The sequence below is a fragment of the Solanum lycopersicum genome, chromosome 12 (assembly GCF_036512215.1).
Source record: "Solanum lycopersicum chromosome 12, SLM_r2.1".
NCBI classification, from domain to species: domain Eukaryota; kingdom Viridiplantae; phylum Streptophyta; class Magnoliopsida; order Solanales; family Solanaceae; genus Solanum; species Solanum lycopersicum.
Window position 1 is genome coordinate 2,594,477 of NC_090811.1, and position 71,235 is coordinate 2,665,711.

At 30.0% G+C, this 71,235-nt stretch overlaps 8 protein-coding genes across 16 annotated transcripts; 5 read left to right on the plus strand and 3 right to left on the minus strand.

Annotated features, from left to right (window-relative positions):
- The first annotated feature begins 7,521 nt into the window (after positions 1–7,521).
- TBG4 (beta-galactosidase 4) lies at positions 7,522–14,651 on the plus strand. 3 transcript variants are annotated; one of them, XM_069291839.1, is made up of 19 exons: positions 7,522–7,860; positions 8,794–8,889; positions 9,002–9,114; positions 9,375–9,406; positions 9,945–10,037; positions 10,638–10,781; positions 10,854–10,942; positions 11,067–11,172; positions 11,254–11,341; positions 11,466–11,584; positions 11,775–11,939; positions 12,202–12,377; positions 12,489–12,598; positions 12,899–13,008; positions 13,105–13,215; positions 13,404–13,514; positions 13,628–13,833; positions 14,066–14,187; positions 14,292–14,651. In XM_069291839.1, the coding sequence occupies exons 4-18, from the start codon at positions 9,398–9,400 to the stop codon at positions 14,172–14,174; spliced, it is 1,746 nt and encodes a 581-aa protein (XP_069147940.1). In that variant the 5' UTR covers positions 7,522–7,860; positions 8,794–8,889; positions 9,002–9,114; positions 9,375–9,397; the 3' UTR covers positions 14,175–14,187; positions 14,292–14,651. The 3 variants fall into 3 exon arrangements, with proteins under 3 accessions (XP_069147940.1, XP_019066818.1, NP_001234842.2); NM_001247913.3 differs by having other exon boundaries at positions 7,610–7,860; positions 9,375–9,441; XM_019211273.3 differs by lacking the exon at positions 9,375–9,406 and having other exon boundaries at positions 7,533–7,860.
- A 433-nt stretch (positions 14,652–15,084) lies between these two features.
- Positions 15,085–19,385, plus strand: LOC101266198 (probable polyamine oxidase 5). The gene has a single exon (XM_010315759.4). It carries the CDS (start codon positions 15,970–15,972, stop codon positions 18,109–18,111), a length of 2,142 nt encoding a protein of 713 aa, XP_010314061.2. The 5' UTR covers positions 15,085–15,969; the 3' UTR covers positions 18,112–19,385.
- On the minus strand, positions 19,100–21,998 carry LOC101268649 (uncharacterized). Its single transcript, XM_004251620.5, has 4 exons — positions 21,786–21,998; positions 21,561–21,667; positions 19,462–19,540; positions 19,100–19,384 (listed from the first exon to the last, which is right to left on the minus strand). The coding sequence occupies exons 1-4, from the start codon at positions 21,981–21,983 to the stop codon at positions 19,337–19,339; spliced, it is 432 nt and encodes a 143-aa protein (XP_004251668.2). The 5' UTR covers positions 21,984–21,998; the 3' UTR covers positions 19,100–19,336.
- A 694-nt stretch (positions 21,999–22,692) lies between these two features.
- On the minus strand, positions 22,693–31,040 carry LOC101243673 (zinc finger CCCH domain-containing protein 64). 2 transcript variants are annotated; one of them, XR_738688.4, is made up of 11 exons: positions 30,885–31,040; positions 29,350–29,623; positions 27,678–27,807; positions 27,464–27,580; positions 26,602–26,719; positions 25,596–26,032; positions 25,193–25,472; positions 24,282–24,375; positions 23,447–23,577; positions 23,072–23,283; positions 22,693–22,948 (listed from the first exon to the last, which is right to left on the minus strand). XR_738688.4 is itself a non-coding variant. In XM_010315452.4 (10 exons), exons 1-10 carry the CDS (start codon positions 30,957–30,959, stop codon positions 23,155–23,157), a joined length of 1,785 nt encoding a protein of 594 aa, XP_010313754.1. In that variant the 5' UTR covers positions 30,960–31,040; the 3' UTR covers positions 22,693–23,154. The 2 variants fall into 2 exon arrangements, 1 of the variants encoding a protein (XP_010313754.1); XM_010315452.4 differs by having other exon boundaries at positions 22,693–23,283.
- A 1,838-nt stretch (positions 31,041–32,878) lies between these two features.
- On the minus strand, positions 32,879–37,057 carry LOC101055579 (cytokinin dehydrogenase 3). 6 transcript variants are annotated; one of them, XM_019211281.3, is made up of 5 exons: positions 36,371–37,057; positions 35,452–35,579; positions 34,826–35,089; positions 34,358–34,408; positions 32,879–33,518 (listed from the first exon to the last, which is right to left on the minus strand). In XM_019211281.3, the coding sequence occupies exons 1-4, from the start codon at positions 36,999–37,001 to the stop codon at positions 34,364–34,366; spliced, it is 1,068 nt and encodes a 355-aa protein (XP_019066826.1). In that variant the 5' UTR covers positions 37,002–37,057; the 3' UTR covers positions 32,879–33,518; positions 34,358–34,363. The 6 variants fall into 6 exon arrangements, 5 of the variants coding, with proteins under 5 accessions (XP_019066826.1, XP_004251670.1, XP_069148564.1 ...); XM_004251622.5 differs by having other exon boundaries at positions 34,358–34,626; positions 36,371–37,056; XR_011213249.1 differs by having other exon boundaries at positions 33,381–33,518; positions 34,314–34,408.
- A 14,079-nt stretch (positions 37,058–51,136) lies between these two features.
- On the plus strand, positions 51,137–56,294 carry LOC101244257 (translation initiation factor SUI1 family protein). The gene is made up of 7 exons (NM_001321639.1): positions 51,137–51,404; positions 51,541–51,603; positions 53,778–53,839; positions 55,294–55,375; positions 55,471–55,538; positions 55,616–55,699; positions 55,775–56,294. The coding sequence occupies exons 1-7, from the start codon at positions 51,257–51,259 to the stop codon at positions 55,829–55,831; spliced, it is 564 nt and encodes a 187-aa protein (NP_001308568.1). The 5' UTR covers positions 51,137–51,256; the 3' UTR covers positions 55,832–56,294.
- Positions 56,295–61,054: 4,760 nt separating this feature from the next.
- On the plus strand, positions 61,055–65,215 carry LOC101266491 (cytokinin dehydrogenase 3-like). Its single transcript, XM_019211440.3, has 5 exons — positions 61,055–61,768; positions 62,136–62,263; positions 62,619–62,882; positions 63,220–63,488; positions 64,782–65,215. Exons 1-5 carry the CDS (start codon positions 61,201–61,203, stop codon positions 65,071–65,073), a joined length of 1,521 nt encoding a protein of 506 aa, XP_019066985.3. The 5' UTR covers positions 61,055–61,200; the 3' UTR covers positions 65,074–65,215.
- Positions 65,216–68,284: 3,069 nt separating this feature from the next.
- On the plus strand, positions 68,285–70,427 carry LOC101244746 (putative transcription factor bHLH041). Its single transcript, XM_004251625.5, has 3 exons — positions 68,285–68,842; positions 69,421–69,780; positions 70,123–70,427. The coding sequence occupies exons 1-3, from the start codon at positions 68,342–68,344 to the stop codon at positions 70,186–70,188; spliced, it is 927 nt and encodes a 308-aa protein (XP_004251673.2). The 5' UTR covers positions 68,285–68,341; the 3' UTR covers positions 70,189–70,427.
- The last annotated feature ends 808 nt before the right edge of the window (positions 70,428–71,235 follow it).

The window sequence follows — 71,235 nt, forward strand, 5'->3', positions numbered from 1 at the left end:
GTGATTTATGTGTCTAATAATAACTTAAACATCACAACCAATTCTTGATGCAAATTATATTATCCAACTGCAGCATTATTATCATTTTTTGACTTGATAGGTGACCACTTGATTAACTACTTTGAAAGAGACTAATATAATATTTACTAACTAAATATTAATAATTTATGATGGACAATTTCTATCTTCAAAAAATTAAAATTTATCGCTAATTTTATTTAAATAGTAGAATAGAAGTCAATTGAATTTTTTTAAATGAAATTTGTTGTGTGGCATTTAAGATAAGGATGGCAGGTGTGGAAATTGGAATGGACTGATTGAAAATTAATCCTAACAAATTTAAAACATAAAATAAAATTATTTTTAATTGAAAAAATAATTAAAATTTGCAATGTGACATTTAAGATAAGGGTATGGAATTTTTAATTGAAAAAATAATTAAAACAATAAAAAATTAGTTACGAAATTTATTGATAATTTGTTGTTAGATAGTTTATAGCTAACATAATTTTTTGATTATATATTTCTATAATCCAATATTATTAAATAGAATTATGTGATAAATATTAATTGTTTATTGTTTATCACTAATTTGTCGTTAAATAAAACTAGTGATAAACTTTTGTTCAACTATTATTTGAACAATTATTATCCTTTATTTAATTTGCGATGATAAACATTTACAAAATTTGTTTATATACAAAAAAATAATTAAAAATTAATAGGAATCATACAATTATAATTATGAAAGTGCCATACTCATAATATTTTAAAGCTTACGTGAAGATGGCAATTACGTTCCTTCAATTTTCTATATATCTATATTCAAAAGTCAATTTCCTTGTCATCATAAGGGAGGCTAGTCTAGAATACTTTCATTTTTATCATCGTGATTTTTTTTTTTACGAAAAATTCAAATGTTTATTAATTTTATGATTAATGTCTCGGCTCGATAGTTGAGCTATAGGGCATCACTGGCATGGTCAATATCAATCCGATTTCCCAAAAAGAAGGCCTTCTCGATCACTAGTTTTGAAAAATCTCGTAAACATTAGCACAAGAGTTCAACAAAGCGAGAAATTTACTTCAAACACCTTTGAATTTCAGTGATAGCTGAAACCTTTATCTTGAAGAGTCGTGTTCTCATTTGAACATACCAGGTTGTTTGACAAATCCAAAGGCAAAGCTAAAAAAGGAATGTTCAATCATAAAAAAATAGTTTCGGGATTCTAAAAAGGAATCTTAACTAATTCAAATAAAATAAAATCGAAAAAAAATAAATACTTCGCGAAACGTTTTCTTTTAAAAGAAAAATGGGCCTTTATAATGGGCCCCAACCCAACTAATATGGATAAATTGAAACCAATTGATTGTCCATGTTTACAAATGTGGCATTCTAATCCATTACTTGAAAATTTGGCCATGCAACTTGCCAAACATACCCCACATTGCTTTAATAATGAAAGGATGATAATAATTAAAAATATTTATCATAGGAAAAGAAATATCTTTTTAAGGTTACGTTGCATTAAAGCAAATTATGTGGTATATAATAAATATACCACCAATAAACCTTTTATAACAATAATGTTTGTTATAATTAGACCATAACATCATACACAATGTAACAATATAAACGAGACATGAGAAATTAGTGGTGTCTATAGAGACCTTACTTTTATCGTATGAAAAAAAAAAAATATTTTTAATAAATTTTTGATTCAGTTAAATTTATTATAGAGAATGATTGTCATAGCGAAATCTGACGGTAATAATTTTGATTGTTTGATTTTTCCAATGCAAATTAATCAGCAAGATTTGGTATTATTGGGAGTCACTTTCATATGAAGATTTAATTAATAATAATAATAATAATGTTTTGTATAATGCCACTTTATAAAGTCACACGAATTTGCTTTTAACTTTTGCTTTTTGTAAATGATAAAACCAAAAAAAGATTGCTTATTGAGTTCATCTTTTGAGTTTAGAGAATTTACAATTCTTAATTATTCCCCAAGGGTGGGGTGGGGGGGTGGGTGGGTATTAATTTATTTTTTAAAAATAAATTTAGTTTCTGATGATGGATTTGAGTCCCACCTTATTATATATCAATAATTAAAGGAGAACCATTTATTTCTATTTAAACGAAATTAACGTTTTACATATCGTTATTTTGGTCTTTTTATTAAATTTTTTGACGATGAGTGATATAAATCACTATCAGAAAAGTGTGAATTATATGGGGATTTCCCTGGACTTGAAGCTTTTTATTCGGTGTATATTTAAATTTTATTTTATTTGAATTACCCCCCTGAACTTGTTTATTCATCCAACGCGTGAACCTTTTCTGTCCACCTGACGTAGAAATTGAAATCACACTCTACTAGACGCGTGAGAGAGTGATTTTTTGCCACGTCATAATGCTACAACAATAAAAAAAATGTGAAGCTCTATTTTTTCTAATATTAACCGGCTGCAGACGACATCACCGTCGTCGTCGTCATCATTATCGAAGCTCAAGGGCCAATTCTTTGTGTAGCAGAGTTGTTTCTCATCGTTGAAAATGGATAGGATTTCAATTCAGTTGATTGAGCAAAGTGAGAGGAGAAGGAGTGTTATGTGAGCTGGAAGAAACCGTGTTGGTTTGCAGCGGAAAGGAGGTTAGAGTGAAGAATTGATTTTGCATTGGAAAGAGAGATGAGAAGAGGAGATACGGTGGTTGGTGGTGGAGATTGACGGCGACCAGGAAAGGAGTTGAAATATGATATTTATTTTTTGCCATTTTAATTTATCTAGGTGACTATTATTTATCCAGGTGGAAATCCACATCATCACTATTTTTGCCAGCTGACGCGCATGTGTAATCACACTAGGAGCAACAGACAAAAAAATGTACGTGATAGTGGAATAAACAAGTTTGAGGGGTAATTAAAACAGAATATAATTTAAGTGTACATCAAATAAAAAGCTTCAAGTTCAGGGGGGTGATGAATATTTTAACCTATGAAAATCCATATGAAACTTATTTTCCTACAAATTTTCATACTAATTCCCGAAAAAATCGCCATATATAATTCACATTTTGCTCGTAATGAATGTTGTATATAATATCATAACAATTTTCTTCTGCATGCATTTCACATGTATATATATATATATATCACCGTCTTGGTTTTATTATACGAATCTACATGAATGATATATACACTTGTAGTGTCGTAACAAGTTTCTCCGTATATGATTAATTCATTCATACTTTTAAAACGTTATCTGTGATTCAACATAAAAATTCATAATTATATGTTCAGAATATTATTCGAGTGATAAATAAGTATACATAACATATACCAAGCTACAAGAAATCTATATTGACAAAAAAAAACATGTGTAATTATTATATATGTGTTTATTGCTCTAAATTAAATTATATTTTGTGATCCAATTATTATTTCTTGCAGGAGTATAAGAATTTTCTTTCACGTCAAAATTTAATATTTGTCATGTGAAAGCAAGTAGCTAGAGATATTGACACATATATTAATTAAGCATTTCACATTGGCCAATGTGTATTTTTAATATTTTTTGTATAAAAATATAAATTAATTAAAGAATAAATTAATATCTTGTTGAAAATAATGCAAGGAAAGTCCTTGTCTGGGGTTTGAAAATTATGATGTATTCTATGACCCCTACTAAAAATATTATTTTTGTATTCAATTTTTTTTATTGAAAAATATTTTAAAGCTATTTTGATTGAATCATTAAAAAAGAAAACACTATAATTTTTTGACAAACAAAAAAATCAAATAACATTTCAATAATATTTCAAAAGACTTTTTTACAAAGATAAAAGAAATATATAGTTTTCACAACATGTGTTTATGTGTATAAGATTAGTATTTTATTTGGTACGATAGAAAATATTTTTCTCATTTATTTTTTAGTGTTGGTAATATATTTTCTTACTTTCATTAATATCTTTTTTTTTTATTTTAGAAATATTTCTCAGAACAATTGAACCAAATTATATATAAAAAAATTTAAAAAATATTTTCTAAAAAATCTTACGTTTTAAAATGAGATTGTATTTATTCATGTGAAAAACTATTTGTCTATCCTATTCTATTACTCGTCATTATCTTGTCCTATTGTCATCCCTATTACTGATACGTCGTGAAGTTAACTAATTATTTTCAACCAAACCATTAATCGTCTAATTTAGTAAGTTTTTTCTTAGTGTTTGTTGACTTTTTTGACAACTTCAATACTAAGTATTATTATTAGTTAGAAAGTACGTAATGTAGTCCAACTAAAACAAAGAAAAAAAATACATATCTATGCAAGCATGGTGGACTAATTAGAAAATAAAATAAAATAAAAAAAGGTGCATTTTTTGTTCTTTTCTCTTATTCACTACAATAAAAAAATAATAATTAATTGTCACGAATAAAATTTTATAATAATTCATGGTTAAATAAGATCAACGATGAATTTATTGTGTGATTAAAAAAATTTGTCTGTCACTAATTATTTTTTCTCATGGTGTTTTTTTTTTTCTATTTACTTTCGCTTATGATTTTACTCTATTTCTCTTTAAAAAATCAGAAAAAAATAAAATGAATACAGAATTTCTTATTAATTTATTTTTAATCTATTGTTTTATTTTTTTGTTGAAAAATATGGTAGGTATAGTTTCAACCAAAAATTAATAAGCTGGATATTGTTGATGGATTTGTTTTGAATAACAACTCATACTGTTGACAAGAAGACCATTGCTTAATTACTTATTGGAGTTGTCTTCTTCATATATTCTTAATTTTATTTTATTTCCTTTCTAATAGAATATATATATATATATATATATATATATATATATATATATATATATATATATAAATTTCACATATAGCAAATAAAAAATTTATATTTGTATGCTATAACAAAGTTTGCATAATTGCGTTCCATAACAAACATGGAAACTGTATAATTCGCTATACATATACAGTTGAAGCAAATTGTATAAAACGAAGTGTATAAAACGAGAAAGAGAAAGATACTTGGGCAGAGAATTTTATAAAAATCAATTGTAAAAAATGAATTGTATTATTATAAGTGTATAGAACGATTATATACAATTTGAATTTGTATAAGATGAGAAAGAGAGAAAGACAAAAGAGACTTGGTAAGGAATATAAAATAAAATCGAATTGTATAAAATGAGAAAGAGAGAAATTAGGTACAATTTGAAAATTGTATAAAACGAGAAAGAGAGAAAGACAAAAGAAACTGGGCAGGGAGTATTTTTATTGTATAATCATAAGTGTATAGGACGAAAATATATGTACTTGCATGTGTATATACAATTTTCTCACGCCTTATACAAACAGAAACACAATTTATACATTTCACTTCTGTTTGTATAAGTGAGAAAGGAGAGGGTGGTGAGCGAGATCTGGAAGAGGAGAGAGAGGGGAACAAAAATATATGTATTTATACAATTTTCACTGCTTAATACAATTAGAAACAATTTTTATACACTTGTGTTTTTATAAAAAGTGAGGAAGCGAGCGAGAGATTGAAGGAGAGTGGCGAGCGAGATATTTAGGAGAGAGGCTTCTGACAATTTTTTGCAAACGTTTGCTATGGAACACAATTAAATCAGATCCTAGCTACTCCATTTATTTTAGATTATTTGTTTGCTATTATATGATTAAAATTTGAAGATACCACACTCTTACTAGTGTGGTGGCTTTATGTGTAAATTAAAATGATATCTTCCTCCCTTGTAAGTATTACATTCTTAAGGATTCAGAAAAGGGACCATAATGGTTTGTTTCTTCTTTTGCTTTTTGTTTCATGAAGAATGGACCAAAAAAAATAATTTTATTCTCGCTCGATATTTATATTAAATTAATAAATATAAAAGATATATTTTTCACACATTTATTTATCACTTAATCGTTATCGTGCAATATATACTTTAATTTTAATTTTAAACAGTAAAAATTAATTTGTTGAATATATTACAAACGCAAAAATACAAGACTGATTAATCGTGATGGAAGATGTACATATAAAATTCAAATGTTATATTAAATGTGTGATAAAACTAAGCTCCGTAAATATTTATGTTAATCTAGATTCGCTTCAAATTTAAATTTTATCTATTAATCTTCAATAATTAATTAATAATAAGGCTATAATGTTTTTTTTAAAAAAAGAAAAACTAAATGTTTCTCTCTTAATTTGCTTAAATGACTAGTCAAGAAAAAAAATATATTTTTAATGTATAAAATTATAGTAAAAGAGAAAAGAAGGAATATATAAGTTGAACCCTTCAATGTCATTTTCGATAGTTAATTTTTCGTTTTGCGTTCGATTATTATATAATTCAAGCAATTCAAATATCCATATTTTAAAGCATCGAAAATGTGCATTTATCATTTTTGAACCTCATTTATAAAATTAAATTAAATATGTTGTTATTATTGTATTTGGAGTATGTCCAACATCACAACAATTTTGTTTATTTTCTTTAATTAAATAATTACAAAAGAAGAAGAAGAAACAATAATAATTGTTTTTGTCATAGTGACCCTCCATCTAATACTTGTCCTTAATTATAGTAATTATTTTCTTTTTTTTCTTAGAGAAACAACAATTACAATTATATTATTATTTTTTTAAAACTATATATATAACTTTTCCTTTCTTTATTGAGAAAAAGGTATTTTCATTTTTGCTTACAAAGATAACCAAAGTATGTTATTCCCACCCAAAAAAGTGCAATCCCTTATCATAAGTGAAGTATTTTCCTATTCATAGATAAAGTAATTTAAACTTTATTAATTCTAAATATTAAGATATATAATAATATATGTATTGGTAATTCTATTTTGAATTCAATTTAGGAAAGAATGATATATATATCTACTTTTGAGACATTAGTGTCCCTGTCGTCAAAGAATTAAAGCATATATATCCTATATACTAACGGATATACATGTGTCATAATTTTATCTATCTATCCGACATTTATACCATTTATACTAACAAACATACACATGTCATATTCTTATCTACCGATCCGACATTTATCGACGGATAAGATTATGCCACGTGTCCCTATTTAGTACTTCGTTAGAGTGAAGGGAATATATGCTCTATTTTTGGACGGCAGGAGCGTCAGGATCACAAAAGTACGACGAAGGATATCTGCATACCATTTACGATAGTTCGATGTATATTTATCCCTTTTCCTTTTAATTTATATATAGAATTTTAAAATATAATGAATTTATAATTAAAATCAGTCTAAGTATTACTATGTACATATATAACAATCACATTATTTCACTTCCAAAATTAACTCAAACAAGAAATTAAAACATTAAATGCAAATTAATATATAAATTGGATAATCTAAAGTGCTGGGTCAAATTTTGGGCCCCATTTAAGGGATTGGGCAATTTTTTCTCTTACTTTTTTTTTGTTTTTGTTTATATATATAAAATAAAATAAAAATAGCAGTTGCAACCAAAAACACACAAAAAAACACACACAGTGATTTTTTTTTTGTATAAATATGTTTACACATTTCATTTTTCTCAAAAGAATCAATAGAGAAGAGACAAGAAAAAAAGTTTCAATTTTTTTTCTAAAATAAAAAAAAATTCATTTTTTTTGAATGTGGAAAAAATGCTAAGGACTAATGTGTTGTTGTTATTAGTTATTTGTTTATTGGATTTTTTTTCTTCAGTGAAAGCTAGTGTTTCTTATGATGACAGAGCTATAATCATAAATGGGAAAAGAAAAATTCTTATTTCTGGTTCAATTCATTATCCAAGAAGCACTCCACAGGTAAATTATATACAAAAAAAATTGTATTATTTCATTATTTTCTTGTTTTTGGTTGTAAAGATCATTTCTTTACACTTTGTTATGGATTGTGTGAAATGGGTGTGCTTTGTATTTCTGTAATTCTTGTTTTTTTAAGAATTTTGGTTGTAAAAATGTGAACTTTATGCTTTTTTATGGCTTCTGTCAAAAGGGTCTGTTTTGTTTTTCTGTAATTTTTTAAGTTTCTTCTTTATACATTTTAATGGATTCTTAGAAATGGGTGTATCATGTTTTTGTGTAATTCTTGTTTTTTTTTAAAAGCATTTTGGTTCTAAAAATGCAAACTTTATGCTTTTTTTTATAGCTTCTGTAAAAAGGGTGTGTTTTGTTTTTCTGTAATTTTTTAAGTTTCTAAAAATCTTTTCTTTATACATTTTTATGGATTCTGTGAAATGGGTTTATCTTGTTTTTCTGTAATACTTGTTTAGTTATGATTTTTAGTTCTAAAAGTATGAACTTTACACTTGTTTTTCTGTTTATTTAATGTTTTTGGTTCTAAAAATCTTTTCTTTACCCCTTTCTTATAAACCTATGCGATTATGCTGAGTATGTTATTATTGTTGTTTTGCGTTACTTAAGTCAAAGGTATGTAGGAAACAAAAGGTAAAAAGACCCTGCTTATGGAATTGTACTGGATATGTCGTTGTTATTATTATTGTTGTTTGTGTTAGTTGAGTCGAGGGTCTATCGAAGTTATCCTCTCTATCTTCACTTATGTACACGCCACACTTCCTAAACTCCGCTTATGAAATTACACTGTGTATATTTTTGTTGTTATTATTTGTATTGTTATTTAATTTTTGATTGTAAAAATCTCAAACTTTACATTTTTATGCTCTACTTTTTTTGAAACTCTAATATATTGTCATTTTTTTTTTCTATTGGTGATTTTAGATGTGGCCTGATCTTATACAAAAGGCTAAAGATGGAGGCTTAGATGTTATTGAAACTTATGTTTTCTGGAATGGACATGAGCCTTCTCCTGGAAAAGTAATGTCTTTTTTTTCTTAATTTTTTTTCTTGAATTTATATCATGATTCTGCAATTTAATATCCAAAATGAATTAAAAAAAATTTCATATTTTTTTTTTTTGAATTTTCAGTATAATTTTGAAGGAAGATATGATCTTGTTAGATTCATCAAAATGGTACAAAGAGCAGGACTTTATGTCAATTTACGTATTGGCCCTTACGTCTGTGCTGAATGGAACTTTGGGTATGTTTACTAAAGATACACGGAGTTCAAGAAAATGACTTTTTTTTTTTGAATTTTATTATTTTAAACTAAAAATATGCAAAATATATTAAAATGCTGTTTAATCTTGTTATGTCAAACATGAAAAAAGTTGATTCTTTTTTAAACGAAAAGTAAGACGAATAAATTAAAACGAAAGGAGTAAAAGGATTGGCTTTAGTGTCTTTTTTTTTTGTAGCTTCCCCTGTTTTATACTCTGTTTTTATGTTATTTGTATGCAGGGGATTCCCTGTTTGGCTAAAATATGTGCCTGGTATGGAATTTAGAACAAACAATCAGCCTTTTAAGGTTTTTTTTTTTTTCCAACTTTCCATTCGTCTTAAAGTTTGAGTTGTTAGAAAGAGCACAACGTCTCTCTTTGCATGCATGTTAATTCTTTTTTATGAGCTATATCATATTGAAATATGTCAGAAAGTACACTTATTTGTTATAGTATATCATGTAACAACGACTCTTCACGTGTGGGGTTAATTCTTATTTCTGACTACTTGTTTGTTATGATATCATATTCAAATGTACGACAACCTCATCTAAAGTGACTATATGTTTTAAGTTAATGTACTTAATTATATCATGTCACAACGACTCTTCACGTGTGGGGTTAATTCTTTTTATAGCCGAAACATGTGGACATGTTTTATGTATTTTGAGTGGCGGGGTCAGAGTTTTACCTAGTATCTCTGTTGAAATGTGTGACTATCTCGTTTATTGAATTATTAGAGAAAATTACATAATTTTTTTTATTAATATTGAGTCTGAACTGTCATGTTTCTGGTTGACTATAATAAAAGGTGGCTATGCAAGGATTTGTTCAGAAAATAGTCAACATGATGAAGTCAGAAAATTTGTTTGAATCTCAAGGAGGACCAATAATTATGGCCCAGGTTTGCATTATGATCATGCCTTGTCTTTACACTATTTATAGAAATGAATTTGGAATTTTTTGTCTCAGTTTTCCCCCCTAATTCTTGATTAAGGGAGTCGAGCGTTGTTTAGTTTTTTTTGTTTCGTTTATCATACTTATTTGTGGTTGCTACTGTTCTTTTCTCTTCCTTGAAATGTTGTTTAGTTCCCTAATTCGTGATTAAGGTAGTCGGATGTTGTTTAGTTTTCCTGTAGTATTATTAGTAATTCCCCTACTATTTGTGGTTGCTACTGCTCTTTTTTCTCCTCTTAATTAATTGTTGTTTTGTTCACTGATTCTTGATTAAGGTAGTCGAACGTTGTTTAGTTTTTCCCTTAATCCTTATCAGTAGTATTATAAGCCATTCTCCTACTATCGTACTCTTCGTTGTGTCTTTGCTTTGTTTATCAAACTATTTGTGGTTGCTACTGTTTTTTTCTCCATCATTTTCTACAAGTTTCATTTGAGCCAGGGGTCAATCGGAAACAACCTCTCTACCTTCACAAGGTCGGGATACGACTACGTACACCCTACTTGTGGAGTTAAACTGGCTATGATGTTGATGTTGTTGTTGTTGCAGATAGAAAATGAGTATGGACCAGTAGAATGGGAAATTGGTGCTCCTGGTAAAGCTTATACAAAATGGGCAGCTCAAATGGCTGTAGGTTTGAAAACTGGTGTCCCATGGATCATGTGTAAGCAAGAGGATGCTCCTGATCCTGTGGTAAGCAATTTGATATAGGACTTGTTTCAAGGTTCATTTTAGACATCTCATATTGTCTTGATTGTGCTACAGATTGATACTTGTAATGGCTTCTACTGCGAAGGGTTCCGTCCTAATAAGCCTTACAAACCTAAAATGTGGACAGAAGTATGGACTGGCTGGTAAGTATCAAGAACGCGAATTACATGATTCTAATGCAGTTTATGTTCTTCTGAGTTGGTTTCTTCATTCAACTACTCTATTTAGTCGAATGTTCGTTAATGATATACTCTCTACTATGCTCAGGTATACGAAATTCGGTGGTCCAATTCCTCAAAGACCAGCCGAAGACATTGCATTTTCAGTTGCCAGGTTTGTTCAGAACAATGGTTCATTCTTCAATTACTACATGGTAAGTTAGAACATCTGGTTCCGTGTTCAAGTTTTTCTCGTTAAACATGGCTATTGTATTGATGTACTGTGGTTGCTTCAGTATCATGGAGGAACAAATTTTGGCCGGACATCATCAGGGCTTTTCATTGCAACTAGCTACGATTATGATGCTCCTCTCGATGAATATGGTACGAAACAAGAACTAGTATTCTTCTTGTATCTCCACATCTGCATAACACAGAACGGAAATAATGGAAAATTTCCTAAAAATTATTCATGCTTGTCTTGATGATTTGCGTTATGGTGTAAAAGGGTTGCTGAATGAACCAAAGTATGGGCACTTGAGAGACTTACATAAAGCTATCAAGCTATCTGAACCGGCTTTAGTTTCATCATATGCTGCGGTGACTAGTCTTGGAAGTAATCAAGAGGTTAGTCTGTTTTTTTTCCCTTTGAGTCGAGGGTCTATTGGAAGCAGCCTCTCTATCTTTAAGGTAGGGGAAAGGTTTATGTATACTCTATCCTCTCCAGATCCCACTATGTGAGACTACACTCGATATGTTGTTGTAATTGTCGTGATTTTTCTTCTAACGCTGTTTACATTTTTTTTGACCAATATAGGCTCATGTTTATAGATCAAAATCTGGAGCTTGTGCTGCTTTTTTATCCAACTATGACTCTAGATATTCAGTAAAAGTCACCTTTCAGAATAGGCCATACAATCTGCCTCCATGGTCCATCAGCATTCTTCCCGACTGCAAAACTGCCGTTTACAACACTGCACAGGTATAGTTTAAATAAATAAATACCGTCAGTCCTCTCTATAACCGTCATTCTCTATAGCAACATTTCTCTGTCATAGTCTATGTCATTTGTGGAACCGATCTTTCATGTTAATGCTATATTATATGTTTTCTATAACAACACTTTGCTATAGCAGCCCAAAAGTACTGAAACAAATGATGTTGTAATGAGGCAGTTATAGAGAGGTTTGACTGTATAAGCATTTGGGCCAGAAGTTTTAATGTCTGCTTGTGTAATGCTGCAGGTTAACTCTCAAAGCTCGAGCATAAAGATGACGCCTGCAGGTGGTGGATTGTCTTGGCAGTCATACAATGAAGAAACGCCTACTGCTGATGACAGCGATACACTTACAGCTAACGGACTATGGGAACAGAAAAACGTCACAAGAGATTCATCAGACTATCTGTGGTACATGACAAAGTGAGTAACTTACATTTTCCTACTTTTTTCGAATGATTATATTTAGTTCCGTCTTCACTCACACATATCTATATCTAATATCATAATGACTTTTTTTGTTACTTTTTCCAGTGTAAATATAGCATCTAATGAAGGATTTCTAAAGAACGGAAAGGATCCTTATCTCACTGTTATGTCCGCTGGTCATGTCTTGCATGTTTTCGTCAATGGAAAACTATCAGGTAGCGGAAACAACACTATTTTGGGATTATGGCAAATGCTTTTCCCTAACAGACTACTTCTCTCAGTTCCAATTTGTCTGACTTGACACGAAATTTAAGAAAGTAAAGTTTGAATCTTGTGGCCTTAAACATGTCACGTGGAGTAGAGAACAAAGAGTTGCCCTAAAAAAAGAAAAGAGACATTCTTTTTGAAACGGACTAGAAAGGGATAGTAAAACAAACAAATTGAAACGGACAGAGTACATCTTTTGACGTCTATTCCTGTTTTCCTAACATCTCTTTGTCCTTGAATTGTTGTAGGAACTGTTTATGGTACATTGGATAATCCAAAACTTACATACAGTGGCAACGTGAAGTTAAGAGCTGGTATTAACAAGATTTCTCTGCTCAGTGTTTCCGTTGGTCTCCCGGTTAGTTTTCTATTTCCTGTTTCTCCGATCCTTTATTAGCACCGATAACCAAACCTTTAAAAAAAAATATAACCTATGGTTTTAACTACATTTCAGAACGTTGGCGTGCATTATGATACATGGAATGCAGGAGTTCTAGGTCCAGTCACGTTGAGCGGTCTCAATGAAGGGTCAAGAAACTTGGCGAAACAGAAATGGTCTTACAAGGTATGTTAACTAACTAATTGCTTCTCTTCTCCCCCTAAAGCCTGATCTTCGTATAACTTTGATATGCTTTTCCTTGAGCCGAGGGTCTACCGGAAACAACCTCTCTACCTCCCAAGACCTTACCTGTGGGATTACACTGCATATGTTGTTGTTGATACCTGAATAGTCTATACTTTGCTTGTTCATAGGTTGGTCTGAAAGGCGAATCGTTAAGTCTTCACTCCTTAAGTGGGAGTTCTTCTGTTGAATGGGTTCGAGGTTCACTAGTGGCTCAAAAGCAGCCCCTGACTTGGTACAAGGTAAATTCCTACTGGTATAACATCAACAAACTACATATCAACACGTGTTTATCGATTATATGAAGTTGAATAGCGTGTAACACATAGTTAACAGACTAACATACGTTTTCCAGGCTACATTTAACGCGCCTGGAGGAAATGATCCACTAGCTTTAGACATGGCAAGTATGGGAAAAGGTCAGATATGGATAAATGGTGAAGGCGTAGGTCGCCATTGGCCTGGATACATAGCACAAGGCGACTGCAGCAAATGCAGTTATGCTGGAACGTTCAACGAGAAGAAGTGCCAGACTAACTGCGGACAACCTTCTCAGAGATGGTAAGCACATTTCCAACAACCTTTAACGGAGTTATAGGATCACATGAGGTAGAACTACAGTCTGTATGCACTCTACCTTCCCTAGACCTCATTCTGCGGGAATACACTGAGTATGTTGTTGTTGTTCCATAGGATCACACAGACGAACAAAACGCAACATGTTTGAAGAAATGTGATACTTTTTTTTACCTTCAACTTGCATTAAGATACTTCGCGAACTTGTAAATTTCAGGTACCATGTTCCACGATCGTGGCTGAAACCAAGTGGAAACTTGTTAGTAGTATTCGAAGAATGGGGAGGTAATCCAACAGGAATTTCTCTAGTCAGGAGATCAAGATAAAGAACTCGAAAAGGTATGCTTTTCGCCTTTGAGAACACTGATTCTGATTCAAAATTATGTATATCACGTCGCGTCTAAATCATAAATTTCTGTTACCATTGTCTTCTACTGTGACAGTAAAACTTGTTCAGTAACTATGGTGCTTGAATTCGCGCCGAAAAATACATACACGAAGCTAACAATGGAGGCTACAGTTTGCAAATTGCAGCTGAATAAAACATTAGAAGATAAAGAAATATTTGATTAAAAGGAGTATATAAATTTACAGAGAATTTTCTTTATTCTTTGTAAAACTTTGGTTTATAAAGTTTATACAGAATTTTCTGTTATTTGGATTATGAGATTGAAGAAGATTGTACAGCTTCCAAATACTATTAGAATACAAATAAATTTCATGTAACTATATACAATTATTACAATTTGTTTACGTGAAATATTAATACAAGTTATATCAAGAAAGTCAATTTTTTTCATTAACCAGATGTTTCAGGTTCGAGTTTTGAGTTTAGATTCGCTTTTAGTTGAAGTATTTTAACCCTCAAAGTGAGATTTTCCATCGCGAATCCAGTTACACTAGTTAGGGCTCCAAAGCAGGTATCGAAAAGAGGATTGAGAACCAAAAATAAAAAAATATAATCTAAACTATAACATTTTATTTTTTTGTTAGAGCCTTGTATAATTTGGTTTACATTAATGTTTTGAATTCTATTATAGATTTGTTTCATTTGAAGTTGAAAGCTAATATAGCAATTACAACTCCATCAAAATCATTTTATATAACAAATTATTCGTGGAATTAATTGAGGTGTGCATAAATTGATTGACATCATGGTTATAAAAGAAAAATAAAAGTAACGACTAATTAATAATAGCTTTGATCGAAAATACGTAGAATGATAAACGAGATTTAATCACGTTACCCCAAGCCAATAGAAGCATAAAACATATTTGTACATCAACTTTTTAACACTTACCATGATTAATTAGTGTGCATGAATTCTCACCTGATTAAATCATTTAATTTTAGTAAATTTAAATGCTTCAAGTTAAAATAATTGCCAAATGAGGAAAAAATGAAAGAGAGGTGTGTGATTATAATTATTATTATAAATATCAATTATTCTTATTGAAAAAAGTCAATTTATTTTGCAAATTCAAATGTTTTGCTTTTAGGATTTTAAATGCAATTTTGAAATTGAGGTATAATTATTGTTATTATTAATGAATAATGGACCAAAAGTATTATGTATTTGACTTTTGAAAAATACATTCTATCATTAAATTGATACGAAAACAAAAAATAATTACTTAGTAATTAGTTATATTAGTATCTTGACCAAAACAAATAAATAAATGAAATTGTATTACTATGAAGATAAAGAAACTTATCATTTTCTTACCAAAGATGTAAAATAAATTATTACTTAATTATTTAAACAAGATTTTATTTTTACTCTGGAGGTATTTCAATTATTATTTTGCCAAAGATGTTTCTAATTAATATATTATCAAAAAATAAATATTTTAATTAACCTTTGTAGATATTTCAATAATTCTTTTGCCAAATTTGAAAACTAATAATCCAACAACTTAATTACCCCATAATTATGGTTTGCAAATCACATTTATAGATTATTTCAATCTACTCCTTCAATTTTTAATAGTCATTTAATTGAAATATACACTTTTGATACATTTACTCTTGAATATTCAAAAAATTATATCATTTAATTACCATTATAAGAATTTACCAATAACCGAGGGACTAAAAGTAAAAATTATGTAAAAAAATACTATGATTACACTCCTATATATACATTTGCTTGTTGCTCAAGTAGTTAATTACTCACAACGTTTCATTATTTTGCGATCGATTATTCTGAGGTTATCGATAAAAAAGATTTGTCTTGCCTCTAAAATGGTGTCTCAAAAGCCCAAAATTGTTATAATTGGGGCAGGAATAGCTGGTCTAACAGCAGCTAAAAAGCTCTACACAACACAAAACACAAATGAACTATTTGAGGTTTGTGTTGTAGAAGGTGGAAACAGAATTGGTGGAAGAATTTTCACTACTGAATTTTGTGGTGATAGAGTTGAAATGGGTGCAACTTGGATTCATGGGATTGAAGGTAATCCAATATACAAAATTGCTCAAGAAATTAATGGATTTGAAACTGATAAGCCATGGGATAGTATGGGAGGTAAAGTTGATAAAAAATTGACTATAACAGAAGAGGGACATGAGGTACATTCATCCTTTGTTAACTCGATATCGAATTTTTTCAATAATCTGTTGGAGTTTTCGTCTGGTGAAGGAGATTTTGATGGTGGGGTTGGTAGAAAGATTGTTGAAAGCTTGAATCTTGAAGAGAATGGTCGCGTTGATAAGATTAGTATGGGTTCTTATCTTAGAAAAGGGCTAGAGTTTTACTGGGGTTTAAAGAAAGATCAAGGAAATGTTGAAAGTCTCAATCTTGAAAATGATCAAGAAAATGTAGAAAGCTTTAATCTTGAGGATGGTGGCATTGAAAAAGAACAAGAAAATGTTGAAAGCTTCAATCTTGAAAGTGGTGGTGTTGAAAATGATCAAGAAAAAGTTGAAGGCTTCAATCTTGAACATGCTGGTACTGAAAAAGATCAAGAAAATGTAGAAAGCTTCAATCTTGGACATGTTGGTATTGAAAAAGATCAAGAAAATGTAGAAAGCTTCAATCTTGACGATGATGATGTTGAGGAAGATCAAGAAAATGTAGAAAGCTTCAATCTTGACGATGGTGGTGTTGAGAAAGATCAAGAAAATGTAGAAAGCTTCAATCTTGACGATGGTGGTGTTGAGAAAGATCAAGAAAATGTAGAAAGCTTCAATCTTGATAGTGGTAGTACTGAGAAAGATGGAGAAAATGTTGAAGTTTTTGAAAATTGGAGTAGAAAAGCACTTGAAGAAGGTATTTTTGCTATGTTTGAGAATATACATAGGCATTATTCATCAGCTGGTGATTTAGGTACTTTAGATTTCAATGGAGAAAGTGAGTATTGTAATTTTCCTGGAGATGAAATAACTATAGCCAAAGGGTATTCATCTATTGTTGAATCTTTGGCTTCTGTTTTACCACCTGGTTTGATCCAATTAGGTCGAAAAGTCTCGAAAATTGAATGGCAATTGGAAACTAGTGATGGTAATAAGCCAGTGAAGTTGCATTTTAGTGATGGATCAGTTATGTATGCTGATCATGTCATTGTTACAGTCTCATTAGGAGTTCTAAAACAAGGAATTCGCGAGGACTCGAGTCTTTTTAGTCCTCCACTTCCTAAGTTCAAGACTGAAGCCATTTCAAGACTTGGTTTTGGTGTTGTTGATAAGGTGTTCTTGCAACTTACCCCAACTCATCATGATGGGATGAATTTCCCTAACATGATGATGGTTTTTCATCAGTCAAACGCGAAGCTGAAGAATCCGAAAATCCCTTTGTGGATAAGGAGGACTACACTTACACATCCAGTTTATCCAGAGTCAAGAGTTGTGGTATCATGGTTTGCAGGTGAAGAAGCTTTGAAGGTTGAGACTCTTGATGATGATGAGATCATCGAGGGGGTCTCGATAACAATGTCAGAGTTTCTATCAAACACAAAGCATTACAAGAACTCCATCAAGTTCAGTAAAGTTTTGAAGTGCAAATGGGGTACTGATCCATTGTTTTTGGGATCATATACTCATATAGCTGTTGGATCAAGTGGGGATGATTTGGATGCTATGGCTGAACCATTGCCTAAAGAGATCAGTGATGATAAAAATTCGAAGAAAAGTCCTCGACTTCAAGTTTTATTTGCAGGTGAAGCAACAAGTAGAAATTACTATTCAACAACACATGGTGCTTATCTTACTGGTCTTAGAGAAGCTAATAGGCTTCTTGAGTATTTTCAATGTGTTGATGTCTGAAAAAAGTTTCTTATTGTTATTGTTTTTCATATTTTGGAATTGTGTGTTTGTTATACTCCCTCTGTATGATGGGGATTTGAAAGAGTAAAAAGGGAATTAAAGAAGCTTTTCATTTAGTTTTGTTTTCAATTTGTTGATTAGTAGGAGGATTAAAGATTTATCTTTCTTATAATTTGATGGTTCTTGCTTTCTTAACTATTATTGACAAATGAACATGAGAGTGTAATACACATATACAACAATTTATACAATGTAATATTTTTTTCATGACAAGGAAAATCCACCGTCGCTATCTTTAGGTACCTTTGCTGCTAAGTCATATGCAATAGCTCACAAACCACATAATAGAGATAACTGGTACTATGGTCAGCACAAGGGAAAACCTTTGCTCCTATGCAATAGCTCGTAAACTATACAGGAGAGGTAACGTGTACTAGGCAAGTTTGATTTGACGAGCTCAATCTAAAAGACAAACATCCTGCTTTAGTTGACAAAGAGTTTCAAACTTTAGACTTATCTCGTGCAATTCCACAAGTACAATTCAATTTTTGAAAAGAAACAAAACTAATTACTTAATATGTGTACTATTTGCATGATTTGCATCATGCAGTAGAAACGTAGCATCATTTAATTACTATATCTATGGTCAGACATCTCTATAACATCTTATTATAACCGATACGATTTAAATGTATCTTGAAATGAATTTTACATATTATGTTATATTCTATGCTCTCTATGATAACATTTCGCTATAGCAAACCAAAAAAATATACAAACAAACAACGTCATTATAGAGAGACTTCGACTGTATAGTTTTTTTGTTGGTAAACCCAAGCAAAGGGATCCTTACCCCTGCCTCAGGAGGTAAGGAGGTTGTTTCCAATAAACCCAAGCAAAGGGATCCTTACCCCTGCATCAGGAGGTAAAGAGGTTGTTTCCAATAAACCCGTGGCTCAAGAAAAAACATAACAAAGGGATACACTCATTTTTGTTCTATAAAGTAATTGATCATAAGAAGTATTTTCTTGTACCTCAGAAAATTTTCAACTAGTTCTCCAATGCTTGCCATTAAGTAATAAATTCTCAGACTAGACTAGGTGATAATAATCAGTTCTATAGATACGGTCTTCAACGATAAGTCATATAAAATCACAGCAGTACTCAAAACCGTTCATGTAGAAACATTAGTAAAAAACTTCATATCTCTATCCATGTAGATGGATCAAACATATACGCCGGAAGCAAGTAGCAAAAACAAGGATCCAAAACCCTGCATGAGATGCGGGGTGAGGAGTCAGCACAAGGAACTAGCAAAAACGACAGATCAAATCATTTTAGTGTACGTACCAAGAAAACAGACGCTACTGTCCCTGTTACAAGCTCCTTTGCAAGACTACGGTATTTCCTCGGAGCAGTAGCTTCATAGCTGTCACATATTCATAGGTTTTGTTAGAAGAAGAAAAGACAACAGCACTTGTAGAAGTTAGAACCCGCAAAAAAAGAAAAATGCAGCAAACTATTATTCTTTAACATTGTAAAGTTATAGTCTAATGAGTAATCCGAGAATATTTTTTATTCGTTGAAGTATTATAATTTAATAGATTTGGAGAATTGCCATGATTCATGAATTATATCTCAGCAAAGTTGGATATCCATGTTCACTATGTAGACTTTGTACTCTTCAAGAAGTATGTCACAGAACAGATTTTTCTGAAAGTGATGTCTCTCAAATATCTGAAATGCCCCAGGGCAAGCTCTTAACCTTGCTAGTTTGCTCTAGGGTAACAGAAAAAAGATTTCTTTTACCACTTTTTCCTATAGGTCATATCTAAGAGTAGCAACTCTAAAGTCGTATAGACTTCTCGCTGTTTTCTTTTTTGATTGTAAATTTATAGACTTCTGAAGAGTGATTACTTACAGGGTAGGCAGCGTCAAAGCCAAAGAATTTTGAAATCATATGGAGGAAGACAAACAATTAAGACTACGTTAGCTACAGCCTACAAGCCCTTAAGCCGTAATTGTGACTTGAATTTTTCATCTTAAAGCTTCACATTAAATACAAGAGGATAGCTCTAATTGTACCTTGGAATAAGTTCCATGATTCTCTCAAAAAGGAAAAGGGAAGGTCTTAAAGTATTTCAGAGGAAAAGGGAAAATAAATCCATCAGGTTGCTTAATCTATCCATACTTATTCCCTACATCCTTCCGCCTCGAGAAGGAAGGAAAAATATCTCACTCTGCCTGGTTAGACAGTTTATCTAATACAAGCATGTAACATTTTTAAACACGAAATAAAATTGACCAAAAGTTAATGGCCCAAACCTTCAAGTTTAATTCCAACAACCAAAAGATGCTATAAAACATTAGTTGTGATTCACATAAAATGAATAATGTCTTCATGCCAGGGGTATGGAGTAGGAATGATCTAAGTTGCGTGTACTCTCCACTTTCGATACCACATCCGTGTCGGATTCTCCAAAAATACACTACTTTTGGCTAATCCGACATGCACTTATTGACATTTCTGAAGAGCCCAAGCAACATAGAGAATGATAACATCCCCTAAGATTTATTATCCTATTTGATGTAAACTGTTCTCAAACTTTCATCATTAACAAAAACAGCTACAACAGTCAACAAGCACACCTAAAGCCCAAGCTATTCTAACACAACCAGCCACCAAAGAGAGTTCTCTTCAACAAAAGTAACATGTACTTCATATAAGATAACCAAATTAACAATTATATGTTATTTAAATTCCTTACTCACAAAACGCAACTAGATCTTCAACAGTCTATTTCATTAAAAAAAATCAACTGCATTTCAACAAACTGACAAAGCAATCTTTTCGCACAGATGCTGATACCATCAAATATCAATCAACGATAACTCAGATACTCTCCTTCAGTAATAGCGAGGAAAATCTCAGAACTGTATACATGTAGCATAAGCAAATATTTTTATGCAATCTAGCAAAAAGCTATGTCAGTAGGAAGAGGAGGCAATGAACTCGAAACATCACCTAGAAACATCTTTTCCGTACTTCTATTAGGAAAGCAATTTTCCATATTGTTGAACAACTTGTTTTTCTAGAGAAAATATTTCTGATAATACTTTGACCAACCAAACATGAAATACTTGGACATTCATACCAAAAACACCCAATTTTCACTCAACCATACTGTTGCAACCCCTATTCTCTGCCAAACACACCCTTAATCTAATTAGATCCACTGCAAAAAACCCTCAAAATCACTCTAATTCATGTCAATTTCATTCCAATATTGATCAATAAGCATGAAAAAAATTACAAAAATATCAAAATCCACCATTTTATTAGCAACATTAAATAAATAACACATCTTTCTAATGCATGAAAAAATTGCAAAAATATAAATAAAATCCACCATTTTATGAGCTTGAAAAAGATCAGATCGAGGACTTACATGAAAAATGAAGCAGTTACAACAAGACCAATTGCAAGCATGAACACTGCTAGGGTTGGGTACCACGCATCAGGTACTGGACTCGAGATCGGTTTTGCTGATTGAGCCTTTCACAAGAAAAATTCCAAAAAAAAAAAAAAATACAACAAAATCACATCAAAATTTTCAAAAAAAAAATCACCAAAAACTGTAAGATTAACAACAAAAGGAGATGAAATTGAATACCATTTCTTCAATAAATTTGAGAGAATATGAGATGATCTCGCGTAGACTCGAAGTGTTGAAAGCCTCTACTACGGCTGTGAATCTGTTTTTCAAGTAGTTAAGTAAAGGAGGAGTGGTAAATGGTGGGTCGGGTCGGGTCGGGTCAAAAGTGACGGATCGAAAACGAGTTAAACAAAAATAATATATTTGATTACCCATATTTACGACTAAACACAGGCTAAAATTCAAAATAAGTTTAGATTCTTGAAAAAAATATATTAAAAACATATTATTAATATGGATATTCATATTATTTATTTTGATATTATTTTTTAATAGATAATATATTCATTTATAAAATTCGATATTTCTTGAATCAGATTAGATGGTTACTTGTTTTTTAAATATTTTGGTAAGAACCGGCATAATTGTTGTATAATAGCATGTTCCAATTCTATTGTATGTTAATTATAATAGTATGTTTCAATTCTATTGTACGTTAAATGAAGTACAGTCTTGAATTTCGAAAATGAAAAGTAAATTAAGTCAAATAGTTTTTGTAGAAAAAACATGTACACCTAGCAGCTTAAAGAAGTCACTCTTGAATCCGTATCTAAAAAACAAATTTATATCAAGAGAGTTTTATTGTAAATTCTTAATCAAAGATCTCGAATTCAAATTTCGATATGAAAAAATCTCTGGTAAAAAGCTTTTATCCCTGAATGTAGCCTTACACAGTATAAATCTGTAACAGTCAAACTCTAATGTGAGTACCAGACACCAAATGAAAAACGAAAAAAAGTGTTAGAAAAAATTGATAAACCACTATTTTTGTAACCATGAAAAAAAGAGTTTTGAAGACAAACATTGATAATCTTTAGCAAAATAACTCTTTAAAGTTTGGAACATAATATAATAGATCCCACAGTTGTAATTCATAAAGGATCCAAATATTTTTAACAAACAAAAAACAATTCAGTGGACAATAAAGTTACAATTGCTTCAGGAAAAAAAAAAAGAAGAAGCTGTCACTATTGTGTATTACATTATCTCAAATAGTTGAAACAAACTCACAAGCTCATACATGAACAAAACTACCTCAATAGCCTAACTGGACATGGGGTTACATACATGGAAATTGCAGCAATGTTGTTGCTGCCCGGTTAGGCGGTTACAACAGCGTCCTGTTAAACGACAACAATGTTTTCAGAAAATGATATAGTGACTGTTCAAGCATAACAAGAATACGTGCATGTAAAGAATTTGCAGATACTTGCAGTTAGATTGAAGCCAGGAGCAGAGAGAACCTCAAGGAAATGTTGAAGTTGCATATAATGAAGAACACGAGAGAAAGAACTCGATATATAGTGTTGCATATTTCTCGGCTATGCTATTGATTTGGATCATATTCTTGAAATCCGTTCTTGAATCGCTCAGCCATTTTAGTTTCTTCTTCTTTACTAACCTTACAATTTCTCCAATCAGCTCTATCTGCTATATTCAACAAGCCTGCTAAAACCTGTGGGACGTTCATGGAATGTTACGTCTGTTACTTAAGCGGAAGTATAGCTGTTAAGACATATTTTACATTAAAAAAAAAAGGATGCAAACTAAGCGTTTATCACCTGTCGAATTTTTAGCTATAAATGATACATTACTAGATAAAGGTGGACTCATCTTACCTCACGACCAAATTGAGCTGGGAATTTTTCATTCTCCTCAATAACATGTGACAAAATATCACCTCCAGGAACTTCAACATAAAATAAGCTGCAACTTCTGTCGAACTGTGTCCGCAACGCTTGTCTTCCTTCTGCAGTAAAAAGAAAGCACCAACATGTCAGCTCTTAGACTGAATTGCTCTCACGCAAGCCAATCTGTGATAGTTAAAAGACAAAACAATGAAAGCACCAATGGAGTATATTCAAATCCATGACGTTTTCCCCACAACCATGCTTACCCACATTTCCAATTAGCAGAGACTAAACAAGAAAATAATTGAATGAGGAAATCAGAGGTTTATAATTTAGCATCTGTACTGCTACTGTATAACAATGGTTAGAATTATCGGTAGAGTAGAACTTGCTAGATAGGTCTATATAATGTAGGAGTATGTACCCAAATGTGCTGGGCATATATAAATATGGTAACTTATCAAAAGAAATTGTTCACATCCAAAGCTTCTCAAGAAAATGATATTCAGTTTTGTAGTCTCTTTTTCTTCTTTTTCTTGGTTTTGGTATTAAGACAGTGGTGGAAATAAAAACCTTCCTAGGGTACACTTTATGCAGGTGCCATGCTCGTAAGGACATTTGAAGAAACTACTCATCTCAGTCTGTATACATAACCAGGAATCAAAGGATAAGGACAAGTAGCTAAAGCTGAGGCATGAATAACAACTGAGCTGTTTTTTCCACATTATTTTTTCTACCTGTACCATTTTTCTTTCTATTATTTGGTTGGGGCATGTGGCAGGGATTCAGGACCCCACGGCTTCATACAATAAAGTGAACATACCTTTAACCATAGAAAGCTTAAATCCCAATTTGTCAGCAGCCAAGTTAAAAATATCTCGAACCGCAGATGCCCTGGACGAGGGAATAGGAACAACCTACAGTAGACACAAGGAGTGGAGGTTAAGATAATGGTAAATAAGCAATAATAAAGAAGAAAAGTTAATGGAATAAAGAACTGTGACATGAGACAATTACACAATTGCATAATATTATTAATGTTACAAAAGGAGATTGATCTATTAAGGTGAGGCAGCTGCAGTTTGATCCAAGGTGTACAATCAAAATATTAACTTCTAAAAAGTGCAATTAAGGCTCTGCCTTTTGGATGTCTTTATTGTAAGCCCTGCATGACGAGTGCCAATCATGTTTGATCCCTGTTTGAATCTCTCTTCTCAACCACAGTTTAGGTAAACCATACTGAAGTTTAAACAAGTTTCTACAAATTGAACATTTTTTTTCCACAAATATTTTATTCTTACATATTTCTTTGATTTGATCTCACTCGTAATTTCAATATAAATCCTGTTAGCCAAATGTTTGTCCTTCATGGGGTATGCCTCACTGTGAGTGATGAACACAGACAACTCTTTCACGAAGATATGAATACTGAAAAAAAAATCAAATAATGGCTCTCTATGGAAGGTTTTCTAATCATTCCCAGTAGTCAGGATGCTTTGTGCTTATTCAGAGTTTCTAAGGCTAGAGATCACAAATAGAACAATACATGTGGGAGCTGCTACATAAAACCTTTTTCCACAAGTACAAAACATGTAAATTAAGTATGTTTACAAGCCAATTTTTAAGAACAGAATGGTGGTAGAGACATACCCTTTTTTTCTTCCCTTTTTTAAAATAATATGTATAGTATAGGAATACATTCATAGCAATACATGAATGTCAATTTTTCCATACCTGGAGATTGGCATGACTTCCTCGCACGAACTCAAAGAAAACTGCTTCCTTCCCTTGCTTTTTGAAGTAAGCTTTGAGGCTGCTTTGAAGTCGTTCCAGTTCCTTTTCACATTCCAGTGGCAGAGATAACGTATTGGGTGTGTGTTCAATAGGCATAATCAGCACATGATCAGGTGTTAAAGGTCCTTTAGCAAGTGCACAGTAGTAATATTCTCCGACACTAGTGATGAGATGTGACTCAACATTTGGGCTTGACAAACAAAACCAGCATTCTCTTGACCTGAAAAACAGTTAAAGTTACCACAAAACTTACTACAAAAGCAAGGGAGCACTAATGAAGGCCCACAAGCCAGTAAACATTGATACTGCAACGTCATCAAGAAAAATCAAGTAGTTCGATAACCTATTAGAGCTTGCTGTCCCAGATGCTGATCTGTCACCTTCTTCCTGCAAGCTGTGCTTGAAGTTGCAATCAGGACCTTTTTCACATTTCCCCTTGTTGAGAAAGTCAAAACACACACCTCTTGAGTATTGTTCTGAAGCCTCTTCATCATGTCTAAAATGGCACTGGTTTCCTCTTGGACAAGAGCCAGAAGAGGCAAATTTAAAGCAGAGTCTGTCACCACCACCATCTCCATGTTTCTGCTTTTTCTTGGATACATCATACCTCCAATACTGTGACTCAGAAGTACCATCACCGGGCCTCTTTGTGGCTCCATCGGGTTGGGCTGCTTTGTCAACATTTGTATATGGACATGAAGTAGCGTTTGGTGGCTTTGCACTAAGCTCAGTTTTCGACATTGTTGATGCTGGAGTGGGGGATATCGCATGAATGAATTTCTGCAAAGAACTCATGCATAAAATGAGGATTCAAAATGATATAGAGGGCTGAGGTAGACATAAAATCACGTGGAGAGAAGTTGTCATTTAAAGACCGAGAAATAGATGCAGTCTTAGCTAAGAAGATATGTTCTGCATTTTTCAGCAGAAGTCTTTCATTTCAGTTATAAACTTGTATGCCATTTAAAAGAAGTGTGCAGTTCAGGAAATTTCTAGCTTCACTCAAATTCACTTTATATTTTATAATGGTGTTTCAAGAATTGAAAGCTAGATCAGAATTTCATTACAAAAATGAATAGATTTAAGAGTTTCTATGGCATTTTGAGTATATATAATTACTATTAACAAGTTTCATGTTCAACCATAACTATGGGGCATATTTTTTTGGTGGTGGTGGTGTGGGAGGGGAGGGAGGTGAGGAGAAAGTGTGGGTTAAAGTGCGACAGCCACCGAAATTAGAGATAGTGAATAATGTTTGATTAAACATTCTCGATTTGTGATAGAACTGCTTAAGATGCTACTTTTACAAATACTAGCAGGAAATTTAACTCAAATGTCGGCTGTAGTACCTGTTTATCTTTGTTTCCAACAGGAGCTAAGCCCAAAAAGCGAGTTACGTGTAGAGCATCAACGTTAGCATATGGTTCACGATCAAAGTATACACCCACAGTTCCTGCAACATGATACCTACCAGTAAAACAAATTCAGCTAGGGAAAAATTCATATCTGTGGATTTATTGGGCAACAAAGTACAATTTCAGTTCTGGTTCGTTAAAATGAAAAATGAACTAGAAAGCAACAGAAAGTTCCTGATTTCAATAGCATTTCTTTTAAAATAGCAGGATTACAAAATAGCCATTTGAACAGATACTTCCTTCACATGAACAGAACATTGTGGATTCTCTGAAAGCAAGAATATATTTATTGAAATTTTACTTAATTTTTCAGATTGACACCCATTAAGCGGTGCTAAATGCAAATTCCTACTGCTTAATTTTATTTTAGGTGAATCCTAAGTATATCAAAGACAGACATTTCCACTGCGAAATGGAACTCTTGTAAAAGATTACCAGTTCAACCACCAGATAAAGAAGATCAGTGGCACATATCAGCTCAAATTAACTATGAAATGGCAGTCTGCAGTCCAATCGAGGTGTGATGAAGCTTGCACTATTAATAAATAAGAAAAATAAACTGAATATAAAGACGTCGAGTGGAAGCATATAGATGTACAAACATTAATTTTGTAGTACAAAATTAAAATGAAAAATTCCACATAGTTGTTGGCTCCAAATTTTGAGTTCAAATTTTCTTCTCCAAAGGTCGAGAAGGTATGTTCAAATGAAGTTCAAGAGCAAAGGACTTGGTTGCCCATGAGTCATGACACCAACTCAACAAGTGAACTGCATTTTGAAAAATATGATCACTCACCGAGGCTTAATCTCAGTTACCAACTCTGACACTGTGGGATCACTCCCAGATGAATCAGAAATTTCTACAGGAGCTTTTGATGTCGTTCCATTTGTTACTCCACTGGGCCACTCATTAGTGTTTTTTTATTAAGGAAATCAAAGAGATTGTATAGAGTACTTGCAATAGGGGGGGTGAAGAAAATGACGAAGATCAATATAAAATCAAAGGATATGTAAGAAAGATGTCTACTGTTACTGGATCCTCTGCTAAAGCCCTCAAAGCATCAACATCATCTTGACTATATGTTCCGAATTGAGTTCCACTTGGAGTTCGCCTACCAGATAAGTATGCCACAGATAACCCTAAACATGAGTACAGTATATCAGCTATCATATCCAACAAAAAATATAATTGTTGAGTCATGCACCTCCATATAAGAAAACTGTAATTCGATGCGCAGACATAATATGAAATCCAAATCTCTTTCAGTCTCACCATTCCAAAAACATGAGCTTAGACACACCCTGTTTGGTGAGATTCTATTCTCACAAAGCAAACTAACCAATCAATAGGATGAACTTTCCAAAATTAGGGTAAACCCCAGGGTTATCGTGAACTGGGTGCAGTTATTACAATATAACATTGAATACGAAAATAATAACCAATAACATCAATTGGACAACCAACTGCGCCTCAATCCAGAATGAATTGAAACAAACTAGCCAATTAAGCAAAAAAGGTACACAACTCCACGAAATTAAGATACATTGTGTGATGTTTGGATGTGCTCACATTTTATTTTCTGTTGGATATGTAAAATTGCACGGTGCTTAGATACTCTCATGAAAAGTTCCATTTTTCAAATCATAGACATCAGCATCTCACAATGTATAACTTGGAAATGGTGCAACTGCCTACTATCTTTAATTCAATACAACATTGGAATAATAATTTAGCAACATATAGTCCATTTGGCTTCTGTAAGCAATGACATAGGCTTTTGTTCAATACCACAGAGAGGTAGGAGACAATACAACCCTTTTTTTTACCAACTTCTATAGAGAATTTTTAGCTAATAGTTTTAAAGACTTAACAGCTTTCAATATATCTGCGCCAAGATTTCATTCTTGCTACATGTGTGAACTGCTAGACCAAACAGTACAAGTTTGAACAAGGAAATGATAAACTGCATTTAACAAAGTCATTTTGTAAAAGGTGCACCCATCTGCTTTGCCCAACAACTTTAAATATTATCCAAATGCTCCCCTATCTATCCCTATCCACCAAGCCGGATTAAATATTGTGAGTGCGTGTGTGTACAAGCCACCATTCTTTTGTAGCAACAAATACAAACATTCTATAACATACATCTTTTAAGCATGTATAAATGAGGCTTAACTATAATGAAGCCGGAAAAGACCATATGAAGACCAGGGTATATATCCCAGAAGAAACAAGAGCAAGGTCATTTCATTCCACCGGTCTAAGCCTTGGGTAAAGCTATGTGAAATTGCGTTAGTGGCAGGAGCAGGCACCAGGTGAAATAGTAGAGGTGTGCATACTTGTCCAGTCAATAGACATTTCCAACTATACAAAAATATGTAATATACATACACACACCACCCCTAGTAGAGTAGATGCAAAAAACACCACAGGGTGTGGCCTAGTGGTTAACAAAGTAGGCTGAACCATGAGGTCTCGGGTTCAAATTCTAGCCGAGGGAAAAATGGGAGTGTTTTTTCCGCGAAAGAGCTCAAGCTAGCCAGGACACCACAATTATGAAGAAAAAGAAGTGGATGCAGACACAAACTTCTAAGCAGCCTGTTCAGTCCGTACACTAAGTCTTTCACTTTCATTAAGCAAATTGGAATAAAAAGAAAAACGAGGTGCTGGTTAGTGCTTACCATTAAGGCTAAACTTCCCACTTCCTTTCAACCAGTACAAATTGTCACAGACTCTTAAACCCTCCATCTTAAACCCTTTGTTACTCGGGTCCTTTAATGCTTCTGACAATATTTTTGGGGACCCTGCACCATAATCACCAATGAAATAGGTCGGTATCGGAATCTTGGAACGCCCCTCAATGTAGCCATTGAATTCATCAATCCCCTCAACTGAATCAGGAAAAAATTGGCCTACGCAAAGAAGAGCATCAAATGGACCAGCTGCCTTGTTCACCTGAAAGAGTTCAAGTTCAGCTCTAAATTACAACAACAACAACAACATACCCAATGTAGTCCCACAAGGTGGAGTCTGGGGAGGGTAGAATGCATGTAGACCTTACCCCTACCTCAGAAGTAGAGAGGTTGGTTCTGATAGACCCTCGACTCGAGAAATGAACAGTCCCAAGCAATCCAAAGAGAAGTAATGTAAGTGAAAGCATAACAAAGCATACTGAGCAGTTACTACGACAAAATAATATGGTCATCAATATACACAAAAAAAAACAGAAAGCATCAGGAATCGAAGGGCTAGAAACTACGACTACTAGGATGGACAGATAGCGAGACAACACACTTCTATATACTAACCTTCTAGCCTAATTGTTCCTCCATGACCTTCTATCTATCAAAGGGCAAGAAGCTACGACTACTAAAATGGACGGCTAGCTTGACAACACACTACTATATCTCACTTGTGTTCTCCACGACCTCCTATCTATCCAAGGGAAAGAAACTACGACTTCTAAGATGGACAGATAGCTTGACAACACACTACTATCTACTAACCTTCTAGCCTACTTTGTGTCTTCCCCACCTCTTATCCATAGAAGAGCAAGAAACTACAACTAATAGGATGGATGGATGGATGGATTGCGAAATAAGACACTACAATCTGTTACACTTCAGATTCAAATGAGAAATCGAGATATCTTGTCATGGAGTCAGTGGAATGGGGAGAGACAAAGAACCTTTCATTTCATCTGTAAAGACCCATGTGTACTTACTATATGCTAAGTTCCATATATATATACAATGTACAAACTATAATAAACTGAAACTAAGTATACTAGAATTGACATTTTCCAATAGCTTCTAAGTATCAACACTATCTACTAACCTTCTATCTCTAACCTGAAATCACACAACCTCCACAAACTCAGCTCTAAACTAAGTAATCACAACATATCTCGGCTCTAAACTAAGTAATTCATATTTACACTATACCAAATCCAGAACTTAAAGTCAGCAAACTATCTAGAGCACAATTTAAACTTTATGGATACTCTTAAAGGTGCTTAGCATTACTCCCACAGTATTTTCAAAGTTATGTATTCTCTTTGAAGCATTTTTCGTGGATTTTACACATAAATTACTTCTACGTATCAAAAGTATTGGATTCAAATGAACTCGGTACCAATACTGTGCATCCGCCTCTGTAATCTATCTATTATATGAATACAAACATGATATATATGAAATTAAAGAAGAAGACGAACCGAAGAAACGCGTTTGAATAGATGATTGAGACGGCCGAGTACATCACCACAGAGGAGAATTTTGAGAGGAGCCATAGCTGAGAGCTTTGAGTTCAGTGAGAAAGAAGAAGAAGAAAAAAAGTGAATCGGGTATTGGGCTTAAATCCTGCAATGGGTTTTCAGGCCCAATATGTAACAATTTAGTGTTATAACCAATTTTTGTCTTATATCTAAGTTATACTTTTTTGGGATATTTAACAGAAATATACTAGGAAAAATTACGCGGCTAAGCAAATTTATACTATTTAATTATTCATCATAGTTATAATTTGTTATAATTACCACTCGCGACTAACATTATACATTAATTATGTGAGGTGACTTCGAGTTTGTATAATTAGTCACGTTTGTATATGTATAATTCGTCTGGATATACAAATATATATGTATATTATCTAACCTATATATATATACAATTCACCTTTGATACTATTTGCCCTCTCTTCTCCCTCTCTCAATCTTACACGCCTCGCTCCTCCCTCTCTCAACCTCGCTTGCCGTATATACAAATGCATATGTATTGTATACAATTATATAAATATACATCACTTCTCTCCGACTCATTGTTCTCTCTCTCTCTTGACTTTCTCATCCCTCTCTTTCCTCTCTCCTCTCTCCCTGTCTCGCTCGCCTCTCTCCTCCTTCTGTCAATCTATCTTGCAATATATACAAATACACATGTATAATATATAATTACCTAACCGTAATTATCAAACTATAGCTATGGAAAGTAATTAGGCTATTTTTAAGTGGTTATATATTAAAGTTCCCCACAATACTATAAATAAAAAATATTTACCATTTATAGCAATAATATTTTTTTTTTCAATTCATCACTTTTAATACATTTATAATACACTTTCAATTCATACTAAAAATAACAATTTATTACTCACATATAATACAAATTTTATTCATGAATAATAATACATTTATCACGCATTTTAATACACTTATAATATAATGTGTCAACTTCTTACTGAACAAACTTAATATACTTTTAAAAACAATTATAATACATATATATTGCATGCTTAATTACATGTTACAGATTTAACATAATATTATTTTAAAAAATAAAAAAAAATATCATTAAAATTGTAATTATTTATTAAAAACTATTCATCTAAATAATTTTTTTTTTATTGTTTGATAAAATATGTAAGAATATTGTTATATAATGTTTGATAAAGAGAAAAATGAGAATGTAAAAAGTCAAGATAGGACATAGACAAGCAGCCACAAAGGTTAAAAGGGCAAAGATTTGGCTACTTGTTAAACTCTTTATTTAGATTTTAGCAGCCTTTTTGCCTTTCATACATTTCAACTTTTTGCCCTCCATATTCCAGGCATAATCATTAATCTAAACTCATATCTATAATTATCTGATATTTGAAATTTATTCGTATATTTATTGTACTAATAGTAATAATATGAAAAAGAATAGTTTGAACTTTGATGTATTCAACATTTTATATTTACGTAGGATTTAAAAAAGGATCGCATTATTAAAAGTTACGTGATTTGCACACCTTTTACTAAATTTCTGTCTCCGTCTCTAAACTTTGGAGGGACATGTAATTGAGAGAAAATACTCCATTTAAAACGTTTAATTAATGCAACCAAAAGGGTAAGAAAATATAATTATCTTATATCAATCAAAGTCAAAAAAAAAAAAAATGATATGGGAAAGTTAATGCTAATTAAGTCATTGCTTGAACAAGTCAATTATATATAAATAATATTTTCTCCGTTTATTTATACTTGTTTATTATAATAAAAATAAATATTCGATACTTTTACTCATCAAATTTAAAAAGTTAAAAGAAATAATTTATCAATTTATACTTTTTTATTCTTAGTATTAAGTATTGTTTATTTCCTAACACTAGAATAATTTATAAATAATTAGGAGGTAATATATTAATATTGTTATTTTACCTATTACATTAAACTTATAAAAAACAAACTTCACATATTATAATTAAATGGTAGCTAAAAAAGCTTTACATCATCTAATTTATCTTTCTAACACACCAAAATAAAATAAAATAAAAATACATCAACTCCAACAATTAAAAACTTACAACCCTCCCTCCTACCCTTAACGATTCTGATGTTCGAATCAGCTTTTACATAGTTTAACTGATTTCACGAAATATCTGTCACCTTTTACCACCCTATAGCCTTATAGGACGATTCTGATGTTCGAGCCAACTTTTACACATTTCAACTAATTTCACGAAATATTTGTCATCTTTTATCATCCCTATCATTATATCGTACTATTTATTGATGAAAACCTAATTAAAAATTCTTTGTCCTGGTGATAGAATCATCTTTGGATCAAATAGATCTTTTCTTTGTTGAAAAATATTCCATTTTTTACCAAAATGTTTGATCCAATCCTCTTTTGTCTTGTAATGTGGAAGATATTGCTTTATATTGAGGCCAACTTTATCACAATAATTTAATATTTCTTCATTTTGATTATCCAAAATTTTGCATTCATTATATCCACTTGAAGAATGTAAAAGTCCCACACAATAAAATGTTTCTTCTTCTGGTATTATTGCTGACATCCTATCATCCCATCTGCATATTTTCAAAAATAAATAAATAAAAATAATATTTTTTTATAATATTAAATCACTCAATAAGATATCATGTATAATCTTAAAAATATAACAAAGAGAAATATTATATATATATATATATTAGTTGAACTTCTTAGTATAAATATAAAGCTAAAGAATAAAGTTATTGAGTTTTACTGAACTCTCTTAAATTTTATAATAATTCTCCCAATATATATATATATATATATATATATATATATATATTAAACTCGATACTACTCTCTCATATTCAATATAATATATGTAACACACTTTTTTTACATTAAGCAATCTAAAAATAATGATTGATATATCTATATTTAGTAACAAGTTAACTTTAAAACGCTTATTTTTATCTTTAATCAGATAATTTATAACCATACAAACATCTATAATTAAATTCAGATTGAAGTTTCAAAAGTCTTACATTTTTTTTCTCTTAAACTCTGTATCAAAATTCAAATCGAACAAACATCACATAAATTGAGACAAAAGATGTGCTATTCCCTATGTCCATTTTGTCACCTTGCTCTTTTCGAAAGTCAGTTTCACTCTTTTTCTTACATTAACTCGATATTTAAAACAAAAAATATAGATATGCAAAAACTATACGAAAAGTACTATAAAATTCTATCTGCATATCAATATGATGAAAAAAATACACGTCGTGAAATATTAATCAAAATTATTATTACTTAACTCTAAAAAAGGAAAATTATAACAACTAAAAATTGACGGAGATTATAGTATATTATAACTATATATTACTTACCTAAGGGGGTGGGGTGGGGGTGAAATGATAGTTTTTGTGAGTACCTTTTCCTACTTGTTGGGTAGACAAGTATGGGTCCATTTGTCTTGTTTTGTCTGAGGATTATGTCCACAAAAACAGCAGCATTAAAATGCATGATAGAAGACTTTGGTACAAACAAATTGAGCCATGGATGTGGAACATCCCACATTCCTTTTGATTGTAACTCTAATTCCCCACTTCTAACTCTATTCAAAAATTCCACAAAACTCACATCTTTCTTGAACATAAATCCACCTACATACTTCAATCCTTTTACCAACTTCTTCAACTCCTCTACAATCGTTAAAAAATTACAACGTATATATAAAAATCAATCTTATATATATATAAAAGATATTGAACCTCTTTAGTAAAATAACATGTTAAAATACATTGACAATTTCAAAATCAACGCATATAATGCACTTTGACTGAATATATATATATATGAGTATAAAAAAGTGAATCACGTAAATTTGAGAAATACATACCTTATCAATAGTATTAGCATTTTGGTCATCATAGTACTTCACTATTTCCAAGCAATACATGATTTTATTTTTGGATAATAATGAAGCAATTTTGGTTTGATTGGAAGGTGAATAAAATGAAGATCTCCAATTATTTAGAGAGCTTTGCTCCATCATTAGAGAGCCTTCAACATAATCCAATCCATTATTATGAATTGAAATAAGATGTTCTTGATCTTTTGTGAATTTTGAGAAATCATCATATAACATTCTCACCCATTTCACCTACAAGAAAAAAAAATTCATAATTATACATTTGCATAGGTAAGAATTGAAGTTTAAACTAATATTTATTTGTTCTGTTTATATATATAACACTTTTTATTCTTTAATATGTTTCGAGAAAAATAGCATATTAATACTTAGAAACAATTTTTAACTTAGATAAGTGTGTTTATTTAGAGGCTAGGTTCCTCGAATAGATCTCTTAGTTGTTATCCGAAAGCAGTATATATATATATATCAGATGTATCCAGAAAACATACAAGTAAACACCATACATAAAAATGGTGACTAGAATTCACCGATTTTAAAAATCTTTTTTTTCTTCATAAATTTCGTGTTCAGTCAAATATCATCGTACTTACTCTTGTTGGTGCTTTATCCAAGACAATTCTTGCTCTTGTTATTATTCCAAACTGTCCCAAACCTCCTAAAACTCCAAAAAACAATTCTGAATTCATATCTTTGGAGCAAGTCATTAATTCCCCTTTACCTGATGAAACCAAACATGAGTCAACAACAACAAAAACAATAATAATTAAATAAAAAAAATCATAAATTTAATTGTATTATCATATATTCAATAATAATTAAATAAAAAAATCATAAATTTAATTGTATTATCATATATTAGCATGCATCACCAAAAAATATATTATTATTATTATTATTATTATTATTATTATTCCCCAAATTAATTAATATATAAAGAATGTTTTTGGTCATGCATGCACTAGTAAATTACCAATTATATATATATATATATATATAGCCACTTGCAATTAATTGAAGTATAGACAATTTTTTCTATGATAAAAGAAATATAGTTTAGATTTTTGTGATATATTTATTTTAGTATAAGGTGAAAAATCTTACCTACAAGATCTTCCAGGTGGAAAAAGAGACATTGCAACCTATGAAATACTTACTAAGACACATACTTTTAAATATTAAAAGAAAAAATAAAATTAAAGTATGAATTTTTTTCTAAAAGAATCTTATATTAGTTAGGCTCCAAACATGATTATATTTCTTATCTAAACTAAATATTGATAGTGACTATCTCCCCCATCTCTTTTTTTTTTTATTTTTGTACTTGAACACTTTCCATGAAAATACCCAATAAAATAATAATAATAGGAAGACCTTTTATCTTTAAGTGAACTTAATGAATATATGAAATATCAATATAGTTTTTCTATTATATTGGAAGAGTTATCATTAAATTATTTAGTATAGAGAAAAATAAAGTATAATGTTTACGTGTTATACGTAAGATTTTACCTGTAATAACATCCATCTCATGAACGTTACTTATTTGAGGACCATATCGAAAAGTTTGACCACTAATTCCAGCATTAGAGAGTGTACCACCAACGGTAAGGTACAAATAATCTGTCCATGAAACAGGTGCTAAGCCATACTCTAGGGTGTTATGAAGAACATCAATCCATAATTGTTCACCTCCAACATCCGCGTAAAACCCTAAATCCGAATCCCAAGAAACCCTAACACCACAATTCTCATTATTATTATTATTTAAAGAACTCATTTCCACAATTACCCCATTTTTTGCCATGGCTTGTCCCCTAATGGAATGTCCATGACCTTTGGCTGCTACATGAAAAGGGACAGAAAGGTCATAAGAAAATTGTATGAGGTCAATTATGTCATTAACACAAGAAGGATAAAGAACAGCAGCTGGTAATATTTCTTGAATAATTTTTCCAAAATCTTTGGAAGATTCTTTAATAGCATGAGAATTTGTACTAAGTTTTGATGAAATATTAAGTGAAAGAATTTCATAAGGAATTGAAGGATTCCATGGTTTTAACTTTCCTAAAATGGACATTAAATGAGTAATAATAAAGAAAATAATAATATTATAACCATAGGATAAAAAAAACTTAGCCATAATAGAAGAAAGAAAAAAAAAAGGAAATTATTAGAAGTAGGTGATTTTTGGTGAAGAGAAAAGTGAGTGATATGAGGGTATTTATAGAGAAGGAAAATAATATAATAATAATAATATTTGCATGCAAAAAAGTAAAAAAAAATATTTTTTTAATATAGTGGTAGTACAAGATTTAGAAGATCTTGGAAAAAATAATATTACACATGGGGGTGGGGTGGGGGTGGGGGTGGGGGGTAGAAAATTGTGTGTGTAAGATATGAAAGGACAAAAGATTTTTGTGATTATTGCTCTTTTGCCTTTATGTTCCAAAAAACATCACAATTTTCTCATGGGATGGATAAACACCTCTTTGATGTTGTTCATGGTATTGTCATTATATGATTAATGAAGATTTTTTTTTAATTATTCGGTAAGCAAGATCTTAGATTGATGTATATGTTATTGATCAACGGTATGCAGTTATTTGGAGCTTTCTCGTTTAAAGGGATTAGAAAACGTGTTTCATCTTCCACCTTTTCATCGATAGTTTGTTGTCTTCTGTAGCAAGTTCTTGAACCTCCTTTGCGTCTTTTGTCATAGAAGTCGTTATCATTTGGATAAGACAGATGCGATCATAAATAGGACCAGATAGAAATATAAGAGGACATGATAATTGTTGTGAATATACAGGAATAGGGCATTTTTCTCGTGACTATTTCAATATTCGATGTTTTAAATAATTTAAATTTATTATAGCAAAGTAATTAAGTTAATGAGGGGAATTAATTGCATGTGATCTTAATTAATTAACCTTGGTTAATTGTTAAAACTAATGTAATTACATGTCTAAATATTTATGGGCTTTATATAAATATCGAATAAATTTTTACCTCTTTTGAACAAAGGGTTAGTATATACAAAAATATACTAATTTATTATGATTATGTTATACATTAACTTAAGAATGCGTACTTATAAACTATAGTTTGTGATAAAAGTTATACATAAAAATATATTATGTATTTATTGAATTAATATAACCACTTCATGTATATCAATTGAACCAATGATATAATTTATTTATTTATTTATTATTATTATTATTGTTGTTGTTGTTGTTGTTGTTGTGCGTATATAGTTTGTGATAAAAGTTATACATGAAAATATATTATGTATTTATTGAATTAATATAACCACTTCATGTATATCAATTGAACCAATGATATAATTTATTTATTTATTTATTTATTATTATTATTATTATTATTGTTGTTGTTGTTGTTGTTGTTGTTGTTGTTGTGCGTATATAGTTTGTGATAAAAGTTATACATGAAAATATATTATGTATTTATTGAATTAATATAACCACTTCATGTATATCAATTGAACCAATGATATAATTTATTTATTTATTATTATTATTATTATTATTGTTTTGTTTGGATCTATTTAAGTTAAACGTGCTTCATACTTATGTGGAATAATAATACCAAACATCTAGCATCTAGCATTTATTATAATGTAAATAATTATATCAGTATGTCCTCTTGAATTTACTTGGTTTCACATATAGGAACCATATAATCATAATTAAATGGGTGTGCTTGATACGGAGAAAAATATTTTTAAAAAATAATTTCTCAAAGTTTTATGAGTGTTATTAATATTTGATTATATACTTCCTATTATGTTGCATCATACCCATCACCACTATATCCGTATATTTATAATATTTGTCTAAATTATATACGAAATTATTAATAATTCTTTGTGTGTGGACAAAAGACATCTTTAATATTTTTGGTTTACTTGCTCACTATTCGAAACATAAACTTTTTCCAACAGGAATTGATGAAAAAATTGTGTTATAAAATACGATATTTTTTTCTCCATTATCACCAAATCAGTTTACTGAAAAAACACATAATATTAAATAAATTCTGATTAAAATACTGTGAATAGCCATTGGACATAAGTTTTTTTCTCTGATTCAATTAAAATATTTGTGACAATGACAATTGAACATTTTTCATTTTAAAAAAATAAAAATAAATTCTACTTATTATATTAATTTATTTCATGAAAAACATTGTTTCCTTCTCACCAAACACACCCTAAGCCTAGGTATGCACATAAGAAAAGTAACTTCCAAAATTATACACTCAATATCTTATGAAATCTTCAAGTATCTTTGATTTAATTAGATAAGAAAATAATAAGATTTGGAAATAAAAAGAATCTTCAAATAAAAAGTTGACACACCATAGAATGGCAATGTATTGGAAAGTTGAAGGAAAAATCAATATGATTTTCCTTATTCAAATTAAGATCTTTTTTTTCTTTAATGTAAGATCTTATTTGTAGGTATTTGATGTAACATATGAATTATGAAAAGTCAATTCCATGCAATTATAATTACCACCAATATTCTTGACAATTTCAATGTAGATTTCATCACTTTCGATTGATCCTATCTTTTACTTCCTTTTAAAAAATAGATAAATAAAATTTACCTCTTGATAATTAAAAAACTAAATTTCACAAATAAGAGTAAGTAAAATTAAGGAAAAATTATATTAATACATAATTTATTTTTTTCATATTTTTAATTTTTTTTCTACAATTTAAACAAATTACAAAATTATCTATTGTCCAGTTCGAGCTCGCTCGAGCTCTTCTACTATAAGATATATCATTCTAAAGCGATGTAATTATATCGCGATGTATCGGGACACGATGTATCGGACATGCATGTGTGCCTAGTATCAAAAGGTAATGTATCGGGACGTTAAACGATTTATCAGGATAGATATGTCTTGTATCAGCAAAGACGTTGAGTGATATATTCGAAATTCTTAAATTTTAAGGAATTTTTGTAATTTGATAAATAAGATATGATATAATTAGCTCTTAACACTAATAAAAATTTATGTTATCTTTATAAAAATTAAATAAATACTAGGTTTTATCTTGTCAATCCTAATAAGATAACGAATCTTTGCTAATATTAAACCATGGAGAAGATAAGAGTTAGGGAGGACTAAACACTCAATTATCATATACTTTCTTCATAAAATTTTCTTTCTGAATATTTCAATTTCATGTGCATGCATGTTCTAGATTTATTTTTACCGTACTACTTCCTCCGTCCGGTATTGTTTGTCATGATTTTTATTTTTAGAGTTCAACTATAAAAACTTTGACTAATATTTTAAGATGCATTTTTTCATCATATTAATATGAATTTTTTTTTTATAATTTTTAGTACTTTTTATATAGTCTTAGAATATCTAAATTTTTTTGTTTAAAATATGAAATTAATCTGATCTAATTTACCTTTAAAAATTAGTTAAATTGACTTTCGATAAGCACAACATGATAAACATTTCTGAACGGAGAAAGTATTATATAAGATGATGTAAAGATTTTTTTTTGGAAAACGAAAAAATTATGAGAAAATGTTAAATCATGATCATGTTGAAGCTAAAACCATAAATTTGTTATTAGAATAAAAAAGTTTCTACTTAAATTTAGTAAAAAATTTATGTTATAGAATATGATTTTTCCCCTCACTTATTTTTCATCGAATCAGGTCACTATAAAAATGCATGGTGAAAAATAAATTTTCACTAAAATATGATATCTATGTGACCGGAATAGCTCTTAAACATTTTAGTGGAAAAATAATAATTTTTTCAATGTTGATTTAATTTCCAATAGATTCAGAGGCGAAATCAGTGTTGCAAAACCTAGATTATCTAAATCAAATATTTTCGATATGTAATACAGATAAAAACTCACTAATTGAAACAAATAGTTGATATGAATTAGCATTATACCGTTTTAAAAACTTTAAAAATTAAATAGATAAAAATTTAAATTTTGAATCAACGTCGATCGAAATCAATAATTCATTATATGTTAATGAGCTTGTAGTTCACCTTGCTTTAAATTAGTTCATAATTTCACTTTTGAATTGTCTCAATCTACCATAAGGAAAAAGATTTGCCAAAATAAAATTAAAAAACAAGTGAATCCAAATAAGATCCTAACCATTTAAATATGGTTTCTTGTTTTTCACAAGTCAAGAGTCTTTGATAAGACAAGCTAGTCAAGCAAGCATCTAAGAAAGACTTAAAAAGATACGGTAACGGATTCAGAATTTAAATTTAACGAATTTAATATTTAAAATTTTTACTTTTTAATATCAACGATTTAATTGTACAATACAATTAAATATATGGGTCCCAAATTAGATTATTTTGTGAATTTTTTTGAAGCTCCTTCATGTTGTGTATTTTCATATTTGTGTCAAAAATACTGAATTTAATTAAATTTATCATACTCGTGTTTGGTATTAGGTCTTGTCTAGCAGTGTGATTTGTGAGGTTTGTCCCAACAACCAAAAGTAAGAGAGAGAGAAAAAAAGAAATAGAATATTCCATGTGGTCATATGGAATATTGGTCCAATATTATGAAACCTTATTATATAAATTTGAGAGAATGCACAAGTACCCTTTCAACGTATGCTCGAAATTTTAGAGACACACTTATACTATACTAAGGTCCTATTACCTCCTGAACTTATTTCATAAGTAATTTTTTACTCCTTTTCGGCCTACGTGGCAGACTGATAGTAGCTTGAAAAAAAAGTCAACTAACGTTGAATCCACAAGATAGTGCCATGTAGGCCGAAAAGGATTAAAAATTATTAATAAAATAAGTTCAAGGAGTAATATGACCTTAGTATAGTATAAATGTGTCTCTGAGATTTCGGACATAGGTTGAGAGGGTACTTGTGCATTATCCCTATAAACTTATGAATAGTGTGAATATGTCAAATATTATGAATTAAATTTACCCAATTAGAGGCGGACACAAGATTAATATTCGATAAACGTATACTCATTAAATGCTAGTATTGTATATAGATAGTTGAGAGTCGATCGAATCCATGGCCCTAAAACAATTTTGAATCCCATTTGTCGTCATTACACTAAAAAAAAGACTATATTATTATGATTTTAACGATCAATATCTATGTATATACATAAAAAAATAAAATATTTTCTTGTATATAATAAATATTTACTAGCAAAGCTAGCTTGAAGACTAGGGAGTTCAATTTAAGTGATAATAATCTGATTTGTTGAATAATTATATCGTGTAAATAAGATTAAAAATTCATATATATATTCTTTTTGGTTATATATAAATTATTTAAAATTTGATTAAAGTCATAAATTTTAATCTTTTATTTTTTTTAAAAAAAATTCTGATTCAACGACTGAACGAACAAATATATTTAACTCACATAGATCTCCATAATTTAGTTAGAAGAATTATAAATTATATTAAGTTGATTTGAGACACGAGAGTTTGTGTTGAATAAGTTATATAATTGTATCTATGTTAGTTAAGTGTAATAGTCCCTAATATATTCTATGAGGTCCCAAGCAAAGATTTAGCTTTGAATATATCATTATTATTATTATTTTTTTTGAAAAAAACTATATAATATAAATTATAATATGCTATTCAACTTATAATCTTTGACAATTTGGCCTAAAGATCATATCTAGCAGGTAGGGTTTTTTATCCAAACAACGTGACACACAGTCTATTATGTTTTCATATATATTTTGTGGTCCAAACATATATAATTTAAAAGATTCTAAGAATCACAAAAGAAATTTTTATTTGTTTTGCAATCTTTGAACAAGTTGAATTATTAATTTTTGTTTCAACAATATAAATTATGGAATATATCATCATCAATAGTAAGATATATAATATGATTCCTTTTAGTACACAATCGAATATTAGAAAGGATAATGTCATGTTGCACACATGTTGTCCCTTGGGGGTTTCGGGATAAAATTAGAACGATACAGAAAAAATTAGCAATGAGAAAACATACACAATCTCTAAAAAAAAAAAAAATAGAAAAAATTATCCTATATATTCGTCAGGTATGTACCCACCCACTTTTTTATGGGCAACTTTTACATATAGCAAAATAAAAAATTCATATTTGTATGTTATAGCAAAGTTTGCATAATTGCGTTCTATAGCAAACATAGAAACTGTATAAATCGCTATACATATACAGTTAAAAGCAAATTGTATGAAACGAAGTGTATAAAACAAGAAAGAGAAAGACACTTGGGCAGAGAACTGTATAAAAACGAATTGTATTATTATAAGTGTATAGAACGATTATATACAATTAGAATTTGTATAAAATGAGAAAGAGAGAAAGACAAAAGAGACTTGACAAGGAATATACAATTGAATCGAATTGTATAAAACGAGAAAGAGAGAAATTAGATACAATTTGAAAATTGTTTAAAACGAGAAAGACAAAAGAAACTGAGCAGGGAAGTATTTTTATTGTATAATTATAAGTGTATATGACGAAAATATGTGTACTTACATGTGTATATATAATTTTCTCACGCTTTATACAAACAGAAACGCAATTTATACATTTCGCTTCTGTTTGTATAAGTGAGAAATGATAGTGTCCTGTTGCACACATGTTGTCCTTTAGGAATTTCGAAATAAAATTAAAACGATACAGAGAAAATTAGCAATGAGAAAACATACGAAATTTCAAAAATAAAAAATAAAAAAAATAGAATGGCTTACTTGACAAACGTCTACTAATTATCACTTTTCACCCCTAGAATATTATGTCACGGGAGGAAAAATAAAATCACTAAACTCACAAGAAAGTCAATTTTTTTCCCACTGATTTCTAAGTACTAGAAAATTAAATTGATCAGAGTGTTAAATCTTTTAGACAAGACAATTTTTGTTTCAATATGTAATATTTTATATACCAACTATATTTTACATAGTTATTTGTAGGGCTGTGTTTTGATCGGTTTGGTTCGGTTTTAAAGTTTATCGGGTTGACTAATTGGTTATCGGTTTGTAGTGATGCTAAACCGTTATAGAACCATTAAGATATTGGCTTATCGGTTATTGGTTTATCGATTTTTGATCGTTATCGGTTTAACCGTTAAGATTTGACCCAAAAGAAAATATATTGAAAATCACTTAGAAACAAGGTGACAAACCAAATAAACCATGCACTTGAGTTCACAAGTTACATCTTGCTCAAAAGCAAACACTTTTACATCGTAGAATAATCAAGTGTTTGAGACAACTAAAAATAAAAGTAGGAAATTAAACTCTAAGTCGAGGACTTTATATACAAAATGGTATAAATATAAATATTTAATTTACTATCAGGTCATCGGTTAATCCGTTAAGAAAAAAACTTTAAACCGTTAAGAACTGATAACCAGATAACAAAAAGACTAAACTAATAACCCAGTACTATAAACCAATAACTTTTTTATCGATTCGGCTTATCGATTTCGGTTCGATTTTGAACAACCTTAGTTATTTGGTTGCTTATAAGTTAACTACAGATAGATTTCTTTATATATATTAATTGGTAATCTAATAAAAAATGATAACTAACTACCTAAGCTGCTATCACGTGTTAAAATTCATTAAATAAATTATTTGAGATGAAATGCTTAAGATGATACAATTTATGGTATGTCGTAAAAGAACAAGAATTTCATGAAATAGGAATCACGAGAGCAGTCGCACTGGATATTATGTCAAAATTTTGAAATTTTTTTATTTATAACATCTAAATATTGAATTCGCTATTGATTGTGAGAAATTAGAACGCCAAGTGGGATCGATAGATTGAGAGATAGACAAAAGATCGTGCAATAGTGAAGGCCTCGTGATTTAATGATGCATTCTGAAGTTATTACTTTCTCAATTTTTAATTTATAACGTCTAAAATCTAAATTCGCTGCTGATTGAAAGGAATTTGAGTGTCAAGTGGAGCTAATAGATTGAGAGATGAATAAAAGGTCATGCAATAGTGAAGGCCCTCGTGGTACCTAGAATTAAGTTAAAAGATGCATTTCGGTCTTCACTCTCAGAATTCTAAAATTAAAATGTCTAAATCTAAATTTACTATTGATTATTGAAAGAAATTAGAGCATCAAGTGGAACTGATTAATTTAGAGACATATAAAAAGTTGTGCAACTATAAATGCCTCATAGTACCCTAAATAAAGTTAAAAGATGCATTTTGAAATTCAATATCGCGATTTAAAACTTGTAATGTTTAAATTATAAATTTGTTATTAATCAAGAGGAATTGGAGCGTTAAGTGAGGTTGATAGATTAAAAGTAGGCAAAAGGTCTTGCAATACTAAAGGCCTTGTGGTACCCCCGTTAAAGTTAAAAGATGTATTCCAAAATTCACTATTCTCCCAATTATATAACATTTAAATTCTGAATTCGGTAATGATCGGGAGAAATTGAAGCGCCAAATATGGTTGATAGATTGAGAGATAAACAGAAGGTTGTGCAATAATACTGAAGGTCTCACGAAACCCTTAATAATGTTAAAGATACACTCCAAAATTCTCTATCCTCCCAATTTTATAACATTAAAAATTCTAAACTCGATAATGATCGGGAGAAATTGAAGCGTCAAGTAAGGTTGATAGATTGAGAGACAAACAAAAGGTTGTGCAAAATACTGAAGGCGTCACAGTACCCTTAATAATGTTAAAGACACATTGCAAAATTCACTATCCTCCCAATTCTATAACATCTGAATTCGATAATGATCGGGAGAAATTAAAGCGTCGAGTAAGGTTGATAGATTAAGAGACAAACAAAAGGTTGTGCAATAACACTGAAGGCCTCATAGTACCCTTAATAATGTTAAAGACACATTCCAAAATGCACTATCCTCCCAATTCTAAAACATCTGAATTCGATAATGATCGGGAGAAATTGAAGCATCAAGTAAGGTTGATAGATTGAGAGACAAACAAAAAGATGGTGCAATAATATTGAAAACCTCCTCACGATACCCTCAATGATGTTAAAAGATAATTTCAAAATTTACTATCCTCTCAATACAATAATATCCAAATTCTGATTTCATTTCTGGTCGAGATGAAATTGAAGCGTCAAGTGGAGCAGAACAAAAAAAAACCTTGTGGTGTGGGAGTACCCTAGAAGATATTGCATATCTTCATGGGGATGCCATTATCATGATTCATAAGAGGTGGTCTCACATATGTCTCCAATTGAAAGAAGAAAAAATAAACATTAGTACTTAACCAACTAGTCCTTTGGCCAAGACCAAATTTGTCTTGATGTGCAATCATGCTATGCATATATTGATTGCATCAGAATTTTTAGTGAACCCCCAAAAGTACAATAATATTAATAAATTGTCCAATCCCAAGTATATATGTCCATATGACAGCCAATATATATATATAAATTCTTTTTTAATGATATAGTTGAATTTATAGACGTGATTTAAGAACATGTCGATTGAGATAACCAAAATTAACATGTGTATTGTAACTTGCTTAGCCAATATGAACAAAGCAAAATAACAAATAAAGGAATTAATGACATGAAATAATAACTATTAATTAAGTTAGGTATATATGTGGAGTTCGGAGTCTAAAGAGTATAAAATTAACAAAAATCCTAAAACGGTATATAAAATTTTATATTAACCAAAACGATAAAATCGCTGGAACAACAACGATTTCATCCACCAGAAAAAGCAAAATCGCTGCTACTGCAACCATTTTGCAAAATGCGATTTGAATTTCTTTTTTTTTTTTAAAAATATCACATTTTGCAAAATCGCTGCAGTAGCAGCGATTTTGCTTTTTCCGGTGGAGGAAATCGCTGTTGTTCCAGCGATTTTACCGTTTTGATTAATATAAAATTTTATATATCGTTTTAAAATTTTTGTTAATATTTTATACCCTTTAGGCTCCGAACTCTATATATGTGTGTGTGAAGCAGCAAGATGAGCTGGTATGACAAACACAGTGAAAATTATGATAATGATAGATCTATGCAAAATGTTATACTATTAACGAGTTGAATTTGAACAGATCAAGATGATTTGAATAATTAATAAACTGAGTTATATTTAGTTTGAGTTAGTCTATAATAACTTTTTAGTTGAGTTCAATCAATTGAGTAATAAAAAATTCTTGAGTTAGTAAATTAACATAATATATAGACAAATATTTTAATTTAGTTTTAACTAACAATTAAACACTTTAATTTTAAGGATGCACATTAGATAACTCAATTCATCTTAACAATGTCATGTACATCGAACGCTACAATTCACATAAATATTGGAGGCGTTTCCACGACTATTTTATAAGTCTGTATGTTTAAGTGATACAATCGAGACGAGTTAAGGTGAGAGTGTTTATTTGTCAGTTGAAATAAAGTTAAGATATATATATTATATCTTAATAAATCAAAGAAATACTAAATCATTCCAACTTAAACAGATTAGAAAAAAAAAATATTTTCATGAGTTAATTTTACGATATTAGAAAGAAAATTTAGTTGTACTATAATATATAAATTTTAAAATCGTTTTATTATATTCGAATTAGTGGACAGTTTCCAAAATTTTGTATGGATTTTGTGGCCACTCTCCAAAAAGAGAAAATTATTTGTCAAATAGCCAAAAATGGTAAAAATCTTGCAAAATCAAACAATAATGTACCATGAAGATATATTTGGGTCCCTTAGATTCTTTAGGTTCCTTCATCATCCACAACTCCAAATTGGATTTCCAATTTTTATTTTTATATTTTAAAAATAAACAATCACATAATTTAATATGATACATAAAATATACGAAGATAATAAGTTTATATTTCATTGGTAAATATTATCTAAAACTAATTCACATAATCGACCCACAAACAAAAAATCATGTTTGTTGATAGTGTTTTATATCGAATAATTTAAAATTTTAAACGTGATGATCATGTAATAGAACACACCTCGAAATCAGTAATAGAGCCACGAGTTTGGAAAAATCCAAAGACATTTAGGCGTCAAATTATGTATACATGTATTTAAAAATAATTATATATAAATATATCAAAATCTATAACGTTTAAATTTTAAATCTGTCAGCAACATATTTTCCACATTTCTTGAGCTTATATTATCATTATCATAACTCCAAAAACTTATTGATTTTAAAATTCAATTAATTTGACAAACATTATCATGATGTAGTAGACATATAGAGCAAAATAGTCAACATGTAATATTACTCCTAATATTTATTCTATTAAGTATATCTTAATAGCTGTCTAATTAATATAAAAAAAGGTGACCTAATTATGCATAAATTAATAGTATATACATAGAAAAATCCTTGTTAATTATGCTATGTCTAGCTCTGATTAATTTAATTTATAGCCCTTTCTCCAATTTAGGCTATGTTAGGAACATTAATCACTTTTTGTCTTGCTAATTACTGTACAAATCCCTGCTTATGGTAATAAAAAAAGATGACAAAATCATTAATATTAAGACAAAAAAATTTATATATTCAAGGATACACGATTGCAATTATGAGGCTAATTAATCAATAATCATCATGCTAGCTATATATAGGTTACAAATTAAATTTAGCCAAAAATAATTATGTTCACATCTCTTTTTAAGTCTTTTTTTTTTTGTGTCTGTGTGCACGCATGCTTGGTTTAAGATCATAATTATCTTGGATTAAAGATTTCAAAATTATTTGCTTTATCAAGGTAATCTCATTATTAAGATTTGACATTGATCTCAAGTAATTATTGAAGGGATTAGATAAATGTTCTATATTAACGGTGTATACATATATATACAATAATAACATCAACATATTTAGTGTAGTTTGAAAAGTCTGGAGATCAGAGAATAGAATATGCGCAGACCTAACTCTATTTTTACAATAGAGAGTCGTCGTTGTTCTCAAAAGACCATCGACTTAAAATATAGCGTTTGAAAAAAGAACTACAAGAATAAAAATAGTAACAACAACGAAATAATATGAAATGAAGAGCAGTTGCAGTTACGTACCACATATAGAGGAATGAACAATATGGCAATAATCGAAACACAAAAAACACAAGTGATACCTGAAAAATAACGATAATAATGCTAATACAAGAGCTAGTAAGAAAGGAGGTTGAAGTACGACCACCAAACAGAGCGAGAATGCTCGACCATCAAACTCTTCTATCTACTTATAATCTCAATACTTTGTGCTACTCAAGAACGTGACAGAAATCCATATATTGCAGCAAACATGCTATCTAGTGTTTTAAAAAATATCAATAATATAACTAATACTTGCATAACGTTATTGATATATACATCACTAATATCTGTATAATTTTAATCTGCAATCGAACTACAACTAAATTTATTCTTGGTTCCTGCTCAATTACTCTATTCTTGTTTTCTTTGTGGTGGGGTGTCACTTATCTTACTAATTAGTAAGAATGTATTACTTTCATGGGACAAAAATGAAGTTTTATGAAACATGTTGATGTTGAATATTTGAAAACATAGGGCAATCTAGAAGGCAAATTCACACTTAGGAATGTAAAGAAAAATTGTTAGGCATGTGAAAAATACAATAGGTGGGGCTAAATGTAAGCTAAGCCATAAGAAAATAAAAGAAAAGGGCACAAATGTTTATATTTTTGGGTCCAATAAAATTGACTACACATCAAAAGTCATTGGTGGATTAGAATTTGGATGTGATCACATGAATCTTTATTAAAGGAGGTGTATGATATATGCTGATTCGAGCCACACATACTTATATCGTATGATTTGAATATATTTTAAAAAATTCACTAATTTGAATGTTATAAATAAAAGTAAATGTGATAGCATTTGAAATTCAAATTCATAGAGTGCAAATTTTGAGTTTGCATTAATCTTCATTGTTCATGTGCCTATATGATCGTAATTAGATTGTCAGTCTCAAATTATGATAAACGTGAAAAATCATCAACTAAATAACTTTATAGTAATCAATTTATCGTGAATCCTTTTGATGCTCTAACATGTTTGATTAATTTTTTTTTAAAAAAAATATACATAACAAGTTACGAATGATATCTATGTATACGCATTTAATTTTGGCTAATAGGATTAATTTGATCACCAATAGAAGAATATTGATATCATTTGTATATTTTAGAAGTTGAAAGTGTAATTTCGAACTATATATTTATCATTTTTTGCACTCGACTTTGACATTTATATTTACGTATGAGTAAAATTTTAGTTTTAACAATCGTATTTTGATCAAAATCTCGAAGTCAGTATCGATTAACGAAACCATATAAATTTAAGAATTGATAATCAATTAAACACTTTTCATCCAAAAAATATATATAATATAATATATTTTATATAATTTAAACGAAATTTGTAACTCCGTCACTAAACAGTGAATTTGCCATTGGGTACCTTAACATCCCAAGACTATGTTAAATGTTCGTATCAAATTTGCCTAGAAATTAAGCAAGCAAGAATGAGTGACATAAAAGAGACTTTAATCAACTTTTTAAATAAGGTTTAATTATATAACCTTTTCATATTATAAATTATTGAAAAACATAGTTATATATAATACGCTCGATTGATGTCAGAAAATAAATTTAAAAAAATTATTTTATTTTATATAATTTGACGATTGATTTAGTATAAATTTATGAGATAAAAAAATGATATAAATAATTTTCATTTTATCTTATCAAATTTGACCTTTAATAATATGTAATTTTTCGTATGTAATATTATAAATGTAGGTTAATATTTGTAATATCCTTCCAAGTTCCAACTCTGTGTCATTTTGAGAGGCAATCTTCTTGTTTCACTTCGATCATATTAGTTTGATCGATTTTATTAAAATATTGAGTTAAATTAAATGAGTCGATCGATTTATAGGACAATTAGAAAGTCGATCGACTTGTATGATAATTTTCATACACTAATAAATATTATTTTTAAGTTTATTTTATTAATTAGACGATAAATTAAAGTTGCTCTATTTTAAACAACAATTTCAACTAAATTATATTAAAACAAAAGTTAAAATCAACCGACGTGATTAATTTTCAAAAATCAAACGAATTTTATCATGTTTTTCGATAGTCATCGTTAATTTTTAAAGTCGGTCAAATTTTGTCATGATTTTCTTTTTTATAGTCACCGTTAAGTTTTTAAGTTCATTCTTTTAGTCTAACCAAAGATACTCTAAGGGGAAAAAGACGTCGTCGTTTTACGAGACGATTCGTCTTCAAGTTTCAGCGAATTTATCGGAGCAACGAATCGGAGTTTTTTCTTTTCTTTGAGTTTTTGCTTTAATGGCGGAAAAGCTTCAAATAGTTGAGGTTCTATATTGTGGAGTTTGCGGTTTACCTGCTGAGTATTGTGAATTCGGATCCGAATTTGAGAAATGCAAACCCTGGTTGATCCAAAATGCACCCGATCTCTACCCGGACCTTGTTAAAGGTTAATACTAAAAACCCTAGAAATTATGGATTTTTTTTTATATTTTTGATTAATTCAGCTGTAAAATCAATTAGTTATCAATTTGCTTGTTTTTTTCTTTGTTTTTTTGGTTGATTAGTTTTTTTTTTTTGTGCAGATTCTAATTTGAAAGAAGCTGATAAGGTCACTGATCAGCTCCAGTCGACTTCAATCTCGGAAGGTAAAGTTTTTTTTTTTTCTGTAAGTTGAAACATGAGTGTCTTGATTTTAATGATTTTTTTTTAATAATGTGTCTATGGTATCCTATCATATTGTTTTGATGAGTACAATGTTGGAGAGATTGCGTTGTTTTTTGTCGTTACGTAATGTCACATGCCAGCAATTTGAAGGATAAACTTGCAAGAGAAGTAGTGTAGTATAGGCTTATAGCTACTATGAAAAGGTAGGGTACATGATAAAGTTAAGTTAAAATGAGAAAACAAGAATAAGCTAACGATGCGATCACACCGAATTGGTCGTTACATAATTAGACTTTTCGTCAATAAATAACCATATGCTACACTAAAATTTAAGTAACAATCAAAACTAACATTATATTTAAACTAAAACAATACCAACTAAATAGTGCCTCGTTTCGGTGCTTGGTGTTGTCCATTTTGTCTTGAACCATCTCAAAACCTACTGCCGTTAACGATTAGCTAGCTTACAATACAAAAAGAGGTGATCCACATCCTCACTGGAGCTCTTTACAGATATAACACCAACTATCATATGTAATCCTTCTCCTCAAATTTTGACTATTAGAATTGCTCCCATCGTGCCCCCTATGCCTAGATCGAGTGGCAAAAGGTGGAGGACTTGTGGCTTAGGTTGCAGGTTCAAGCCCCACACCATGCAAGCGAATCCCGGCATTTAAGTGGAGAAGGGTACAGGGCCGGGTCCATTATCCACCGAGTTTAGAAGGCTGTGATTGGTCCAAAGGACAGGTCACAAGATGGATTTCTCGGTTATAAAAAAGAAGGATTGCTCCCATTGTTGCCAATCAAGTGAAAAGGTGGCACTAGGAACGATCTACTGTCTCTCCCCCCTCCACCTCTATGAGTCATGGTTCAATGATGTATTCTGATTATAGAACATCTCAATTAAAGCTTTGAAATTCTGCTACCTCCAAATCCCAAAGGTCCCTCCTAATTGTAGGTCCAAGGAACACCACACTCTTGTAGTCTTCGTATATGTTGGATTCCATTCCTTTTGGCTCATGCTTCTTTTTATATTTAATGTGAGCCTCACAGTATTATCTCCAGACCATACGTGCTTCCAGAGGTTGATCCTGTTCTTGTTCTCTACCTTGAATGTTGTGTTTCGACTCTCTGTTCCTTCACATTGTTACTCTAAAGCTGCACCTAAAAGGAACAGTTATGCTTTTAGTCGTACAACTTCCTTCTGTGATTGCATATTTATCCACTCTGACCTTTCTTCGTAGTGCATGCTCCTCTACCCCCAATCTGCGCATCTTCTTCTCCAACAGAGCTATGTTATAAACACACAAAACTTTCATCCTAAGCTCTCTCTATTTCTTTAAGGAATCCATTGATTACATTGACTACTTTTTCAACAACCCTATGCAATAACTGCCTATTCGAGCCTAGCGCCACATCCGGTCACTGATGTGGTTGGACTAACTTCTTTACCCCCACTTGTCCATTTACCCACACTTGTCCATCACAGTGGAACCCTTGCTTATAGTCCTCACACCCAGGCGGAGATGTTGTGGAACCCTTTACCCATGTAACAGTATACTCAGGCACCAAATAATGCATGCCTAGACATTTCAACAAGTTCATTAATGAGTATTCATAAAATTTGATTACTATTTTATTCTTGTCCATCAACGTAGCTCATTCTCCTCCTTTATATGAAAAGAGTCAAGTTCCTTTTTGCTCATTTCAATTTCTCATTTCATAGTTTTGACTTAATAGGTATCAAGAACTACGAGTTTGATTTTGATAGTCATTTAGCTACCTTTCAACAAAATGAATCTTGTTCTTGGTATTTTCAATTTGGCAAGTGTTAGAGAACTCTGGTTTGATATTGAGTTTCACGCACATCTCATCCCACCTTCTCACGAATTGTATTATGTTCTTAATCTTCTTCATTCCATCTGCATTTCGTTTTTTTTATTGTCTGTTCTTGTAAGATAAATATTTATTGATGTTTTAAACCCTGTCTTTCTTACCTATGGGGCCAATAGTTGTAGGTTAAATTAAGAACTGTAGGCCTAGATTTGGATCTTTTTTTGCTTTTTGGATTTCATTTTATCTACTTCCATCTTCCCCCTTTGCATGTTAAAATTGAATTCTGTTCTTAACATTTCTGTTCCTTTTGTTGGGTCAGGTTCTTCTACATCTAAGAAAGAAGAAGTCAAGCGCCTTCCTGGTGGAAAGATTAAAAAGAAAGTAAGAAATTTCCAGCATTTGTCGTTTTGTCTAATGTATATTAATCCTTCTTTCAAAATGGCATGGCTCTGTGCCATCCATGTGATATTATAAGCTCTAAGAAAATTTGATAAGTGAAGTTCTTGTAATCCTCCCATTGTATTCATGTACTAAAACTTTTCATTATTGTTCCCTGTAAGCCATCATCTTAAGATTTTAATTTGACCAACATATTATGAATCAGGATCATTCTAATTGAAAAGTTTCTCTCTTTTGCTTTGAGATATTAAGTTACAAATCTTGGTTATATCATTTATATTCAAATATTGGATGGATACTATTCACCTAGTTGAACTAACTTGAAGCTGTTATATTTTGTATGGGTTTTCCCTGCAATGTGAATATGCAAGCGTCCTAAGTAGTTTCTCCTTTCTCAACAGAAGAGGCAGTAGGTAGATATTACAGAAATAAAAAGAGCTCAATCCAATTAGTTTACCAACCACAAAATCAGTACTGGTATAAACTTCGGAAGTTACTATGGACATCTTTATTGTTGGAAATCTTGCATCGTTACATACTTATAATTAATTTCAGTTGAGGTTTTCTGTGTAATTTTTCATTGCAGTGGTCAATATTTAATGCCCAGTCTGTGATATAACTGAAATATTTGGACTAATTCTTCTAATCTCTTTTATTATGTCAAATTAAAGGTTTGATCCTTGGGATCAAAGTAACTAAACCTGACTAGACGAATCTGGAAGGTCATTTAATGATCCTTTTTAGTAGCTGTCTGTTAAGATGCCTGCAGTTCAGATATGCATTCATTGTTGTGGATGCAGTATAGTATAGTTTATAGTATAGTAAGAAACTTGACTTTGTTTTCATGGCCTTGTCTCATGTGAATGATCACTGGCCGTAGGATATTTCATTTGGAGGAACTCTAGAAAATACCCTCTCCACTGGAAGTTCTCATGTCAGTTACTAAAATCAACAAGCTGAACTCACTAAATGCATCTAAAAGTTCCTGAGTGAATTTCATTGAAAGGATGTCATCTTAACTGGGCATGAAGATCCCAATTCCCATATCATTTGGCATGATCTAGTTACCATTCTGGCATGGTGAGCAGCAAATGAGGCTTATCTATTCGCACATTTCAACTTCCAATTGTCTCTTTATGTCTTTTTAGGTATTATTTCAATCTGGTGTATTCTTCTGCTCCTTCCCCCGCTCTTCTCAGGAGAACCTCATAAACAATGGTAACTGAAACCATCATCTGGGCCTAATTCCAACCTGAGTCCTCATTCCTCACTATAATTGAGCAGCTTTTCATATAACATGTCTTTCATTTCATGGCATAGTAATGGAGCCTTATCCATTGGTTTAGCAATGACGTCATGATCCAACAAGATAATGCTATGAAAATAAACTCATAAGCAAGTCTGCACGCTGTAAAACTTTCTTGGTTATATTGTAGGATAAACAGGAGATAATTATTGAAAAGGTCACCAGAAACAGACGAAAGAGTATCACTACCATCAAGGGCCTTGAAATCTTTGGTGAGTTGTATATTATCTTGTGTTGTCTCGTCTTTTTATCTCTCTGTCTTCAAAGTTGCTACAGTGTTTAGCTTTGCTTATTTCGGACATTTTAGGTGTTAAACTAACTGATGCTTCGAAAAAGCTTGGTAAAAAGTTTGCTACTGGAGCTTCTGTGGTTAAGGTGCGTTGAAGTGTGTGCTTTTTAATTTTTACTCTGATACGAGTTAGATGGGTACCTAACCTGGATTGATGCTTCAGGGCCCGACTGAAAAGGAGCAGATCGATGTTCAAGGGGACATATCCTATGACATTGTGGACTTCATTACAGAAACCTGGCCAGATGTATGTTGTCTCATCTTCTGATTATCGATTTCATATAATGTTAGCTAAAGTTCATTAGCGTGTTCCTGTTCTCAGGTTCCAGAGTCCGCAATATTCTTCATAGAAGACGGAAAAAAGGTTCCAGCTGCATAAACTACGGAGATGACATCCCTGTTCCCAGCAGAGTGTTTCCCAAGCAAATGCTCGTAGCACTGTGTTCGTTGAAATTTGAGGTGAGAATATGTGTTGGCTCTATAGATGTGGCTACTATGGTTCCACCCTCTATATAGCAAATAATATAAAAAAGCAAAGAAACACGTCGTATCACATAATGTCGTCCATTCTTGGTGAAGGTTCATGTAATCAATCGATCAGACTTGCTTGAGATAGAGGCGTAGTTGTGTTTTTGGCATTTTGAGCACATCCAATCACCAATGGCTTTTGATGTGAAGTCAATTTTGTTGAACCAAAAAAATTACATTTGTAACCCCACCTAGTTTATGTTTCACATGCCTAATTAAAATTTTATTAACATTCCTAAGTGTGAATTTACATTCTAAAATTTCCCAAGTTTCAATTATATACACCATCAATGCATAATAAAACTTTTTACTCATTCCTTCAATAATTCCTTGAGATTAATGACAATCTTCATAATGAGATTACCTTGATAAAGCTAATAATTGAAGTATTAAATCAATGATAATTTTGATCTTAAACCAAGCATGAGTGCACATATAGCATGATTATTATGGCTACATTGTCAACCTATTTATAGCATGATGATGATTGATTAATTAGCCTCATAATTGTAATGTTGTATATACTTCGTTCGTCTCAAAATAAGGGTCATCTTAGAAATTCAAGGCCAAAAATTAGAGTATATTTTTCTTAATTATCTATACTATATCTTTCTTAAAAGTCTTCAATTCTCAAAGAGATATTTATTAAAGAGGGATAGTTTAGTAAACTAACATTGTAATTACTGATTTCTTAATGTTTAATGAACATAATTTTTGCTAAGATAACACTTATTTTGAAACAGAGGGAGTATATAGTGTTGTTTCTTTCCCGATTTCTTTTGTTATCATAGAATGTAATTATAGAACAATTTTGTCTTATATTGATAACTATTTCTTAATCTTTAGTGGTGGGGGAGGGAGTCAAATCTGGTGATTCGCGCGTTGCAGGACCTATTATGCAAGATGTCGTTACCATGTGTTTTTTTTTTCTATTCCTAAAAATTCAAAGTCAAATTTTTTTATCAAGGATAAACAGGTCTCGATCATTCCGTCACAATGCCATCACTAATCTATGTGGTTAACAGATTTTTCTGTGGCTATATTATAAATTTATGCATAACCTAAATAACCCATTTTTGTATTAATTAGACAGCTATACTTGATAAAATAAAATATTAGGAGTAATATTAAAGTTATATTACATGTTGACTATTTTGCACAATATGTCTACTATATCATGGTAATGTTTTTGCAATTAATCAAAATTATAAAATCAAGAAATTTTTGGAGTACTGATAATAATAGAATAGGAATAAAGATATACATAACAAATGAAGAAAAAAAATGCTTAAGGCACGATTCAGAATTTAGACGTTATACATTTTAAAATAATTATTTCATTATACACGTACTTTTTCGCTTATGTACATACACGATTCGATGTCTAAACATTAAGTTCCATCAAACTCATGAACCCATTATTGGGCCTATTGGATCAGGTGTTATTTTGCGACTATATTACATCGTCTACTATGTAAATAATTAGAACGAACACATTTTTATTACTTAATTAGCGATATCTACGACATGCTTCTTAGCTTTCGAACAGATTTCAATATTTTTTTATAATGAACGATCATAAGAATACTCGAACTTAGGAATTATATACATTCTTAATTATATCATGTTAAATCGTGTGATCATTTTTATTAATTTAATTATAGATTTAAGCGTCATTGAATAAAACACACTTTTATTTACTTAATTATCTCTGACGATTGTCATGCAAATAAAAAAATTAAACATTGTCAATAAATTTCAATTTCATAAATAGTGAAGCCAAGTTGGAGTTTATGGATAAGAATCAATGTGTTAAAGAATCATGGTACATTTTAATGAACTGCCATTTTGTTTTCTTTTGGCTATTTGACAAAAAAATCATTCAAAATTTTGGAAATTGTCAATCATACTGAATATACAATTTTTGCTTTATGTTAGTACTATTTGATTATTTCTGATAAATGTTGAGGCAGATTCAAAATTTAAAATTTATCTGGTATGATAATTTCTTGCTTATTGTCGAATCGTTAAGTCATTTATGGTATGAATTTGCTTAACTCAATAATAACTTTAGTTCAATCTTGTATATATGTATTGAAAAATGTACTAAATAATCGTGGCAAGCAAGAAATTGTTATAACTTACAACTTGTAAACCTTAAATTTTAGTAAAGGGGGGTAAGAAATATATATGAAAAGTAAAAGTGTTTTTTTTGTGTGTGTGTGGTGGGGGTGGGGGGAGGGGGGGGGGGAGGGGGGAGGGGAGAGAGAGGAGGTCATAGGACCTCGCATTCAGGTGTGTATCTAATGGCGATGATGGTTGTGGGTGTCAATTCGAGATGGTCTTAGCTAATGGTAATTATGTGGGTAGTAGTTAGTGGTGATGCTACTGAAAATGACGGTGGCTGACATCATATAGCTAATAGTGATGACTAATGATAATTATTGTTGTGTTAAGTAACGGTGATTGTTGATGATGATGGTAAATAATGACTAGTGATGATGATCATGATCGATTCTAAAGATTGTCAACGTTGTTTGATACGGTTGAGGGGCGATGATGGTACCGATGCATGGATTTAAATTTAAAAAATCAATATGTTAATGATATTATGACTATGTATAACATATGCGAGTATATGGACATACTTGGGTTGAACCATTGACAAGTGATTGATTGTACTTTTAGGGCTCACAAATATTTTATCTATGTCAAATTATTTTTCGTTCTTTTTAAAAATAGTTACCTCAAATTATTTGACGTGCATGTAGGACAAATTTGGTAGTGGGTAAGACATGTTGATAGCTATAGTACATATGTTTCTTTCTCATTTAGACAAATGAGACCACAATTTCACTATTGCACGGTCTTTTGTCTATTATTTAACCCTACTTAAAATCACTCCAATCTTCTTTTTTTTTGTTATGATGAATTAAAAATTAAAACTTTTATAAGTTCAAAACATTTTGAAATATATCTTGTAATTTTATAATTAATTATTTTTTCACACTATAATTATCTTATAAGTGATGTAAATTATATGGAAATATACGTAGAGAAATAATAGAGAAGAAAATGTGTTTGTATGCATATGTGTTTGTTGTAATCGCTAATTTTCTCTGTATAGTTTTAATTTTATCGAATCTCCACAAAGGGACTTGTGTGTTGTGTTTAAAGATGAAGACACATTATTCATTCTATTTATCGAGTAGGAAAGCCAACGAGGTATTTTGTGGATCGTGCTGTCCTTTTATTCTATTATTTCTAATGTTTGAAAATGAAATCATGTTATACATTATTGTTGATTCATAATAATAATAATATATTCAAAGATCAATCTTTGCTTGGGATCTCATAGAATATATTGGGTGTATACAATCAACTTTCATATATAGATTTTCAAGGTTATGTATGTGTTAAACGCGTATATTTAATCCGTTGTTGAATTAGAATTTTACGTAAAGATCTTAAAAGACTGTGTCATGTGAGAATAAGATTTGAATATGTGTGGCTTTAATTAATCATATTTTTGAACCATTTTTTTATTTTATTAAAAATTAGTAATTTTTAATCTAATTTATACGATGTAATTTTTAGTAAATGAGATTAGTGCCAATTTAATTTGTTACATGCCTTAATTGACTCCGTTCAAAGTTAAATTATATTTTGCATATATATAGCAAATAATTATGACATTCATACAACTATATAATAAGTTTTTTATTTGTTTAATATGTCTCACATTTTTCAAATTTTTTTGTGTTATCAATATTTTTGACCAATATTCATTATTCCATATGATCCCATGGAATTATGAAAACTGTTAGTTCAACTAAATTTAATATTTTTGATAAAAAATATTAATATACATGTAAAAAGTATTAAAATGTTAATAAAATAATCAAATTTTTAGAACTCGTATTTTCTAATGTACAATGAGCTGGTTGATGCTCAAAATCATAAATATTGAACCTATCAAGTTTGACTTTCGAATAGCCCATGATGTTTTTTTCATTTTTAGATGTTTGGAACCCTATTTTCAAATGTTGTGTCGAAAATATTTTGTTCAAATGAACTCAGAACATGATTATGATATAACGTTTTCTCATAAAATATTTTATTTTTTGATGTTTCCTTCAATTTTCCTAACACATTTAATTTCCCTTCTCAAAATGCAATATAGTAATTATTTGCAAATTAATAACTACTAGTATAATTCTCAAATGTAATTTGCTTGATTCTCTAATCAAATCAAAGATTTGTGAAGATTTCATAAGTTATTGAATGGATAGTCTTAAAAATTACTTTCACGTTCGATAGATTTAATTAAACTGAATTTATTTTTTTTCATAAAATATAGATAAATATAATGACGTGAGTAGATAAGGCTAAGAACAAATACAATATATATACATTCAACAGGTTTAACTAAATTTAGAAATCTTTTATACATCGTATAAATATGTATGTGTTGACGTGTTGGATTAGGACAAGGGCAAATGAAATACATGATTAATAGGTTCAACTGAATTTAGAACTCTATATATGACGTTTCTAGATAAGGTCAACGATAATGCAATATACATTCAATAGGTTTAATTGAATCACAAACTCGATTACACATACAAGGCTAGGAGCAAATACAATATATATTCAACATATTTAACTAAATTCAAATCTTTTTTTGACATAATAAGTTCAAAGGTAAATGCAATATACATTCAATAGGTTCAATTGATCAATCACAAACTCTATTTTTACATATGTATATAAGGCTAAGGGCAAATGTAATATACATATCAAATTCAATTTAATTCAAAAGGTTTTATAAAATGATAAATAAGTATATGATGATGTAATTAGATAATATCAAAGGGATAAATGCAATATACATCAAACAGGTTCAACTAAATTCAAAACTCTTTTACATATATTAAAATATATGTTGACATGTTAGATAAGGCTAAGAGCGTACAATATATATTCAATATGTTAAACTGAAGTCAAAAATTTTAACACAAAAAAAAACATATGTTACGTTGACGTGATTAGATAAGATTAAGGGCAAATACAGTATTAATTCAACAGGTTCAACTGAATCGAGCACTCTTTTCCCCTATATATATACCTTTATATCACTCTCTCTTTCCTTCACCAAATTATATTCATATTTCTTTCCTTCACATTCTTCTTTTTTCTATCCCCATACATATTTTTAAAATGTCTAATTTTGGACAAGTAAAGACATTGAATCCTTCAATTCCTCAAGAAATTTTTTCCCTTAATATTTCATCTAGACTTAGTACAAATTTAGATGAAATTAAAGAATCTTCAAAAGATTTTGGAAAAATTATTCAAAATATATTACCAGCTGCTGTTCTTTATCCTTCTTGTGTTAATGACATAATTGACCTCATACAATTTTCTTATGACCTTTCTGTCCCTTTTCATGTAGCAGCCAAAGGTCATGGACATTCCATTAGGGGACAAGCCATGGCAAAAAATGGGGTACTTGTGGAAATGAATTCTTTAAATAATAATAATAATGAGAATTGTGGTGTTAGGGTTTCTTGGGATTCGGATTTAGGGTTTTACGCGGATGTTGGAGGTGAACAATTATGGATCGATGTTCTTCATAACACCCTAGAGTATGGCTTAGCACCTGTTTCGTGGACAGATTATTTGTACCTCACAGTTGGTGGTACTCTCTCTAATGCCGGAATTAGTGGCCAAATTTTCCGATATGGTCCTCAAATAAGTAATGTTCATGAGATGGACGTTATTACAGGTTAAATTTATAAAGCATATACATAATATTTCTAATAATGACTTACAAATTAGTGGTATCAGTGAAAGTCTCGATTCTCACCATACAAGTAATACATGCATTATTTTAAGAAATACTTTTCCCCCCTAACATTATTAATATTTCATATGATGATATGTCACCTTATAGTAAAACATAAGTCAGAAAAAAAAAACTATAGTTATTTTTCTTAGTGTATGCATGACTAATATACTAGTTTATATATGAATTTCCCCAAATCATACAATTAATTTGAGGAATCATATTTTTTTTTATGTGATAATAATATAATTAAATGATTGTTTATTTAATATTTTATTTTTTGTTGTTATTTGATGTTTGGTTTCAGGTAAAGGGGATTTAATGACTTGCTCCAAAGATGTGAATTCAGAATTATTTTTTGGAGTTTTAGGAGGTTTGGGACAGTTTGGAATAATAACTAGGGCAAGAATTGTCTTGGATAGAGCACCAACAAGAGTAAGTACGACGGTATTTGACTGAACACGAAATTTATAAATAAAAAAAAAAGATTTTGAGTCGGTGAATCCTAGTCACCGTCTTTATATATGGTGTTTACCTGTATGTTTTTTCTGGACGCGTCTTATATATATACTGCTTTCGAACAACAACTAAGAGATCCTTTCGAGGAACCTAGCCTCTAAATAAACAAACTTATCTAAGTTAAATTGTTTCTAAATATTAAAATATGTCGTTTTTCTCTAAACATATCAAAAAAAAAATTAGTGTTATATAAAATAGAACATAAATATTAGTTTAAACTTCTATTTCTTACCTATGCAAATGTATAATTATGATTTTTTTTTTCTTGTAGGTGAAATGGGTGAGAATGTTATATGATGATTTTTCAAAATTCACAAAAGATCAAGAACATCTTATTTCAATTCATAATAATGGATTGGATTATGTTGAAGGCTCTCTAATAATGGAACAAAGCTCTCTAAATAATTGGAGATCTTCATTTTATTCACCTTCCAATCAAACCAAAATTATTTCATTATTATCTCAAAATAAAATTATGTATTGCTTGGAAATGGTGAAGTATTATGATGATCACACTGCTAATACTATTGATGAGGTGTGTACCAATACATATTTTTCGTCCTCGATTTACGTGATTCACTTTTCTTTTTCTATATGTCAAAATAATTTTACTATAAATCTTATTTCAGATTACAAGTTCAAAAGTCTTTTCTTTATTTCTTCAGCATTATGTACTCTGTCAAAGTGCACATCATATTAATTAGGATAAAGAGAGAATAATTTAGTAATGTTACATTAAAAATCATCATATAACATACATGTATACACATAAAATAACATAAAAGATCTGTTTATCTTATATATACATTATAATTTTCTGACGATACTTTTTGTCCTTCTAATATTTAAACTTTGTATATATATATATATAGGAATTGAAGAAGTTAGTACAAGGATTGAACTATTTGGGTGGATTTATGTACAAGAAAGATGTGACTTTTGTTGAATTTTTGAATAGAGTAAGAAAAGGACAAATAGAGTTAGAATTAAAAGGAATGTGGGATGTTCCACATCCATGGCTCAATTTGTTTGTACCTAAGTCCAACATCATGCAATTTAATGCTGCTGTTTTTGAAGACATCATTCTCAGACAAAACAAACCAACAGGAACCATCCTTGTCTACCCAACAACCAGGGAAAGGTAAACCCCCCACCCCAACTTAAATATATATATATATATATATATATAGATAGATAGATAGATAGATAGATAAGGTAATCTGTTGTGTTGTATAAATTATTCTGTATTTACATAGAACATAAAGAAGAGTCACACTTCAAAGAGTATGCATGTGACATAGACAACTTATTCTAAGTATGTCTACCCAACAACCGGGAAAAGGTAAACCCCCCCCCCTCCACTTAATATATATATATATATATATATAAGGTAATATGTTATGTTGTATAAATCATTCTGCATTTACGTAGAACATAAAGAAGAGTCACAGTTCAAAGAGTATGCATGTGATGTAGACAACTTATTCTAAGTATGTCTACCCAACAACCAGGAAAAGGTAAACCCCCCCCCCCACACACACACACCCACACCCCCACACACACTTAATATATATATATATATAGATAGATAGATAAGGTAATCTGTTGTGTTGTATAAATCATTCTGCATTTACGTAGAACATAAAGAAGAGTCACAGTTCAAAGAGTATGCATGTGATGTAGACAATTTATTCTAATACTTAGCTTTCAAGAGTTGAATCCTATCCAATTCGTTTCGTAGTCATCGATCATAGCTTATTGGTGTTGAAGCGTAACGTAGACAACTTACACAGCTCAAACTCATGATCTATAAGTGACTTACCATATATACAGATAATAAGTACTCCCTCTGTCCATTGTTCTTTGTCATGGTTTCTATTTTTAGAGTCAAACTATAAGAACTTTAACTAACATTTTAAGATGTACTTTTTCATCATATTGATATGCAAAAAATGCAACTTATAGTACTTTTCTTATAATTTTTGAGTATGTAAATTTTTTGCTTAAAATATCGAATTAATGTAATCTAATTTAACTTTGAAAATTAATCAAATTAATTTTCGAAAAGCATAACATGACAAAAAAATGAACGGAGGGAGTAATATACAGATTTATTTTAATTTATATACACATATAGTATTATTTTTTTTTTAAAAAAACTATACTATCAAATCATATTTTTTTATATCATTATCTTTAAGATTTTATATTTTATTATTAAAGAAGGAATATTAATAGATATTTTTTGAATGACATGATGATAATATAAGAATTTATTTACATTGCACTCTTAAATAATCAGGTCAGATTTACCTATTGTATAATGTTAATATATTTTCAAGGAGTGGAGTTAAAATTTAGCTTTTGAATTTGATATAATTCAATAAATTTAAATTAAATTTTATACTGATAGCATATATAACTTAAAATGCAGGTGGGATGATAGAATGTCAGCAATAATACCAGAGGAGGATATATTTTATATTGTTGGATTTTTACATTCTTCAAGTGGAAATAATGAATGCAAGATTTTAGATGATCAAAATAAAGAAATTTTGAATTATTGTGACAAAGTTGGCCTCAATATTAAGCAATATCTTCCACATTATAATACAAAAGAAGATTGGATCAAACATTTTGGCAAAAAATGGCATATATTTCAACAAAGAAAAATTCAGTTTGATCCAAAAAAGATTTTATCACCTGGACAAAATATTTTTAATTAGTAGTATATATATATATATATATATATATATATATATATATATTTAAAATAGTGAAGTTTTTTTTATTGCTTTAGTTGATATGTATATTTTTATGTTGTATGGACAATAAACTATATATGTAATGCTTTCTAGTTTTTATTTTCTATTCATCGTTCAATATATATTTTATTGCTAATTCAGATTCGCATCACGTAAAGTCCATTTAAGAAAAAAAAAAGGCTTCTTAACAGTATTTTTTTGGTACTTAAAACTCAAACTCAAGATTATTTAAAAAAAAAAAAAACTATATATGAATCACTATATTTTATGGATTAACAAGATTTAACAAACTGTTTGAAAGCAGAACATTTGAAAATCTTAAATGGCCAAACCTTAATAAAAATATTTATTTATACAGAGTGTGATTATCTTTATTCTAAAAAGGGAAAATTACGCATCAAAGTAAACTTATACTATTTAATTACTCATCATAGCTATAGTTTGCTATAATTATCACTCGCGACTAACATTAGTCATTAATTACGTGGGCTGACTACGAATTTGTATAATTAGTCATGTTTGTATATGTATAATTCGCCAAAGTATACAAATACATATGTATAATATACAATTGTTTAACATGTATACATATACAAATTACCTCTCTGCCCTCTCTCCTCCCTCTCCCAATCTCGCTTTCCCTATATACAAATGTATATGTATAATATATAATTATATACATATACATTTCACGTCTCTCCCACTTTCTGCCCTCTCTCTCTCGCCTCTCTCCTCCCTCTCTCGATATCGCTCATCTCTCTCCTCCCTCTCTCGATATCGCTCATCTCTCTCCTTCCTCTCCCAGTATATCTCGTCTCTCTCCTTCCTCTCCCGATCTCTCTTGCCATATATACAAATACATATGTATAATATACAATTATCTAACCAATATACATAAACAATTTACCTTTCTCCTACTTTTTCCACCTTTCTCTCACCTCTCTCCCAGTCTCGATTGCATCTCTCCTTCATATAACATGTAGCTAAAAATTGTAATTATCAAACTATATCTATAGAGAATAATTAATTATTTTTAAGTGGCTATATGTGAAAGTTTCCCAAATATGTTTATTTCATTCTTTTACCAAATGATTATATTACTGGACCGAAAACCATCCTGATATGGGCTGATTGTCACTTGCTAATTTTTGGCCCAATTAGATGCTTAAAATACATAAAATATACACAAAAGTGTCACATAAGATACTGATTTGTAATATGAGTGACATGGACCATTTTCTATAATAGCATTCACTACAAGACATTCAAAAGAAATTATTTTTGAATATACCCAAATTGCCCCTTGGTCGGCAAGCAACCATGTCGACGAAGAGTTGCTTGTGTAGCCTCTTATATATATATATATATTAGTAAATAATAGATATTTACTGTATATATATATGTGATACAATTCTTAACTATATATTATGATAAATAGAAGATACTGAATGTAAAATCCTTTCTTCAAAAGAAAAGTAAAACGTCACAACTCATGAAAAAAATCATTCGTCAATAATCAAAAGTCATCATTTTTTAACTTATTAAAATATTGATTCTTCTCCTTTCACACTACTATCAGATTTTTATCCGACGTTTATAATGAAAATCACTTCGAAATTCTTGAAGAATAATTATCCTTAGGCAAATGAGTGGCTCAGAGTGTACTTATAATATGAACAAAATTTTCTATGTTCATAAAGGCCCATTGGAAAAACAAAAAAAGTCATAGGATTTAATTAGTCAAAATTCATACTATATGGAAAATAAAAGAAGACTATTATTAGTAAAATAAATATAAAAGTACATCAAATAAAAATTTAAATAAAAACTTCTATTCTCACTTGACTAAAATTTCATACTGTTACATTTGTAGACTTTGACCACTACTTAAAAGGCAAAAAAATTGTATCAAGAGTGTTACTCTTTTTTAGAAAAAAATTCATATTTTTTTTCTACGCGTTATTTATTGATTGATTAATTTATATTCTATCGTATAAAGCTTATTAAAAAGAAAAATGTTCATTGTAAAAGGTTTATTTATTCTTAAATTTTAAAATTTCTAATCAAGAATAGTAAAATTTGATATTCGTTTGATGATATTCAAGATTCGTCACCTCAGAAGAATTGTTATCTTATATTATTTTCTTCTTTTGGTATGATTTTTTTCATTTCCTTTTTATAACACTTTTTTAACTTAATGTTATACTATTCTCTAAGCTGGTCGAAAATAATTTGTGCATGAAATTTTTAATTTTTTTGAAATAAAATTTATATAAACTTGAACCAAGTATAATTTTATCGAATCAATTTATCATTCAATTGCAATTATTTTTTGTCATCGATTTTCTACATCCTATACAAAATGAAACCACCTAACAACATTTTTTCAAGTTACTATTCCTACTTTATAGTTATCTTTTTTATGATCTGATAGCAAAAAATATTTTCTACGTTATTTCTTAAATCTTCAATCTTTTAGTTATATGATAATAATTTTATTGGTGACCTCAAAGCTTCTCTTTCAGAGTGTACTTTCTAAGTTGGGAAACTTACATAAATATAGTATAATAAAAAAAATGTTTATCATTTATAGCAATAATATTATTTTTTTCATTTGATCATTTTTAATTCATTTATAATACAAACAATTTATTATTCATCTATAATACAAGTTTTAATGATGGATAATACATTTATCACACATTTTAATACACTTATAACACAATGTGACAATTTTTTACCAAACAAACATAATATGTTTCAAAAACAATTATAATTCAAATATACTGAATACAGAATTCACTTTTAATACATAGTACAGATTTATTACAATATTGCTCTAAATGATAATAAATAAAAAATATAGCTAAAATCAGTAATTATTTTTTAAAATATATTAATTTATGTTAAATTTTTCCTTCTAAGTTTTTGTATACGTAAAAAAATATATTTCTATCTAATATTTTCTAAGTTCTTGTATAAATCAAAAAAATATTTCATTTTTCTATTTAAAATTTAGTTTCCAATTAAATATTGTAATATAAAATAAAATTTTGAATAATGAGTTCTAATTTCTAACTACCAAGTCTACTTTATTAGTCAACTCATAGAATCAATTATTTAATATTTCTAAAGTTCTTAATATAATAATCCCACTTGTAACTTAACAATTAACTTAGAAAAACAAATATAAACAACTTTTTTCCTAAAAAAATTCACAAAACAAACAATGTTAATTGATCAAAATTTTCACTCATCTTCTTCCTCATCAAGTGAATATTCATCACTTTTTCTCAATGGTGCAAAAACAACACATGAAAATCAAACATTAACACGATTCCCGAAAATAGAAGGCGAAGACGATGTAATAAGACAAGCATATCTTGCTGTCATATCATCGTCCTCGCCTTCTTCATCATCTCGTGGACACATTCAAGAGAATTTGACACGAGATCATCGATTAGTAACACGAAATATGACAGCATTTACGAGGTTTAGATCACCCAATAATTATGCATCAATAGGTGCAACAAGATCATGTAGTCAAAATATGTTGAAAAGGTCTATTACATTTTTCAAGAACTTGTATACGATTAATAGACAAGAAGGTACTCAAGTGAATCGCGCGATGAGTACACAAGTTCATCACATGATCTCAGAGAGAAGAAGACGCGAAAAGCTTAACGAGAACTTTCAACATCTAAGATCTTTGCTCCCTCCTGAAACTAAGGTATGTTTTTTTTAAGTTTCGATCAGTAGAAGGGACGACTCTGTCTCCCCGAAAGTACCTAGAAGGTAGTGTGTTACATTGGAAGTCATGTCCACTAATAACCACCACAATTATAGTCTTTTTTTTTAGTAGACTTAGATACAAATATCCATCAAAAAATAAATGTCATCATCTAAAAATTTATATTTTTCTTTTTATTATATTGTATTTTCAATACTTTTTATTACATCAAACTTGATTCTTAAAAAGGCCTACCACATAAAAAGTATGAAAATTGAAATCATAACATTTATCTGTTCTAATACCATATTGTTTATGTTACTGATCGTTCTATCTAAAAAGCTTTAGTTATTAATTAGAAAGAACACTCGTTTATTTACTTAACCATATCTTTAACACACTACTCACACGCGAACATGATTTTTGGAAAAAAAAAACAAGCACGTGTAAATTCTAAAAATTGAACTCATGACCTTGCTTTAATATTATATCGTATTATGTGACTTTTTGGTCTAAAAACTTAAGTTATTATCGAAAATGCATATTTATTTACTTAATTATATCGTCGAACATTTCAGAAGGACAAAGCATCAGTTCTTGCTAGTACTACAGAGTACTTAAGTTCATTGAAAGATCAAATGGAAAAATTATATAAAAGGAATGAAATTTTGGAAGCACAACTTTTGATTAAGAAAGAAAATTCTCAATTTCAACAAAATGAAAGTGGAAGAATAGATGTTTACATAACAAATATAGAAGAAAAAATTGTGGATTTGCAAGTTATAGCCAAAGGAAAATACAACACATTAGATTTGGTTATTTGTTTAATGGAGTTCTTGAAAGTGGCTAGTTATGTAAACTTGATGGCTATTGATGCAAACACAACAATGGTTCATTCATGTCCACTTACTCGAATAACCTTAAGACTGAGAACTCAGGTACTTTTCTTGTTTCCCCCGCTCGGTGTTTGATATCTGTATCGGTGATTAAGTTTGATTTGCATCGAAAAATCTCACTTGAACAAAAACGAATATATACTCATAACTCAAAATCGAGATTTTTGATTAATTTACGACAACTTTTTTTCCCTTCTTCTCTAACTATAGTTGATTTAAGTAGTTTTACTACACTAAAATCATTTTAATTATTAACACAAAGATTTAAGTTGTACACTATAAAAATTTTTATGCAAGGAGTAAAATTTTATTATTAACTTAATTTATTTTATTTTATTTATTTATTTATTTATTTATTTATTTTGTGACTTTTTCTTGCTATAGGGTGATGAATGGGATGAGTCTACTTTCCTGGAAGCAACAAAAAAGGTTATTGGGGACGTGACATAATTAATTGATATTTTATTTTTAAAAAAAATTATAATCAATGTTCATTGAGCAGAGACGAGTTCAGGATTTATCGTCACTAAGTTTATAACAAATATATGATTCAAGAATTTATTATTAGTAAGTTCATGATGAATATATAATTCGAATCAGAAGCAATGTGTTTAAATGAATTCTCGAAAAAGCGAAAAATGATTGTATTCATATATGGTGAAATGAAAGAATATTCAATGTGTTGCCAATCTTGACTAAAAAATTACAAATTTGTGGATCAAAATTACTCATTCAATATATTGCATATAGTCTAAAGTCAATATCTAATTAATTAATTATTCTTTTAAAATCTTAAACCACCTAATCTACCTAAATTTAGATTAATTAGTGTCTAGTTTATTGTTAACATCAAATCATATTAATTATAATTAACTAATAATCTTAGATCAGAATATCAATAATTTATTAGCCATTATTAGGTACATAATTAAGAAATTGTAGGATTAGCTCACCAAAACCTAATATAAGAATGTCTTATACGCATTACGAAAACAAAATTTCAAGATTATCTCAATTTTTTTAATTTTTCAAAATACTTTTTGTTGACTCTGTTTGACCCCAAATTGCCAAACAAAAGAATGTCATATATTATGAAACTAACAAAAAAAAAAAAAAAGCATTGTATCAAAAATTAAACAAAATATATAGTATTTAACTTATATACGCGATATAATTTTATTTGTAATAGCGACCTAGTGGATCATTTGAAGAACAAAAAGCCTTGAGAAATAAGAAATCACTAGAAAAGTGGACAAACTCTGCATATCCCATCATGTAATCTCACAAGTGGAATCGAAATCTGAGAAGGATAGTGTAGAGTCAACCTTACTCATACCTTTTATGAAGGTAAAAGAAATTGTTCTCAATACGACTAAAGAAGCATAGGACAAACACCGTATACCCTATTGAATCTCACGAATGAGATCGGGATCTGAGAAGGATATAGTGTGTAAAGTCAATTTAACTTCATACCTTGTGTAAAGAAGTTTTCAATAC

Bases quoted from the DNA above. Each gene is read 5' to 3' on its own strand.
- TBG4 (NM_001247913.3), top strand. From the start codon at position 7,699: ATGCTAAGGACTAATGTGTTGTTGTTATTAGTTATTTGTTTATTGGAT. The intron at 8,890-9,001 runs GTAATGTCTTTT...TTGAATTTTCAG, and splicing joins ATGAGCCTTCTCCTGGAAAA to TATAATTTTGAAGGAAGATA. The intron at 11,585-11,774 runs GTTAGTCTGTTT...TGACCAATATAG, and splicing joins GTCTTGGAAGTAATCAAGAG to GCTCATGTTTATAGATCAAA.
- LOC101266198 (XM_010315759.4), top strand. From the start codon at position 15,970: ATGATTACACTCCTATATATACATTTGCTTGTTGCTCAAGTAGTTAAT.
- LOC101268649 (XM_004251620.5), bottom strand. From the start codon at position 21,983: ATGGGTAATCAAATATATTATTTTTGTTTAACTCGTTTTCGATCCGTC. The intron at 21,668-21,785 runs GTATTCAATTTC...TTCTTGTGAAAG, and splicing joins TCAAATTTATTGAAGAAATG to GCTCAATCAGCAAAACCGAT. The intron at 19,541-21,560 runs GTAAGTCCTCGA...AATATGTGACAG, and splicing joins GTAACTGCTTCATTTTTCAT to CTATGAAGCTACTGCTCCGA.
- LOC101243673 (XM_010315452.4), bottom strand. From the start codon at position 30,959: ATGGCTCCTCTCAAAATTCTCCTCTGTGGTGATGTACTCGGCCGTCTC. The intron at 27,808-29,349 runs GTAAGCACTAAC...ACTCATGTTTAG, and splicing joins TGGGAAGTTTAGCCTTAATG to GGTTATCTGTGGCATACTTA. The intron at 27,581-27,677 runs ATATCCTTTGAT...ATAAAAAAACAC, and splicing joins ACAGTAGACATCTTTCTTAC to TAATGAGTGGCCCAGTGGAG.
- LOC101055579 (XM_004251622.5), bottom strand. From the start codon at position 37,001: ATGGCTAAGTTTTTTTTATCCTATGGTTATAATATTATTATTTTCTTT. The intron at 35,090-35,451 runs GTAAGTACGATG...TTTTTCTTGTAG, and splicing joins TGGATAAAGCACCAACAAGA to GTGAAATGGGTGAGAATGTT. The intron at 34,627-34,825 runs GTATGTATTTCT...ACGATTGTAGAG, and splicing joins ATGCTAATACTATTGATAAG to GAGTTGAAGAAGTTGGTAAA.
- LOC101244257 (NM_001321639.1), top strand. From the start codon at position 51,257: ATGGCGGAAAAGCTTCAAATAGTTGAGGTTCTATATTGTGGAGTTTGC. The intron at 51,604-53,777 runs GTAAAGTTTTTT...TTGTTGGGTCAG, and splicing joins GTCGACTTCAATCTCGGAAG to GTTCTTCTACATCTAAGAAA. The intron at 55,539-55,615 runs GTGCGTTGAAGT...TTGATGCTTCAG, and splicing joins CTGGAGCTTCTGTGGTTAAG to GGCCCGACTGAAAAGGAGCA.
- LOC101266491 (XM_019211440.3), top strand. From the start codon at position 61,201: ATGTCTAATTTTGGACAAGTAAAGACATTGAATCCTTCAATTCCTCAA. The intron at 62,264-62,618 runs GTAAGTACGACG...TTTTTCTTGTAG, and splicing joins TGGATAGAGCACCAACAAGA to GTGAAATGGGTGAGAATGTT. The intron at 63,489-64,781 runs GTAAACCCCCCA...CTTAAAATGCAG, and splicing joins TACCCAACAACCAGGGAAAG to GTGGGATGATAGAATGTCAG.
- LOC101244746 (XM_004251625.5), top strand. From the start codon at position 68,342: ATGTTAATTGATCAAAATTTTCACTCATCTTCTTCCTCATCAAGTGAA. The intron at 68,843-69,420 runs GTATGTTTTTTT...CGAACATTTCAG, and splicing joins TGCTCCCTCCTGAAACTAAG to AAGGACAAAGCATCAGTTCT. The intron at 69,781-70,122 runs GTACTTTTCTTG...TTCTTGCTATAG, and splicing joins CCTTAAGACTGAGAACTCAG to GGTGATGAATGGGATGAGTC.